This window comes from Mauremys reevesii, linkage group 1, assembly GCF_016161935.1.
Source record: "Mauremys reevesii isolate NIE-2019 linkage group 1, ASM1616193v1, whole genome shotgun sequence".
Classification (NCBI taxonomy): Eukaryota; Metazoa; Chordata; order Testudines; family Geoemydidae; genus Mauremys; species Mauremys reevesii.
This window is the reverse complement of record NC_052623.1, coordinates 291719490-291791578: the sequence shown is the minus strand read 5'-3', so window position 1 is coordinate 291791578 and position 72089 is coordinate 291719490. Positions and strand designations below refer to the sequence as shown.

General features: G+C 42.6%; 2 protein-coding genes across 4 annotated transcripts in view; both read right to left on the bottom strand.

Annotated features, from left to right (window-relative positions):
• Positions 1-1331, bottom strand: part of PHLDA1 (pleckstrin homology like domain family A member 1) — a 2300-nt gene extending 969 nt beyond the window's left edge. The window contains exons 1-2 of the mRNA XM_039505309.1: positions 813-1331; positions 1-287 (exon numbers count right to left, since the gene is read on the bottom strand). The exon at positions 1-287 is cut by the window's left edge and continues 969 nt beyond it. Of these exons, the coding sequence (XP_039361243.1) occupies positions 846-1292 (447 nt within the window). The 5' untranslated portion in view covers positions 1293-1331 and the 3' untranslated portion in view covers positions 1-287; positions 813-845. The remainder of the gene's footprint in view (positions 288-812) is intronic.
• Positions 1332-19087: 17756 nt separating this feature from the next.
• NAP1L1 (nucleosome assembly protein 1 like 1) lies at positions 19088-71424 on the bottom strand. Of its 3 annotated transcripts, none has more exons than XM_039498209.1 (15): positions 71290-71424; positions 45658-45694; positions 44611-44699; positions 41558-41660; positions 34148-34289; positions 33667-33747; positions 33205-33333; positions 32578-32649; positions 31704-31843; positions 29850-29995; positions 29741-29760; positions 28196-28318; positions 25023-25055; positions 24476-24526; positions 19088-19806 (listed from the first exon to the last, which is right to left on the bottom strand). In XM_039498209.1, the coding sequence occupies exons 2-15, from the start codon at positions 45684-45686 to the stop codon at positions 19771-19773; spliced, it is 1194 nt and encodes a 397-aa protein (XP_039354143.1). In that variant the 5' UTR covers positions 45687-45694; positions 71290-71424; the 3' UTR covers positions 19088-19770. The 3 variants fall into 3 exon arrangements, with proteins under 3 accessions (XP_039354143.1, XP_039354153.1, XP_039354162.1); XM_039498219.1 differs by having other exon boundaries at positions 33205-33330; XM_039498228.1 differs by lacking the exon at positions 19088-19806 and adding an exon at positions 20263-20603.
• Positions 71425-72089: the final 665 nt, after the last annotated feature.

Sequence of the window (72089 nt, the reverse complement as noted above, 5' to 3'; positions counted from 1 at the left end):
CAGTACATCATGTGTCCTAGAAGCCCCATCATGCCAGATGATCCTTTCCAAGGTTCATGAATAGTACTCAGAGTCCATATGACTTGAAATGTTTTCCCGGCACCAAGGAAGGTATTGTGCAGAAAACTCGCTAGGTTTTCAGGTTGTTGAACTGATGCTCTCCAGTCTGCCTGCTCCCCACCCCGGCTCTCCTCGGTTTGCCAAGTTTGTGGATCCACTGAAATATGTTCACAACAGAAATGTGCTGCTCATCAGTCTCACTTCCTGAAGGGCTGCTTGGATTCAACCTGTGATACAACAACACAGAAGGAAGGGAATCGGAATGAGCTGACAAATGGAGTGTGCACAGATAGCCAACCTGCCTGTGCCTGGAACAAGTTCTCTGAATGACAAATGGTTGGTGCACCGTCCTGCAACAGTGAACCAGGCACAAACGGATGGGCAGGAGATGGAAGATCATATGGGCTCCTGGCGGAGCATATAAGGACAGGCCAGGACTCGGAAACCATTCACCCGCGGCACGAAAGGCAGCGCTAAATCAGCCGCGCTCCCCGGCTGTCTCTGAAACTCCTCGAAGGTGCTGGGGGAGGAGGAAGGGCTGGGAGCAGAGAAAACTCTTCCCTCCTCCCTCTCCCCCGGGCAGACGGAGTCCCAGGCGGTAAGTGGGCGACGGTTTGATTTGTAAAGGCTCCCAGTGCCTTGGGAGCCCCCCTGCTTCGCCCTAGGGAGGGATCCGGGGGTTCCCGGCTTGGCTCTGGCGCCCTGGGGCTGGCAGGGGAGGGGGCAGGATTCCTAGGAGCCCGGGGAGGTACCTGGGCTGGGCCGCGGCCGGTCCCCCGGGCGCCCTACGCGGAGTTGGAGGCGCTGCGGAGGCGGTGGCCCGGGTGCTGCTGGACCAGGTGCTGCTGCTTCTGGCGGGTGGACTTGACGGCCAGGATGGCCTGGCGGTTCTTGTACTGCACCAGCTGCAGCGTGATCTCGGCGTTCCAGCCCTGCTCCTGCGGGCCCCGAAAGTCGATCTCCTTCCCCTCGGCCATGACCACGGTGAAATACACGTACTTGCCCTTCCGCTCCACGCAGTCCACCGTCTTCATGTGGGAGAAGTGCAGCTCCTTGATCTTGGCGGCCGGCGGCTCGGCGGCCGGGGGCCCCGGCTGCGGCTGCTTGGGGGGCACGAGGAGCAGCCCTTCCTCGGTCAGGATGCAGCGCTTCTTCTTCCACAGCTGCAGCAGCCCGTCGCTCCGCTTCTCCAGCACGCCCTCCTTCAGCGCCTTGCAGCCGCTCTCCAGCATCCTCCCGGCATGGGGCGGCGGAGCCTCCTCCCGGCGGGGCGGGCAGCAGCCGGGCCCTTTCCTCCCCGCGCCCGCAGCGGATGGCGGCGAAGCCGGGACGATCGTGGGCAGCGAGCGGCTCTGGGCGCTCAGGCTGGCGGCTCCGCCTCGCAGCGCGCTTCGCCCAGCCCGGAGTGACACCCGGCGGAGGGGAAGCCCGGCTCCGGCAAACGCCGCGTTCCTTTCTCACGCCCCCGCTTCCCTGGGTTCCCTTCCAAATATGGGGCTGCCTCGCGGCGCGCTTCCTGGCAGGCGCCTCCCTTCGCTGTCACCCTGGTGGGCTTGGCCCTTGTTCTGGCTAGGGTGGGTCAAGCGCCCTGGGAACTCGGCTCACACTTCGCCTTCATCCGCTCCCCGGCAGTCCCGGGGATGGTTAAAGCCGACCACTGCTATTTTCTCTTCTGCTCACACTTTGCTACCGACTAAACAGTTTCATTTATTGTTGCTGTAGCGTCATCAGAGCTCCTGGCCCTCTCCAGAAAAAAAACTGAGATCAAAGGCTGAAAAGCTCTCTGTGAAAGCTAGGTGTCTTTAGTAATTATTTATTATTATTAAGAGGCAGCTCTCAGACCATTTACAGTCATAGATGCTGGAACTGGGGGTGCGGCTTGAAGTGGTTTCTATCATCCACAAGGTTTACAGTTTGGTTCAATGGCTCTCAGCCTCTCCCCCCCCCCACAAATTGTCCAGCACACCTGGTTACAGTAAGAGGGCCCGCTCCTGCGAAGCCCTACTACTACCTAATGCTAATGAACATCATTAAAGTATGTTCCAGATCAAACACATTTTGTGCCTGGGTCTAATTCACCTTAGATCGTTTTTTCCTAGGGCTGGTCTTAAAAATTAGATTGACCTAGCTGGGTTACTCAGGACTGTGAAAAATTTCATGCCCCGAGCACTGTGGTTAGGTTGACCTAATCCTGGGTGTAGATATACATGGTTAGGTCAATGGAAGAATTCTTCTGTTGATCTAGCTACCACCTTTCAGACAGGTGAATTAACTACAGCACCAGAAAACCCCCAACATATCAACAGGGGAAGCATCTATACCACAGTATCCTGGAGCTGTGCTGCTGTAGCAGTTGTAGTGTAGACAGCCACTGTAGGTTACTTGGACCTACAGTAAAATAACAAAATTGTAAACAGCTGAAGATCCAAGTATTTACTTTCAAAGTGGAACAATATGTATGGGCCTAGACTGATAGTGGAATTACACACTACTTTATGAAACAAAACTCCTTTACAGCTTTTTGAATTAATGTTTGAGAAGAACAAGGTATAATATGGTGAACTACACTGGATGTCTTAACAGTTTTGACCTATATACTGTCATTCCTGCATAAGTACCCACTCAAACTGCTGAAATTTGTGTGATGGTTCTCGGGGCACCCAGGACTGGGAGTTACCGTATTACACCTTGCCTCCAGTGTGAAGGAGTCTGTCTTGCTTATCCCTGGCTCCGTGTCAGCTTCCTAACACAACCAACCTTTCAGACACTCATCTTGCCAATTGCCAGCCCTAACTTCATCTTGCAGGTTAACAAGAGGTGCACACCAGTCCCCTTTGAATTGTATCCCTATGATCTCCAGCCCCTGATACTGGCTATTCACAGAAATTCCAGATCCTTCACACCCCACGGTGCAAGGAACCCCAGTTTACAAGTTTTACCTTAAACCATTGCTCTTGGAAACCACAGCACTTCTGAGCCCTTATAATAAAACAAACATTGATTTAAGTGAGAATAAAAATTTAACTAGAAAAAGAAAAAAAGTGTTAAAACCCAGGGGTTACAACACAAAAAACAAACTGCATACCTTGTAGACTTATCAATATATGAAGTAAGTTTTCCCTTCAAATTTCAGTCTGTTGTAGAGCTGGCTGGTTTCATAAGACTCAGGATCAAAACATTCATGAAAGCCCCTCTGCCCCTCAGGGGACTTCCTCAGTGAATGGATCCAAAATGCTTCCCCCCTTGTGTGTTATACTGAAAACAGTCTTTTGTTTCTATTCAGACAGGGCAAACCTCTGTCTGTTGTAATGATCCTTTTCCACCTCAAAGTGGGTTCAATTGTTTGTAGTTATCTCTGATGGTTTCCCATTGGTAGGCTTGGGAAGGAGCAAGGCCAAACAACTGAAGGCATGGCTACACATGCAGATGTAGAGCGCTTTGAGTTAAACCAGCCTTTGTAGAGCAATAGGGAAAGCACTGCAATTGGTCCACACCGACAGCTGCAAGCGCACTGGCATGGCCACATTAGCAGCTCTTGCAACAGCCACAGAGTGCAGTGCATTGTAGTAGCTATCCCAGCATGCAAGTGGCTGCAACGTGCTTTTCAAATGAGGGGGCTGGGGTGAAGTGTGACAGGGAGTGTGTTGTGTGTATGTAGGGGACAGAGAGCGGGTTGGGGGGGGTGAGAGCATGTCAGCATGCTGTCTTGTAAGTTCAGAAAGCAACAGACCCCTCCCCCTGCCCCTCTCTCACACACAGCATTCTACAGTAATGGTTGCTTTGTCTCAGAGCAGATAAGCATGCCGGTTGTCAGAAACAGAGCTTTCAAAGGGCATATTGGCATTCCTGCAACAATTCCAAAACAATGACAAGAGTGGCCACTTGACCTAAGGGGATTATGGGACGTTTATGGAGGCTGATCAGAGCACAGTAATGCAACACCTTGTTCACACTGACACCCAGGCATTTCAGCCAATGTGCGCCAAGTGTTAATCTTCTTGCCGAGGTGGAGTACCAGGAGCACTCTAGCCCTGGAGTCAGAGCGCTCAACATGCCTTGCCAGTGTGGACAGGCAGTGAGCTAGGGTGCCCGGGGCTGCTTTAATGTGCTCTAACTCACAAGTGTAGCCAAGTCTTGAGCTTTGCATTACCTCCCCAGCTAAAACAGGGTGGGGTGACAACTCCCCCTGCATGAATGGGTCATCCCTGAGGGCTTGTCTACACTACCAAGTTTTGTAGACAAAACTTATGTGAACACCCAAAAGTCAACAAAACAAAAATCTCCAAAGAGTGTTCACACCTGCTCCCTCTGTCAATAGGTTGTGTCCACATGGGGGACACCATCATCAACAGGGTGAGCAATGCACCATGGGTATGTATCCCACAGTGCAGTGTTGTGGGAAGGAAGAGCTAATCGCTGCACATCTTGGGATTCTCTCTGAGTTCTCCCTCAGCTGCTAAGAGCAGCATCATGAGCAGCTCTGTGAGCTCTCCATGTTGAGGAATGGCAAAGCAGCACAGCAGTCTGACCCCCTCCCCCTGCAGCAGTGGGCTGCCTGCTTCTGTGTTCCTAGTGCGAGGCAGAACAGGAGCCTTCCAAGGATTTGCTCTCTGTTTGTTCCCCAAACGGAGCAGCACACAGATACTTCCTGGAGATTTGAAAGGGGAGGGGCACATGCCCACAGGGCAGCAGAGATCAAAACACTGAGCAGAGCAATCAGGGCAGGCATTGTGGGATACTGGCAGAAGCCAGTTCTATCGACAAAACAATTAGCAGTGTCTACACTGGCTTTTTGTCAACAATAGCGGGAGGGGAAAAGACAAAAGTCTCTCGTTGGGGTAGAAGGGTTTTGTCGCCAAAACTGGGTGGTTTTTTTCGACAAAAGTCCCATTATAGTGTGTACAATGTTGCCAAAAGGCAGTTTTAGGGGACAAAACTTGACAGTGTAGACAAACCCTCAGACACAGTTCCCCTAGTAACTAATTTTTATTCCAGTCCATAAAGAACACTTTAAATAAATACATTATTCCTTAAATATTGCCCCTACATACATCTCGCAATGCTTCTGAGTCTTGACAAGTTACAAGCTTTCTGTAGACAGATGTTACTCTTTATAGACAAACGTCCTGTAAGATGTGTTTGGTGTAGTACGTTTGTAGGGTCTAAAGTAAGAGCTGTTTGCAAGAAATAGGGGCCAAGGGGCCTGTCTCACAAATGGATCCAAAGCTCTACTTACTTTACTGTAGTTCTAATAAATTCTATGCAAGGTTTCTATAGGCTCCTAGTTTGCTAAGCTCTTTGGATATATCTGATGTTCAGATGCCTCCTAGTGCCAAACTTTAATACTGCAAGATGGAAAGATTCGGAACCTGATCCTTGAAAATATAAATGATAGGTCCTCTCATTCTTCTGGTATTTTCCCCTGTTGTTCGCTTGCCCCGAGAGGTTGCTGATAGAAGAGTGCAGTTGTACAGACATTGCACCTGTGTACATAATATTATAAGGCTCCTAACTTTGAAAGCCAAAGACTGATGTGCCTGAAAACCCGTAGAACATATTTATTGTGTGAAGCTTAAGGGAAATTTGGCGATGGTTTTGGGAACTACAGAGAATGGGCTTAAAAAGAGCACAGAAAAAGCAAAGGTACTATCTACAATGTTCCCCGTTCCCCTACTGGTCTTGTATTTCCTCACAAGATTTGTTCTGATGAAGCGTGGTGCTCTGAACTACTTTCTTTGGTAGAAAGGGGATGGTGGTAGAATTTATTAATTGATAGCGAGTTTTGAGTTTCATGATAGGCTCTTACTGGAAGGGCTTCATTTCTTCGAATGTTCATAAATATCTGTTTGGGGGGGGGGGTATCAGATGTGGCTTGCATGACACCATCAGAATCTGCACAATCTGAGATTCCATAGAAGGAAAGAAAAAAAAGTAAGTTTCCAGCTCTTTTGGCTGCAGACATAACCCTCCAATTGTATAGTGAGTACAAACTGATGTCATGTTTGCCTGAGGCTCCAGGCGGCCTAAAACACCAAGTCAGATATGAGAACTCCCATGTCCGCCATAAACTGCATTGGGGCGTGAATCCATAAGTCAGCAATAATACTTTCAATATCAACATTAACTATTCCGCTACTGATCAACTAAGCAGATGTAATGGAAAAAAAGAGATTGAAAGTAAAGTCTGCAAGAGGAGGGCACAGGGAGTGGTGGGGTAGGGGAGGGGAGGGGGCGAAAGCAGAGAGAGAAACAGCCAAAGAAAGATGCTGAAGGAAGAGAAACAAAAAGCAAAAGTAGCAGTGGCATAACAGGGTGCAACTTTTCTCTCAGAGCATGACAATAAGGTACTAAATAAATAAAAGTAGTTACTTCTTGAATTCTGGTCTCCTCTTGGTCTTTGTACAAACCTCTCATTGATATCAGTCAGAAATCCACTGTGGACTGAGGAGAAGTAAGAATTGCTGTATTTATAGCCCAGGCCACAAACCATAATCAAATCTAGTCCTTTCTTCTGATTGAGTTTGAACCTCCTGATCCATAGACATGCATCTCATAAAACAAAATACAATATAAAAGACAATCCATAGATTTCAACCATAGCCCCTAACCACAGCCAACCCATGTGACAGTCCACATTGTCCCCAAAGGGGTTAAACTAGAAGCCCAGAGTGCCCATAACCTAGGTGAAGCTCCGGAGGAGCATGTGTAAGCAACTGAGGGGCTTGGGAGCCCTTAGACACTGGTTTGGGGGGGTCTATAGAGGCTAGATGGCAGTGTCCAATGTCCCAAGGAAGGGCATCAAACAAGAGGCCTGAGCCTGAGAGTATGCCTTCACTTCCAAGAGTTAGAAACAGCAACTAGACTGCCCAGACCCAGTTGGCTTGGAAGCAAGTGTGACCCACAACAGACTGGTGAACATTGGGGTCCTGGGACAATTTGTAATAACCCTTTCCACAACAGTGTGATAAAAAGATTGATGTGGGATGTATAGTATTCAGAAGGATAAACTGGCCAGGGCCAAAGCAGAGCGGGGTAGGGAAGAGTTTAACATTGAAATCCCTTCACAAAGAATATCCTGCTGCCAGCACCCTCTTGTTTATATTCAGGGGGCTCCAGCTTAAACACCTCTGGTGCAGATCTCAGCAGTGGCAGTATGGCACAAAGAAAGCGGAAGTCTCTCAGGTAACAAAGTGCACAAGCATTTGGGGTTTGTCCACAAGACATTTTTATCTCAATTTTACTTAGATCTTTCTAGGTTAAATCCAACACCTTGAATTCCACTTGAAAATTCACTGAAAGCCAATGCATCTCCAGTTGAATGAAATAGCTACTAGGAAACTGACAGGGGTCATACAGAGGAAACCATGACCTGGGGGATTAGATTCTTTCATATGCCAAGCTTTGCTCAGCACAGGAGGTGGTGGGAATTTCTGGGAGTTGGTTCTGACTCCAGCTCGCTGACTTTTATGGCCTGCCCAGGCCCTGATGAAACTTAAAGCTGCTACTAGGGTTGTAAATTCTACCACTGGCTTCAAGGCCTCAGTGGACCCTTCCTCTTCAGAACTCTCACACCCTAAATCCTGGTCAATGTATGTACAATTTAGGTCTGGTCTACTCTTAAAATTTAGATTGACATTCGCACCATAGAACAATGTAGTTATAATGACCTAGTACTTGCTGTAGAGATGGATAGATACAAGGAAGAATGTTTCCGTTGACCTAGCTACTGATGTTCGGGGTGATGGATTACTTACATCAGTGTTTCCCAAACTTGTTTAGGGAAAGCCCCTGGTGGGCCGGGCTGGTTTGTTTATCTGCCCCGTCCGCAGGTTCTGCCGATCGTGGCTCCCACTGGCTGTGGTTCACTGCTCCAGGCCAACGGGGGCTGTTGGAAGCAGCGGCTCGGTCTGCACCACTTCCAGCAACTCCCATTGGCCTGGAGCAGTGAACCGTGGCCAATGGGAGCTGCGATCAGTGGAACCTGCAGACGGGGCAGGTAAACAAACCGGCCCGCCAAGGGCTTTCCCTACACAAGTGGTGTCCCAGCTTTGGGAAACACAGACCCACAGCAATGGAATAAACTCCTTCCATTGCCAAAGGAAGAGTCTACATTACAGCACTCCAGTAGCATAGCTACAGCACCAATAGTGCGCATGGCCTAAAGCTCCGTAATGGGCCTTAAGCCAGTGAAGAAATGCCACACCTCCTTCCTCCCCACACCTGGGATTGGGGCAGAAGAGGGGGCTGTGGCACAGATGCACCTCTAAGGAGTTCTCTGACAGAGTAATTCTCTGTTGGGCATTTGCAGCTGGGTCTTTCTGCACTACCTGAGTGGTACAAAGGGGTCATAACCCAGGTTGTGAATCTGGCCCAGGATTGTAAATCTCAGGTCAAGTGAGAGAGAAAGCATCAAAAAGAACGTAAGGGCAGGTCTACAGCGGAGCAGGTTTAATTTCTGCATAGTTTATAGTGAGTTTTCACAAAATTCTAGAATGTTCAACATAAAGGCAATTCCTAGGTTAAAAAAAAGGGAGGTTACAATATCCATTACTTAGCTGGGAAAATACCTTGAGAACGTCATAGTTCACAAAGAATCAAGTCAGCTATGTTTAAAGTCATGTAAAAGGAAGTACAGATACACAAAGTTTAGGTAATGTAGGCAACTTTAACATTCCCTCCTCCATCTCCAGTTATTCCAAAAAGCAAGAGAGAATCCTTTACCATACATACGTTTAGGCCAAGTATGCATTCCAAACTTTGGTCGACACAAGTTACATTGGCATACAGCCACTGAAGTTGGTATATCACTCGTGTGTATGCATATGTGGTGGTTTGTCAGCACCATGCATACTCAGCAGGAGAGCTTGTGTCGATGCAGAGTGGTGCATCACAGGTAGGTATCCCAGTGTGCCATGCATTGCAGTCAGGTGCAACACCGTTTGGGAAATTGTGGCTGCAAAAAACTTCTGTATGTGAAAGGCCACATTACTGGATCTGTGTGTTGAGCTTGCCCTAGCCAACCAGCACAAGGATACCAGAATAAGAGTTGCATTGACAGCCGAGAAGCAAGTGGCACTCACACTCTGGAAGCTTGGAACATTGGACTGTCAATGGTAAATGGGAAATCATTTCTGAGTTAGAAAATCCACAGTAGGGGGCAATGTCTGGGCCAATTCGGTACAATGGAATGATTATACTTTGTCATAACAAATCTTCCACAGGAAGTGGGGTAGCAGTGGGATGGGAGGGAAGGCATACTTCAAGTGGCTCATCCAGGACAACAGGAGGGCATCACCCTTGGAATCTTGATGTTGTGCTACTCTGGAACAATATACGTTGAACTTCTTGTTCATTTGAGAGGCAAACTGGTTGAGAGATGGTGTTCCCCACTGAGTAAGAGGTTGTTCAGCACTGAATTATGTAATTTCCACTCATGATTGGCGGCAAAATGCCTAGCAAGGCTGATGTCGGTGTGTTCCGAGCCCCTGGAAGGTATACTGCAGAAATTGTAATGTGGTTCTGGATATACTAGTTCCATAATTTGACTGCCTCTATGCACAATGGGAGGAATTTTGCCCCTCTTTGTTTATATAGAAGATGGTCATCATGTTGTCTGACATTATCCAGACATGTTGGGATCATATGGGTTGGAGGAATACATTACAGGCACGTCGGACTGCTCTTAGTTTCAAGAGAATGATATGCATCCAGGCCTCCCGAAGCATCTGCGTACCTTGTGCTGTGTGACCACCTATGGGGGTTCCTCAACTATGAGGAATGTGTCCATGATTGTCATGTGATGTCAGGTCTGGGAGGTAAGAAAAATACTCCACTACACGTTTTGGGTTTGTCCTCCAGATCAGCTATGCCCTGACATTGATGGCAATTGTCACTATGCTGTGTCTGCCTGGCATATATATCGACCAGAGCCAGGCCTCCAGACAACGGTAATGCAGCCTCGTAGGCACATTACATAAGTACAGGAGGCAATGTGGCCTTGCAAAGAGACCTGGATTGTTGTTCAGGGTGTGAAAGTGACTTGGTTTATCAGACTGCTCATAGCATGCAATCTGTCTGCAGGAAGGTAGGCTATTGCTGTGGTCAAGTCCAGGGTTGCCCCTAAAAAGTCTGAGCTGCATAGGAGTCAGAGTTGACTTTTTATGTTTATGCAGCTTCCCAAGGATACCATGAGGTAGAGCAAAGACAAGGTTGATGACTGAGCTTCCAGATGGGATCTGTTTGTTAGAAGCCAGTTGTCCGAAGACAACGTAGCTATTTCATCTCATCTGTGCTACCACCACTGAAGATCTTTGTGAAGACCCGGGGAGATGTTGCCAGACCGAACAGGAGTACCCTAAACTAGTTGTATTCCTGTTCTACCAGAAACCTGAGGAACCTCTTGTGGGACATGTGAATGTTCACATGAAAGTAAGCATCTTTCACATTGAGAGCTGTCCTTTTCCAAGCAGGGAATTACTGATGCCAACGTAACCACATGGGATTTTAATTTGCAATTAAAAATATTTAGTTGACATAGGACAGGATTCTGTCCTCCCCTTTTCTTGGGAACTATAAAAATTGGGAGTAGAACCCTTTCTCCTTGAACAAGAAGCTATAGAGCAAGGGAAACTCCAGCTCCTATCAGTGGATCTCATGAGAATAGTCCCTGAAGCAGAGCTAGAAAGGGCATTTTGGAGAAGAAAAACTCAGTGGTGTACCCAAAGTGGATATCTAGTACTCACTCATTTTGCTCACAACTGAAGGGCTATAACAACGGACAAGTATACTAGGCCACCACCAAAGCAGACTTTGGAAACAGGTGAGAATGGCATAAGTGTTGGGTCTCAGCTCTCGAGTAACCTTTAGTCAGTGGATGAGATTGGGCGGATGTTATCGAGGTGGATGGGTTGCATACCTTGGCCTCTGCACTTGTTGACACTTGTGTGGCAATTTATGTGGTCATTGGTAGCATAGGCACCAGCTTCTACTGGCGCTGGTGGGTGTTGGACCCCCCTCTGCCCCCAGCCCAGCTCCACCCCTGCCCTGCCCTCTCTCACCCCCATTCCAACCCCTTCCCCAAAGTCCCGGCCCTGAGCGCACCACGTTCCCAGTCTTCCCCCCCTCCCTCCTGGAGATTGCTACAGCTGTTTGGTGGCGGCAAGTGCTGGGAGGTAGGCGGAGGAGCAGGGACACAGCACACTTGGGGGAAGAGGCAGAGGTGGAGGAGAAGGGGTGGGAAGTGGCTGCCGGTGGGTGCAAAGCGCCCACTAATTTTTCCCCAGGGGTGCTCCAGCTCCGGAGCACCCACAGAGTCGGCACCTATGATTGGTGGTAGAAAGACTGTGGAAGAGGCCTTGCCTTTCATACCTGTTTATGATGCTTCCTCTTAGGGGCAAGGGTATAAATGCCCAAGGAGCGGAGGGTTGTCCTGGAGTCTTTTAACAAGTGCAAAGACTTCTGTTTCCTCAATAAAGAGATATGCTTCAATTAAACTAAAGTCCTTAGTGGTGTTCTGAACCTCTGTGAGGAACCTTGAAGACTACTCTTGCTGTTTTACTATGGCAGTGGCTATATAATCTCATTATGCAGTATTAGCTGCATCCACTGCAACTTGAAATGAGGTTTTTAAACCATGAGTTTACCTTCCACAACAAGGGCGTAGAACTGGGGCCTTGTCTTCCTGGGAGAGTTCATCTTTGAACACCAGGAACTTCGAGTAGTTCATAAAATCATTCTTCGATAACAGGGGCGGGTAGTTAAGAGATTCTGAACTGGAGGCTGGTGAATATAAATACCTTCCTCCCCAGAAGGTCCATATATTTAGCTCCCTTGTCCATGGGGTGGTTTTAGGGTGCTGCCACTCAGATCTTTCCATGGCTGCTCATACTAAGGAGCTGGGGGCAGGTTAAGTGAACAAGAATTCTGCCCCTTTCTCAACCCTTTTAGGATAGGGTACACATTGCTGAGATATGCTATTCCACTCTAGCTGGTTTCATAATGGCCTAATTCACCAGGAGAGCTACCCAACTGTGTCCAGTGGACTTCAGCATATCCAAGAGTTTGTGTTGTATATCTTGAACTTCTTCTAATGGAATCTGAAGTTCTGCCACCACCCTTTGCAATAGTTCTTGACACTGCCTATGGTCATCAGGTGGCAATGGTGAAGATAGAGCAATTGCCTCATTGGGTAAGGAAGATGATATCCATGTCTGTACTGGCGGATACAGTTAGTCAGTTTCCTCCTGTATGTACTCTTGCAGAGTGGGTTGTTGTCTAGGAGAAGGACACGACTTTCTGGTAAAGCACACTAATCTGGGGTGTCTTGCATAGGACCCCATGAATCTCAATCGGGCCACAGTATGAAGGATCGTAAGGTAGTCAGGGGAGCTCAAGGCATTGCCAGCAATCTCTTGGAGGGTAACCGTGCTTGAGCAGAGGATGGGTCCAAGAAACTCAAGGCCCTAGCTGGCCAAACCTTCCTGGGTTGGGGAGATGGTTTGTCCTGGACACAAGCTTCAGCTGACAAGGTGGCCGGATTTGGTTACATCAGCGGTACTGCTGGTGTCAGTGGGAGGACACTCCATCTTAGACAGACGAGAGGAGTAACTCCTTCTCTTCAAGGTAGCATCCTCATCTGGGATCAAAACATTGATAAAAACAATTGGGTCCAAAAGTAGAGGAATTTGTATGTCCAGTAGGGCGAAGATATCCTCTGGGATAGTATATGTCTCAGACCATTCCAGTGTATGAGGGGTTTTGGTTGTTAGTTTCACTGGATCCACTGCCACAACAGACTTAGTGGTTGGCAGAGCCTTAGGGGACAGGGACAAGATGTGTCCCCATCGGGAGCTCTTGATTGGTACCAGCAGAGGTTGGTTCTTTGGCTTGCTGGGTCATGATCAGCACTGATGTCTATACTGGAGATGGCATGGTTGTTGCTTTGTTCCTGCATGCTCTTGCTTCATGGTCAGGCGGCTTGGGCAGACCTAAGTTCTTGGGACCTGTATGCAGAAACGCACCTGACTTGGAAGGGACCCAATCTCCTGGAACCAGCCTTAGGCCATGGCTACACTACAGAGCTTACAGTGGCACAGCTGTAGCGGTGCTAGTGCAGGTGGTGCTCTAAACCAATGGGTGAGAGCTCTCCCGTAAACTTGAATTACACCAGCCCCCATGAGCACCAGTAATTATGTCAGCAGGAGCAGCTCTCCCGCCGACATAGCACTGTCCACACCGGCACTTAGGTCAGTGTAACTTATGTCACTCAAGGAGGTGGCTTATTATTCACACCCTTGAGCAACATAACTTGTACCACTTAAGCTGTAATGTGTGCATAGTCAAACGCCATATCTGCGCTACACAGTTGTCAACGAAAGGTAGCTTTTGTTGACAAAACAGTGGAGGTGTGCACACTGCAATACTCCTCTGGCCGATTTAACCCTCCTGCTATGCCAACATAATAAAACCACCTCAATGAGAGCGTAGAGCTTTTTGCGACAAAGTTAGAGACACACAGCGTCAGCATACACACTGTGCTTGCTTATGTTGCCTTAAGAGGCCTCAAGGAAGGGTCCCAGAATGCTCATGGTGACTGCTCTGTGACCAGTTTGAACTCCACTGCCCTGCAGCCAGGTACACAGGCATGCATCCTTCCCCCTTTAAAGCCCTGGGAATTTTTGAAATTCCTGTTTGCTGGAGGTGGAGAGTTCACAGAGCATCTTCCCAGCTGACAACGCCAGCTCCCCACAGCAAACGTGCTTTCATCTGGAGTACATCAGGGTTGTTGGATCTGCTGAGTCTGTGGGGAGAGGAGCTGTGCAATCATAGCTCAGCTCCAGCCATAAGAACTTTGATACCTACGTGGGCAGATTGCTTGTGGCATGGAGGAGAAGGGGCACAAAAGGGACACACAGCAGTGCCATGCTAAGATCAAGGAGCTGAATCAGGCCTACCAGAAAGCAAGGGAAGCCAATTGACACTCTGGTGCATTGCCGAAGCCATGCCGCTCTTATGAAGAGCTGCATGCCATTCTCGGCAGTGACCTCACCTCCACCACCAAGAGCCCTGTGGGGGGGACTGGAGGCAGCAGCCAGCAGAGTGAACCCCAAGGACGAAGTGGTGGACAATGAAGTAGAGTTTGAGGAGAGTGGAACATGCAACAGGATCATCCAGTGATGTGGCAAGCCAGGACCTCTTTTTGACTCTGGAGGGGTCTAGCCAGTCCCAGCACTCCAGCTCTGGTATGCCTGATGCAGGAGAAGGGAGCTCTGATAAGTACTCATTTTGCTTTGATACTGCAGTGACAGGAGGTAGAGCACTCTTTAAAAAAAAAAACAGGATAGAAGAGGGATAAGGGATAGAAATTAACACTAGTACTGTCTGCAGGCACCAGAGCAGCGCACAGGTGAGCAGCATACAGACCCAGTCTGAAGCTGCACACATGCAGATGCACTCTTGCCTCCTTGGTTACCCTCAGGAGTGAGATATCAGCTTTGATCACCCTTGCTTGTGGAAAACAGTGCCAGTATTCAGAATAGTGTCCCTAGGTACTTGTAGTTATCCCCTTTGGAAGCCACTGAACCTTTTGTTCTATCTTGCCCTTACCCTCTGGGCCAAACACACCATGCTTAGGGCTCTCACCGTGCTGTGTACTTGCCAATTGAGAAAGAGGCTTATGTAACTTATGATTCATAGCTGTGAGTACACTCACAATACTGCCTATTTATTGTTTCTTTAGCTTCTGCAGATGTGCCCTTGAGGGTCACCTACACACCAGCAGAGCATCTCTATCAGATAAGGAGACAGACCAGGAGGCATAAGGAGGAAACGTTTAGGGAAGTGCTGCAGTCACCTGATGCTGCTGCTAACAAGCAGAGAGAACGGACAGAGAACAAAAAAACCAAAAACTCAGAATGGATAGCCAGGAGAGGAGACAGGAGTGGGAGCAGACAATACAGAGGCAGCAGCAGATGATAAAGCTGATGGAGGACCAGAGATGTTGAGGTCCCTGACTGCGCTGCAGGTGGAACACATCCATGCTTACCCCCTCCTGCAGCCCACAACTGCCTTCCATGCTCTCCCCAAACTCCTTCCACTCATTCCTCACACGTTCCTGGCCTGTCACACTAACCCTTGCACTCCATCCCTACAGATGTGTTTCATAACAGCAGGACATACACAGTTGAGAGCCAAACTGATTCACAACTTACCGGTAACAGTCTAGAGTTGCCAGCTTCCACAGAGTGATTGCCACTTACTTACTTTTCCGCTGCAAAGGCAGCTCTCATTTTGGGGTCCTTGCGCTGCAGGGCGGGGTGAGATCCCCACAGTTCAGAAAGGTGGCTTTGCACATCCAGAAGTTCTATAGCCACTACTTGTCATCCCATACCTGCATCACTATGCAATCCCACCACTCAGTGCTTGTTTCCCATGCCCAGTAGTGATGGTCCATGTGTGGCTGATCTGTGAATGCCAACATCAATCTCGAGTTGTTTCTTTCCATGGCACATAGCAGGGCAGACACCATGGTTTCATTACCAGATTTACAGCTCATGAAATACTACAGGATCAGGTGCACTGTGTTGATAACATCCATCTCAAGTCTGGGGAGCAGTGCAGGATTCATGGTTTCAGACAGATGGTGGGCACACCTTTTATGGGGGCTGTTGAAAAACAGCTCAAAATGTAATCGGAAGCCTATGGAATAATAGGAAAGAGAAAAGTGCATCATGGGAAGCTAAGCCTGCACCCATGATACACTGAGATCCATTCCCAGAACTCCAAGTGGCAGGTGACGAGTTGCACACTGGGAGAGCTATCCACAGAAATTACAGAGCACCAGGAGATCCAAGGCGCAGGCATGGACCAACGGATACTACTTGCAAGATGTTCTGGTCTAGGTGCATGTATACCCAAATGTGGAATACACATAGGGACCAGCACTTGAAGAAAAATTAATTATCTTCCTAACTCCTTTTCAGAGGAATTAATTTCCAGGATACTGCCCTATTCTTTAAGAGTAACATACTTTTTTTTGGTCATAAAGGTATGACATTACATTTGGCTATACTGAAATGCATGTTTGATTAGTTTCCAAATTAGGTCAAGACTGAGGTGGTAAATGAGAACCAGTCCCTGATACAAAATGAACTAGATATAATCAGTTACTTTTAAAGTTTTAAAATTACATCTCTATTTTGTATGCAAGGTACAATAGGTGAGTGGGGCGGAAGATTAATAAAAGACAACTGGTAAGTCAAGGTAAATCAATCTGAGATACTTCAACTTCAGCTATGCTATTCACATAGCTGAAGTTGCGTATCTTAGATCAATCCCTTCCCCCCCCAGTGTAGACCAGCCCTAAGATTAATTTACTGATAAACTGGCGTTAATACAAATAGTCCCAGCACCACTCAGCCCAGCTGTCACAGTGACAGGAATCCAGGTAGGCCAAATTTGAGCGGCACTGTACCCTGGCTCATGGGGGTTGCAACTCCATTCTCACAAATTTGGGCATCAGGGGACAGGGCCAAACAAACATGAGTGGCACTGCAAACCCAGAGTTGCAACATCCAGAGCCAAGAGTCAAGCCCAGCCAGCTCCACAGCACCAGAGCTGCCACTGTGGGGTGAGTGCCAGGCAGGAACCAAGGGCCAGGATGCAATCGAAGCCACCCCAGGGCCTCCACCCACAGACTATTTACGGGTCAGAACAGGCCAAAAACATTTACAAATGGGTCCTGAGCTCAGAAGGTTGAGAACCATTGTCCTAGAGTAGGGGCAGGTCTATCCTACATACACTACAGCAGCACAGCCGCAGCTACACCACTGTAGTATACACACTTGCTGCAGTGGCAGAAGCAGTTTCTCTCTGGTCAATCCATCCCCTCAAGAGATGGTAAGTAGGTGGTCAAGGGAAGGCTGCTTCCATCAATGTATCTGTATCTATACCAGGGCTTAGGGTGCTTTAACTACCTCTCAGGGATGTGAATTTTTCACAGCCCTGAGCAACACAGCTAGATTGACCTCAGTTTTAGGTGTTGACCAGACATAAGGGTCAAATACCTTTCTCCCCACTCTCCCCCCCATGGCCTTCCACAAAAATATTTTCTATAGTTGAAACATCTTAAATACCAAGGTAAACTGCCCACCTAATATTAACCCCAAGTACACCTCTACCCCGATATAACACAAACTCTGGTGGATCAAAACAAGTTCAATATAATACAGTTTCACCTATAACGCAGTAAGATTTTTTGGCTCCTGAGGACAGAGTTGTATCAAGGTAGACGTGTATTAACTAATGACCTGGTAAAAGTGGAGAGTGTGGAAAGAATGTCACAACTACTACAATCCACACCGAAGGTTTACTGAACATAGTGCCCTCAATTTCAATGAGAATTGTCCTTATGGACTTAGGCCAGGGGTAGTCAATAGGCAGACTGCAGGCCAAATAACCACCCCACACCTTTGAATCTACTTAAAAAACAAACAAACAAACAAAAAACTTTATTTGCTTAGTTCCCCCCCCCCACACACACACACACAAAGTCTGGACCTTGACCAAGTAATTTGGACTCTGACAAAAAAATATTTGACTGCCCCTGTCCTAGGTTGTTATAGAGCCTTACATGCTACAAGCCAGACTGATGCCAAGTCCCATAGTCTGCTGTCTGTCAGGGGCAGGGTAGTGATACCTGTATCTTTACTCACAACATAGAGGCAATATGAAATTAGTGTCAGTAAAGTACTTTGAGAGCGTCAAATGAAAGCGGCTATGTCATATTAGAAACAGGGTGTGGAAGGAAAACAATGTTTCAGAAAGCCACAACCAGCCTGGAGTTCGTAAAGATTGTAAAGAAAAGGCAATGGTTGTACAAACATTCAATTCCACTGACTTTTCAGTGTTACATTTTAGCAGCCCAGTTTTATGAATAAGTAGCTTTAAAGCTTGTGTTCCATATTAAAAAAAATGTAGTTTCTAGAGCATGAACGGTGATAACAGAAAAAGGAAAGATTTACTTTTGAGTGGAATACATAAAGACAGACAAGAACTAAATTAAGCATAAATGACCAAAATTGATGCAGTAAGGACTGCAAAATGGAACGGCCAATTCTATTAAAACAAACAGAGTCAAGGTAGAGCTCTTTGCATCCCAATCTCTTCCAGACCGATACAAAGTCAATAAACAGGGTGGTTTACTGTGTGTGGGGTGGGGTGATGGTGAGATGGGGGGTGGGGGGAGAAGAGATAAAGAAGTGAGAATAGCTATTCAAGGAATTCGGCGCTCTCATCCTGAGGTCATTGCCTTTAAAAAAGTATTCCTTCTACCACACAGGTCTTAAGCTGCTGCTGCACTTCCTGTTAGCAGTCTCCATATTTGTCAATGGTGAGTCTATTCCTCTTATACAGAGATATTGTTCCCAAACTGAACTAGCAGTTTGCACTCAGAAGGCCTGAATCTCATCTTCCCAGATTCATAGTTTGAAGATAAACAATAGAGCTTCCCACTTTGGAGAACTGTCTATACTGACTCATTAAAAGGGTTACTGTTTCCTCTAGCCAGGTGGTATTTAGGGGAATCTATACTTTAGGTCTACACTGCAATTTAAAATATAAGCCAGAGTTCATTTGATCAAGTGGTGACCTCTGAAGTTCACTAAGGCATTATGAAAAGAGTTTTGTACATCTTTATTCCATGGTTCCAGATTTGCCTAAAAATACAGAACTGCAGCAGAAACTGAATTTGTTTTCCCAAATGACATATGCTGACTGTAGTCAAAGAAATATGTAGCTCAAATTCACATGTGGCAACATGACCTTATTATCCCCATTATATTGACAATGAAAAGCCTAGATAAAACTGTCCAGGAAGGAGAATAGTGCAGTTGAGTTGATGTTTTACGTCACTGAGTGTTAAACAGTTTGCTTATATAAAAAGTTCTCAAAAATGACTGTCTAGTAAAAAAAATCAGCTGCAGCATGTAAGATGTTAACAGTTTACACAGCATAATAAAAGAAGACTAACTTCTGAAAATACTAGGTTTTATTCACACCCCAGTGGTAAACAATAACCTTAATATGATTACTGGGTTTCTTTTGTAGATCACTGTCACATAAAATACAAAACCCATAGCATAAACAAGCAGACAGTTATGAACATTTAATGTGGTCTTGTTGGAAGTTAAATGAATTATACTAGTCGTCTGAAGTAGTCAAATCCAGAAATGCATCATCTCCTAGTTAGTACAAGTCACTGCCATTTCTCTAACAAGGAAATGAAGGCACAGCTAGTGCAAGCAGACAAACCCATTCAAACTACTGGGCTGAAAATACTTTGGTTGGTTCTTCAGGAGAGGATTTTCTCTAAACAAATATTGGTCTCAGTTAACAGTTCTGATAATCTTCACAGCTGCAGTCTAATAGCTACATGACGAAAGACTTCACAAGAACCAAACTATGTTGCAATGAATTAACATTCATGCTTTAGGGGATTTACTGCATTCTACATATTGGCAGAAAATTATACTATTAAAATGCTAGGTAGAATGAACCTACATTTTAAACTGGTACTTATGTGTTTTATTTTATTTTAACAAATTGTTTACTTAATTCTACCAAGAAGATACAAAACATAAGGCTGTAAGTAACTAATAGTTGTGTTTAGGCTATTACAGTGCAGGTAATCCTCAAGGCCACATACACACTGCTTCACTGCTGCTTGCATTCTGCTGGGTTCTGATCCTTCTGTTGAGGAATTAAAAAAAAAAAAGTCAGTGTACAGATGTCACATCAAGTTATTTTTCTAAGCCACTTAAAGCTGTCAAGCAAGTGTTTTCTAGTTTAAGAACCTTGCATCTTCTCTCCCTTATCCACACTGTGCATAATACTACACCACATTGTATTCAAATCTCTGTGCACTAAGTAAGTTAAGGATATCTTTGAATTGCCAAATTCAAGAGGATGCCTCAGTTTTGCCTTTGGGTGGGGGCTGCACTAGCCATTGGCAGCAACACAGCACTTCTAACTACAGTAGGGTGGTCTATCTTGAAAAAATTGAGGGAAAGAGAATGGGAAAAAAACTGGCCTGGCACAGAAATGGAAGAGGTGCCCATATACTCCAGGAGTCTTAGCCAAGGACTTTCCTTGACCCCGTGAGCACAGACAGCCCAAACATACAGGCTCACTGCACAGGTCATCATGTATCTGTATACTGACATGAGAGGTAACCTGGTGAGGGTAACACTTAAGTCCCCATCAAAGCTCCCAAGGTATAAAGCCTACAGAAATAACACCTATTCCATGGCATTTATGGCTTTTATGGCCATATTTCCCAGCACCTGTCATGACTGATGTATATGCAAACCAATTCCCATCTGCACTGTTCAACAGTAGAGCCATTGTGTGTCATCTGGGCTAACAGGGAAGCTAAATCTTCCTGATAAAAGGACAAAAATTCACATTAATACCAGTAGTGGGGAGCTTACTTGCTCTAATGTCATCCCTCAGGAGACAAGTCATACTTTGAAAGCCTGGTTCCTGACCTGCATATTAACAAAAGCACAACATCCTGAAAATGGATAACGGTCACTGAGATGACATGTTGAATACCCTTCGCATGTAAGTGATTGAATGAGCCACCCGTGGGGTGATGGCACTAGACTGTGATGGCCTACCTGGATGAGCCAGCAGAACCTGGCCCCTAGACATCAAAAACAGGCTGACTGCTAATTTGCTAGTGGGAAGTGAGAGATTACTAAAGAAAATTACAAACAATATGGTAGGGTGAGTAGTAAGATGTATATTGTATTATATGGCACACTCAGATTCAGCCTACCTAACAGTGACAGTACTTTCATTATAGTAACCGTCTCAATCAAGGACCAGTCTCAGTCAATTGTGGTAATGGAAGAACTGGCAGAGGGTGGTTTCATACCCATCCCAGTAAATGTACAAGAATATACTAAGCACAGTATCTAGGGCAGTGGTTTGCAATCTTTTTTCACTTGCGGTCCCCTTTGGAAATTCACCCTGTGGTCCGCAGACCCTGAAGTCTTAGACTGAAAACTGACTGAACAGAATTCAACTATAAATGCTGCACATCTTTGGCATGGCACTGGCCACAGTGTGAGAGAGGGCCCTAAACTGTGGGCTTCTATAGTAATGACAACACTTCTGGGTTTTGACCTGTAAGGTGGGGATATTCGCATTCTGTTTTTCTGGTCAAAAGTATGCCTTTTCCGGCATCTGAAATTTTATTTTTGCAGTCCCCTTAGTCTGTGGACCTGCAGGGGTACAGAGACCACAGATTGAAAACCATTGAACTAGTGGAGATTGTAAATTGCTCCATTGTCGGCCTACCAGCTACTTGACAATGTTTGAGTTTCCAGCATCCGTTCTAATCATCTACTTAAACATAAACGGAAGTAAATGCTTAGAGCATCTTCTTGCAAGGTTATATTGGCCCTACACTGCTCAGACAGCCAAACATGAGTAAATAGATGATCTGTGAAACCATGACAGAAGCAAATCTGAAATAAAACACTTAGCCCTCTACAGTCAGCCCAGCAATTGGCTTTAATGACAACATTTAGTGTTACATCGACACACAGAAGGGTTGGTGAATGACGACATGCAGGATTGTGCGATTGCTCAGTGGGAAGTGGTAAAGCAGTCATAGTGACTGTTGTGCATTTTGGTGTGAAGCAGAGGCAAAACACCCTTAGTGACACTCCAGGTGCATGGGAGGTGTACAAAGGTAAATAATTGTTCCCTGGCTTCTCACTGTGTGCAGCTGAAGAATTCCCCTAATGGTGCACATGGGAATGGCCTGTAGGTGTGTTTTAACATGTACTTGCTCTTCATCTTATCGACTTGATTCCTTCTTCACTGCCAGGTCATGTACAACCTTCTGTTTTGCTTAGTACAGATCTTGCCCCTTGCACCCCATTTTTAAGGGCCTTCTAGCTTCCCACCTTCTCCTCCCACACTTTTAAAAAAGAATGTGGCTCTACAGCAGCTACTTCTGGGGAACAGTGGTGCTCAGTCCTACCTCCTAATAGTGTTACCACCTTGATGACAACATCTTTCTCCCCTCATTTCCCTCCCCCACCCAGTCAGTCATCCCTATAGTCCTAAATCATAAGCCCGGACCCTTGCCCTGTTTCTGTTCTATTTCTTGACGCTGCAACAGTAGCAACTGCCATCTTGCCATGCTGAGTGGCATAAAAGGGAGAAGATTCAGTCAAGTGTGGTCTGCAGAAACGTGATAATAGATCACTTACATATACAGATAAGGATACTGAGGCTGGACCTGCACAGGACTGTATACAAGGGGCACTTGCGAATCCATTTGGACACCGCTCCCTCCTCTGTGCCCCGTGCTAGGCTAAGCAACGAAACTGCTGCATCCCTCAGTTACCTCAAACAGAATTTGAAATCTAGCAAGCAGCAATATCTGACCAACATACAAGGCCAAAGAGTTGGCCAATTAGCACATCCCACAGCAGGTGCATGAGCCCTACTTGTCTCAGTTTGCAAATAATCAATTTGTTGATATTTATGTCCAGGTAGATTAAAGCAGTTCAGCAGGAAGGGCATTGTGCGCATTACTTTGCTCTCCATAACAACTAATTTCCCCCCCGCCCCGTGGGCAGTGAAAGATACAGTGGAATGCAGGTGGTTGGATGCAATAGGACAAATGCTAAACAGTTTTGTTTGACCTTATTTGATATATTATTGGTTTGATCTAAGCCCTGCCAGCACTGTTGAGAAGCAAGTTTGATGTATCCATATGGCCTGCTGATCTTTCAATGTGTTACGTAGAGCCATTCACCTATGCCCACTGAAGCTAGCGCACTCTTTAAAATTCTTCTACAACGTGGGCTGGCATTATCCTTTAACAACTCGACTTGCAAAATTGGCTGATACTGTCTGCACATTGTTTAGAGATTTCTAGCAGACAGGGAGGGAAAAGCAGAGAATTATCTATAGGTTTCTGCTTCTGTGTATCTGCAATGAGAGCATCCCTAGTACCTGCCCATTTCACAGAGTATCCCATTCCCCATCATGTAGCTTTTGCAGATCAGAGTAGATATTACCATATTGTGGGTGACTATAATAGCACTGGTCCAAAAATGATAATGGATATTTCCCATTATAATCTTGCATTTTTATAACATATCATGTTCTCCCCAAAATGATACAGTTGCCTTTATCTGATGCGTATTTTCCTTTTCTGCAATATTTCTTTTGCAACTAGCCTGAGCAGGCATCATGTAACGGATATAACCAACTACCCACTGTCACCTGAGTAACAATGATGTTTCCAATGTCATGTATATTTGAGTTTGGTTTGGTTCCCACTCAAAATTACTAATGACGTGGCTTGGCTTCTTGATCACTGCTTACAGCCCCAGAAGTAGCTGGATAAATGCTACCTACTATGACAACTAGGGTTCAAAAATCCCAGTGGCTCATCTAGAATAAAGGGGGTGATGTAGAGCAAGAGGATGAATTTTCAGATGTCTGGTACTTCCCAAACTAAGCTATGAGAATTCACATAAATTTGGGAGTATGCAAAACAGAGGATTAACAATCCCTGCTGCACATCCATATTGTCCTCTTGTCATCCTGAAGTCTCTGCTCTCTAGGTAGTAAATATCTGTATTGTTCCCCTTGTTTGGGTGAGGACATACAGGGGAAGACTGGAATGAGATGGGCTCTTAGCCAAGCAATATATTCCCTGCCAAAGGGAGTATTTACATTCAACTGCATGTTAGCAGGAAAGCTACACCTAGTTTTCTTTAGAGCACTGTTGTAGGTTCTGCTCAGTACAGGAGGATGATCATCTCCAGGGAAGACAGCCCAAATCCTCTCCTTACTCTTAAGTCTTAAAATACAGCATCAGCCCCACTCAAGAAATTTCACCCAAGTGAAAGGATATGTTCTCATTGATAGTGCAACCAAATGCAGGCTACACTTTAAGTCACAGATAATAGCAAAAATAAATAAATATATACGTGACAAACTCACCCAACTAAATCGAAGATTTTAACAGCCCTCATTTAAGATAAGTTGTATTTTTTTAACTTATGAATAGGAAAGCTTTTACTTGCTGAAAAAAGGGTTGCTTATGTATATTTTTAAACACTCGTTTTCTAATACTACTTCTAACTTCTTTAAAAAAAGATCCACGGCCACATATTTAAAAAAGTGTTATTAAAACAAAAATTAGAGTGACAATGTTACTCAGCAAATCTTAGAAGGTAAAAAGTGGCGTATTAAAACCATCTGAGAGAGCAGTTTTGTCAAAGCATGTTTGTTACAGGAATTATGAATTGTATATTGCAGATTAATTTAAAGCAACGATTTAATTGTGTAACTTTAATTAAATACATTAATTAGTACTACTCACCTTCGGGTCATAATCTGGATCATTTTCTTCATCTGCTTCTTCCTCCCCTTCCTGAAAGATAGAAAGTATCAATTAGAAATTGCTCTTGTTCAGATTAAATACATACAGTGCAGTAACAGGTTAAATGTTCTTCTGATGTTTATAAGTTTTTTTTTTAATAAGTTATCATGCAGAAATGAAAAGAACTTGAATGAGATATCTTAGTGTTTACCCATACTCAGCTTTTAGAGTAAATTTCTACACTGCATTTAGGATAAAGCTCTACTCTTAAATATACTTGTGCCACTAGTACAAATCTGAGGGCAGACTAATATCTGGCATATTTGCTTTTACCACCACCTGAGACTTACATTTATAAAACATCTGAATCAATGTTTTATATAGATTGGAGAAATACTGAAGAATGTTTGTCACTCACAATTAACTAAACAAGAAACATAAGTAACTTGCCAACTGCTCAGCTACCATTCCATCAAAGATGAAAAACTTCCTCCAAAATGAAGTATTCAAGTGTCATTTTACTCATCTAACCCATTTTGTAACTCACCTCATCATCTGCCTCCTCACCTTCTTCATCATACTAAGAGAGAAAAAAGTTCATTGTACAATGTTGTAAACACTATCATCCTAGATGTTAAGCAGTTTTGTGTAAGTTATGTGGAAGCCAAAGAATTTCCATGGTAAAATTAAGTATATTGTTTTTCAAAGGGGGCATTTACGTTAGTTCAGCTTTGTCAAAAAAACTTTTCTAGATCTGGGTTACAGTGATCAATATCATTAATACTGAAGCCATATTTTTGAGCAGATAATTTAAAATAAGCTTTAACAAAGAAAGCTGTCTCCTACTTTAAGGATAACACTTAACTATGAGTAAGTTTTAACATTCATTTTGCACGCATATGTATATATTTTATTAAAGGCAGAGCTGAAAGCCACACCTATTACAAATGCCTGACACTTCCCCTAACAAGACCACATTTTCAGTTGCTTATACACTTTGCAAAACTAATTGCCTGGGTTGAAATTTTCCAAGTTGAGTGTCAGCCTCAGGATAATTTTTTTTAAAAGAATGCAGCTAGATGGAGATACAGTTTTGTCCATGTTAATAAATTATAGTGACCTTTTCTTTGAATAGCTCTCAAAGTTCTGGAGCAGGGATTTGAAATTTGGCAGGGGTGTTCCAGGGATGTGCCTTTTTGTGTCTCCATGAAAATATACCCAAATTTGATCAAGTTATAAGTTTGTGAAAAATTGAAGCTTGCACACACTCAGTCGAGACTTGGAGTTTAACAAATAGAATTTCCAAAGATTGTCTTCACTGAGCATGGCTCAAGCTTCATAGTTTCTAGTGCTGACCAGACTGTACATGTGCAATTCCACAGAGCAAGTTCCAGATCAGGGCTACAGGAGTGAGGCCGAACTTTCCCTGGAAGTGCTGCTCCACACTGGAATTTGGTGGGAAGGGAGGAGTGAGAGAATCACTGGAACAAGGGCAGGAGGCCTCTCACCCCCACTCCCCAGCAGAGGTGCTTAGGAAATAGTCTAATTTGAATGCAGAGGGGAACAAAAGCTGGACTGAAGATCGGAGGAGGAGAGAAGTTTGAGACAGAGAGAAAAAGATTGAGACAATCTGGTGATACAGGGATTGCAAGCCAGGGGATGGGGAACACGGATTCGACACGGGACTAGGGTTTGTGGAGGGAGAACTGGAACAGCAAGGAGGCAGGCAGGGATAGGGTGGGGGGAAAGGGAGAGTCAGCTTACAAGGTGGACTGGGCAAGAGAGATGAAGCAGTGGGTGGACAGGGTAAATAGATAGAAGAATTTGTGCCCAGTAGATTGCAATCCCCTTCTAGAGTCAGGAAAGAAACCCAAGATTGAATGTCACCATTCTTCCAGTGTCACCAAATATCTATGAACCCCCAATGGCAAAGTGAGTCTCATCCTTATCTAAGTGATGGTCTATACAGAGGATGACAACCTACTGCTGCTGCTATCAGTTAACTTACTTAGCACAAGTGGTAGTGGATCTAAAGGTTCCAGCACTACTCATGATCCATGTCTCAGTAGATTGGAATTTTTTTTTTTTTTTTTTTTTTTAAACAAAGCTTAGGAAGCTCTGCACTAAAAAACTTGAGAACATTAAGATTGCAAAACCAAGAATTCAGGTTAGGAAATGACAGAACTAAGGTTCCTTGGGCAACCTTAATCTGACACCCTTGTATAGAACCATATACTATTTTTTAAATAGGACCTTTGCCCCATTCTGTGAATACAATGGATGATGCTCACTTAATGGGCAACACTTCAAATTTTGGGTCTCTTCATTGTTCAGTGTGGGCCCCTCATTTACACTATTCAAACCATGCTTTGAAGACAAAAATAAATAAATAGTTTCCTCACAAGCTTTTCTACAGTGCTTATCATTATAGTATTCAAGTGCTTCACAAATATTAATTTGTTTTCATAACGCCTCTGATGCAGTATTAGTTATCCCCCATTTTGCAGGTTGGAAGCAAGGCACAGAGAGATTAAGATTATAAATTCACACTAATTTTGGGTACCCAATTTGAGTGATCTAGGACCTGATTTTTCAGAGTACTTATAATTATACAGCTCTTTATATGTACAAAACAGCTCCTATTGACTTCAGTTTAGCTGGAAGTGCTCAACTCTTTTTCAGATCAGACCCCACAATATCATGTTGGGCACCCAGAAAGGGAGGTACACACAATTAGTGACCATACATGAAGAGTTTGGTTTAAATAATTTGCTTAGCATCATATAGAAGCTCTACTGCAGAGACAGAATCCAAAATATCCAGTTCAGTATTTAATTATCTTAACCTTGACAGCATCCTCTCTTCGTGCCTCATTCACTACACTTACTTACCTTCCACAACAAACAAGCCAGGAGTCCTGCAGATAAATTTATCCAAGCAACTTTAATTCTGGTATTCCCTAGGTTTTTAATCTCAATGATATTCTTTTTTTAAAACAGTCTTTTGTAATTTTTTTTATACACCTGTTAATCAGACAGATATTGAGTACCCTCTCTCCATTCCACAGTGAGTTCTGTCTACATTAGACTACATAAACACAAAATGGGCTATCTTCCAGCACACCAGGCCATATGCTGTAGTCGGCCATTTTCTGACCCTACATCCAGCACAGGTGAGCTCACACCATTGTGTAAAGAGTCATGCCCTGATGGCATAGAGTCAATGTCATATCCCTCCATACCTTTAAGGTCTACACCTAAAACTTAGCAACATCTTTCAGCACTGTAAAAAATTACACACCCTGTGTGAAACAGTTGAGTCAACCTTACCCCCCACAATGCAGATGCAATTAGGCTGACTGAAGAATTCTGTTAATCTAGCTACTGCTTCCCAGAAAGATTACTTACTACACTGACCGAAAAACCCCTTCTGTTGCTGTAGCAAGTGTCTACACTACAAGGGCTACAGGAGAGCAGTTACAGTTGTGCTGGTGTAGTACTTGTAGTGTAGACATATCGTAGAGTGGCCACTACTGCCCTCCGTGGCTTTTGTAACACAATGTAGGGGGGCCTACCTTGAACAGAGCTGGAAGTACCTAGACAGTAGATTCATGCACAAAATCCCACAAACACTACTAAAGCTACAGAAATCTTACACATTAGGAGTCATAAATATTAAGAGTATTGTTTGAGCATATTTAGACAGTTTAAAACAACTTACATCATCATCATCATCTTCAATAGCTTCCCCTGTAAAGTACAATACTGATCGTGGGACTATACGCTCACGTAAAAAGTGGCCGATTTCAAAATCTGCAGCAAGGATTGCTTCAGCATCATCATCCTGCATACGACATTAAAAGAAACAGTCAAGTGGTAAATTCATAACTCATTTGTTTTAGGAGTCTGAACACAAACTAACATCAGATTGATGTGACCAGATATTCAAAAAAGAGTTCAGCTCAATAGGACTATGTTCAGGGATTCTGACATTTATTGGATCATAACTAAGGGACAACTTGCAAACTAGGGTAAACAATGTATTCATTTGCCCACATTAAAAAAAGCAACCTGTGAAAAGTCTCTGAAATTCTGTGCAAATTAACACAGAAACCTAAATACATTAAGTTCCTTCATTTTTAAGTCAAATTTTTCACCCAGACTTGTATTAAAAAGAAAGTTTCCCCATTTCCCCAATGTTTAGCTTCTCCAGATCATTTTACGGTTCTTCACGATCTTCCTAAAATTCTGTTAAGCACTAAAAAATCCCTTGAATATCTTACAAATACATTAATATCTGAATGCTTTAAAGAGACTCATAGCTTACTCCTAAGGTATGTCTCTGCCAATTAATTCAGCTTCAGTGATAGTAATATATTCACCCATAATTCAGTTAACATGATATTAGTTTTTTTTTTACAACCAAGATAGACACATACACACAAGATGAAGTTCACTCCTGTTGTTCACAGATTCAGGTAAATGGAACTCTACTGGTTTACATATGAAAAACTATTTAAAAAAAAAGTTTAAAACGAAAAAAAAAATTTTTTTGTATAAGATGCCAACACACCTATGGACTGAGTTTACACTAGTTGTGGAGTTTCTGGCAGCATATTCAGCAGTCAGAGTCTCCAAAAATAAATAAAAAATAATTATAAAATGATCTACACTTTGTGTTTTCTTTTCTTTTTTTTTTTTTTTTGTCATTTTGATATGTTTTTTTTTTTTTTCTTCCCCACACACACACCAAAGATGAACATAGAGAGAAAAAAAGCATTTGTGACACCACCTGGCTTCCCCAGTTTTAGCAGTGGTGGAAATGGTAAGTGGATAGAGTAGACACAGCATTTCTGGGGTAACTAGATAAGTAGGTTAATTAAATCTTTCTCCTTTGGAGATTGTAGTTCAAGTCAGTTTGACACTCATCTTAGGTTGGTATTCTTGGTTCCTCACTTTCATGAGCCCCAAGTTTATTCAAATTTTAACGTTTACAAGACAACTCAAGTTTATCTTTCACAAGTATGAGCAAGCCCAAAATATACTAAATTACAACTTAGTACTAAGAATGCTCTTATCCAACCTGACTATGTCTTCCCATAAAGTAAGCCAGAATATATGCTAAACAGTATTTACTAGAGAAAAAAAAAAGTGTTCCTTATTACATGAAGAAATAGGTAGAATAGTTTAATATCCTCCCAAATTATAGCTTAAGTAGCATACATTCTTTCCAAATTTGGTGTATTGAATTTCTTCTTCAACTTACCAGGTCTCCACTTTCAGGAACTGAAAGAAAGAGGGAAAATAAAATAAGTACCAGTAATTTTGAAGATACTACATATAATTCATTGCAAATGAATCCAGACAATACTTACCTTCAGGAGGACTAAAGAAATTGAAGAAAGAATCATTGGAGACAGTTTTTGTCACTGTTCTAACTGTCCCACGTCCCTTGTGTTTCTGCTTCTTTTTGATTGTTTTCAAAGTAACATTTTTTCCTTTTTTCCAGTCTATTTGGCACCTAAAAGAAATAAGGAAAATAGCTATCAAATTGGGATATGCTTACAACTTCACATTGTTTTTACATACTAAAGTTACCACTAGTCTAAGGATACAGTTGTTAATTATTTAAGTACAGCCAATTGAATATTTTTAAAGTGATCTTGAAAATTATTATGTATTTGGAGAACACATGGAGCTAGCCATAACTCTCATGGGTAGTTCATTTTGGAGGTATATCACTCATTCTACTCCCAAAATTCCTTTCAATCCAGAGATGGTCCCCCCCCACACACTTTTCTTGTTGAAAATATTTCTATCAGAAATAAAGAAAATAAACTGAGGTTACAGAAAGGTATTCCACAGCACTTATTTCCTGCATGAATATTTTTTTGAGCCCCTCACATAGTACATTTCACTTTTAAGCCTTGGCAGGTGGAAGGATAAGAGCATAGCTCAATTTTACTTTAGAACAAGACTAGCAAGCACTATAATTTTGAACAACATTGAGCAAGACTATGAAAGACAATCCCTATCCCATGAACCTTGTCAACACTGACCAGGTGCCACTTTCCTTCCATGAATCATGGACATGCTGCATGGACAAAGTACATTTTCAGAAACGATTTGAATAGGGGACAGTAATTTAACTGGCACCAGTGATGGTGTGAGGGCTTTTCAATCATAAAGGCTACAAAAAAGGTTGAGACATGAGAAAGACAACCAAATATGTTAATGATACCAGGTTAGGGTGGAGGAGAAAATGGAGGAAAATGAGAAGAAGGAAATATAGCTGTGACAGAGGTATGCCGAGTCTGAGACAGCTAAGAATTGTTACTTGCTGATGCAATGACTGCCTGCAAAGCAGCACACTTGCTTACAAGTGGGCTCATGGCACTCTGTAGATAGTAATCATTGGAACTATATACGCAACCTGCCAAGGACAGCAAGGGACGAACTCCACTCAAGTTCATTTACTTAGTTTCTTTCATTAAGACCCCCAAAAAGTTGGGAAGGAAGGCAGGGAGCTCAGGCAAACAACAAAAATCAAGTCAGTAAATGTTCATTCTTGAAGCACTGATTGCATGGATCTCCGTATCTGATGAACATTGCAGATGATCCTAGACACAGAAGTTATAAGTTTGAGGAGTCTCAATTTAACAATTATTATAGGATTGTCCTCCTGAACTGTGTATTTGATATAGAAAATCAATTCAAGGAATGATGCTATATAAAATTTAGAATGAATAATGGTTCAATCCATTAGCGAGAAGACATTCAGAGTGTCAACATATTAACTCTATTCATGGGTATAGGAGCCAGTTTTTTTGCTGTTTACACAACTGCAGAGGTGTTTGAGGTTTGTGGTTGTACTAAAGAGCTGTCTGGAGCTTCACGTACCCCTCATTTATGCCCCTATTGTCCCCACCCCAAAGTCAACAAGGTTCTGACCATAGTTGCCTAGTACATTGTCTGAAATTTTAGAGCTGATTGGATGCAGTGTTCAAAAGTTCTCATTTCATGCATAGCCAAACACAGAAATCCCAGCAAGTTGAATCTAAGACCATTGCTTGAATGTAAGCATAATACTTACCTGCCTTGAGTGCAGGGGACTGGACTAGATGACTTCGAGGTCCCTTCCAGTTCTATGATTGCAAGCTCAGCCAAGTATTCAAGAAGAGCCATCAAAAGGTGGTTAACTACTTTAAAAATTCCATATTAACACTTACCCTGTACAACCCATAATTTCTGGTCCATCAAAGGAGAAGGGATCAGAATCATCTGGCTCTGATCTCATTCTGTATGATTTTGTCAACACTTCATTTGTGAAGAAGTCATTTGATTCAAAGTGAAATTCTAACGTGAAACTCTAAAAACAATTGTCGGAAGACAGCGTCATTATCAACAGAGCAATATTTACCCATCTTTAATTTCAAATCACGATTAACACCTAATAGCCAAGAATCAGATATCCCAAATCAATGTACACCTCTCTTCCAGTAATAAAGTGGCTTAATCAATGTCAATTCTGCCCAATATATGAGACTCAAAATTCTAAAACAATTTCTATCCCTAAATTACAATAATTTAAAAGTTTTCTTAATTTAATACTGGCATCTAGGTTTATGATTTTCATCTTCTGCCTCATACATTTTGAAGTGAGATCACCTGATAAACAGTGATCTGTGTGCTATAATGTAGTGCTAAGCCTCTGGACTACTACAGAAATAATTAGCCATTTTAATTTCTTTGCAAGCCACATAATTTCTTGCAAGCAACATAGGTAATCAGTTCAAGGACATAATTATCAGCAACTACATTTTTGAAATTGTGTCCAGATCTGAAAGTGAAACTCCTAGCTGCAAATACTCACTAAAGCTAGGTTTTGTACCTAATTGATTAAACTGTCATAATACAAGAGATATGTGGTCATTTTATATACAACTGTATTAACAGTACGCTAGTGCCATTTCTCACTATGAACAAACTAAAAATTCTTCAGAATCCAAAAGGCACCATCAAATATTTGGCAGGCAAAAACCACCACTATGTCCCCAGAGTCAAATGCAGAAATACATAGTTTGTCTAAGATGTTAAGCTTACCATAGGCTGACCGGCTTCTGAGAACTTCACTTTAATATCTTTTAAGTGTTTCAGGATAGGTTCATCATGTTCCTTTAAATAAAATGATTTTAAATCAATGCATAGCATTTTTCATATGAACAGCATTTGAGTTAAGCTATTTACAAAATAAAAAAATGCACTGGGGTGTAAGGGGCACAAATATATTTAGTATTTGTTTCACAGTAGCTAAGAACCTGCAATGGGCATTTGAAACTATTTTACACAATTATTTGACCAGCAGAGGGCAATAGTAAAGTAATAAATAGGCACAGTAAAAATTTCAATTATATAAGCATCCTCAATCTTATTCAATCATGAAAGGCAATTTCTCATAACTTGATATGCAATTCATCACTGAATATGTGAAGACCTGTGTAAGGAATGTAACTGGCAACTAAAGAATAAGATGTACCATGCTCCCACGCCTGTTCACCTGACATATCATTCCATTGACAAAGCACTTTGAAATGGGATACAAGCCATTTTGATTCTACCAGAAGAAATACCAAAACAGCCAAATCATATCACTATTTCCACAACTTCTAGGAGCACACTAGTACAAATTTTATAACTTATGATTATATTTAACTTTAGGTCATCACTTACCTGAACCATATCACTAAGCAAGTCAACATTCTTAAATACTGTCAGCCAAAACTCAGGAATTCCTTTAGGGTCTTCTTTTTCTTCATCTTTTTTTTCCTCTTCAAGCTTGGCCTTCTCTTTCATTTCCTCCTTGATAAAATAAAAATGTTAAACTTTCTAAAATTTAACAAGAGTTTTAGCAGGGGGTTGGACTAGACAACCCCTTGAGATCCCTTCCAACCCTGATATTCTATGATTCTATCACAAGTACCAGATATTCAGTTAAAGCACATGATTTTATGATAAAGTCAGTGTGCCCATAATGAAAAATCAAGATTCACAGCTACTTTATAGAGTTACAAAAAGCTATTATGAGAATTTCACTGCTGGCATTTTAAATTTTGCTACAGTATTGGGTCTTAGTGTGTTAAAGCTTGAAATATGCCATCAATTATTCTCTTCAGATATAGTGGAGATACTCACTGAAATTTCTTCTTCAGCATCTGCTTTCCATTCACATTCTTCCTCTGTAGGTTCATAAATTGCATTGATGATTTCACTTCGCTGGAAAATAAAACCATGAAGTCTTTCAGGTTTACTGTTGTATGTTTTTGCAATTAATAAAGTTACTGTAATCCAAGCTCTCCCTTTGGGGAATGCATTCCATTTGCTTCTTGACCTCATCTGCCACTCAACAGTAACATTACACTTTACTCTTATGCCCCTCCAAGATAACCACCCAGGCCTTGAGACCCTTAATCACACTGGTTACTCTCATGGGTGGTCCTCTTGGACTCAATTCACTCATGGGACTGAGGGGTTCACATCTGGCCCCACATGGGACTGTAACACCATACAGCTACAGATATGCACCACTGATGTTTATTCCCATTATAATCTTTTCTGTTGGGATTTTACTTAACTAGATCTTAAAAATAAAGTCAAATTAGCACACAGTTGTTACCTTATCAAACAAAGGTTGATAGAGAGCAGCATACTTTCTTTCCAGCTCATGAACTTCCTCGTAGAACTTTGCTTCTATCTGTGCACACTTAACTTGAAGGTTCTTGAGCGCATTCACCCGTCTCTTAACTACCTTAGGCAAGCTGAAAGTTTCAGTTACAGTATTATGATTATTAACAGAAGTGTTCTATAAAACACACTGACCCCCTTCTCAATCACTCCCTGCCCACCCCATAGCCACCTTCCACAGTACAGATTGGTTTTGTGTTATGCTATGTTACAATACTTTTCATACTTAAGCTTTTGACAGAAGAACTGAGAACATAACTCACTATTTCATGCTGATTCGACATTAATGCAAACACGTAAACTAATCTGAGGTTTCATTAAGGCTAGGGGCAAAGCATTCCAAAGAACCGAGACAAACGTTAAGTTTTATTACATAAGGTTTGCTTAAAGATCCTAAGCAATAATGTTAGGCTGCTTTCTAAATAGTAGAGTATTAACTGAATTTAAAGTAAATGATTGTCAGGATAGTGTTTTTTATCCCTGCAAAGATGGGCCAACACATCAAGACGACAAGCTACTTTTTTTCCTATTTCATTAGAGAAAAGTAATGTCAGGATTTACATCTATATATTAGGCAGTTGAGAGCCAAGAGGCTGGTGCAACATTTCAGAACATATTATATAATATTCCCATGAATTAAAAAGATTTTTCCTAGACAGACTAATGTATTAAGTCAACATGTTGGAAAAGTGCTGAAGTGACACTGATTATAAAATACACTAATTAGTTGCAACCCCTTGAGCTCTTCTCTTTATGTGTAATCAACTGGGTGCTCTCCTTACATCTGGGCTCCAGTGATGATGTAACATTAAAACATTAAGGCCCGGCTATAGCTGAGGTGGATAAAGTCCAGCTTGTGGGTGAGATGGGTTGCAAAGCTGACCTCCAAGTTTCTCCCGTCCTGGACTGGAGGTACACTGGCCCAGTTACCCAGCATTAGGCTACAGCAAGCTCTCTAAATTACACTGGCTAGCCGCAATTGGCTGCCCAGGGGCTGATCAGCAGAATGTATGGCAGTCCCAGCTTTGCCCTCTAAACCGACATAAGAATGCAGGGTGTCAGAGCCTATATACCACAGGATCCTATTATGCTGCAGTGATCTTCCTGGGGCCACTTACACTGGCTTCATGCCTATGTCCCAATGGCAGTGGAGCACAAAGTGGCCATGCCATAACCGAGGATCTGAACTCAAGAATTTTATGCAAACTTTATGAAAAAAAATGTACATTACTTGAATCGGAGAACAATGGGGTATATTCTCAAGGATGGTGCTCAATTTGTAAGAATTATACACAGTGATATTTACATGTCTAAGAGCACAAACTTAAATATTGCCATTTAACTCAGTGTATGGTTATCCAAACTGGGTAGCACCCTGAGCTACCCCCATGCCTGCACACAGACCCTGGCTACCCCCTCCCTGCACCCTGAGCAGTTTTCAGAAACTTTTTGATCTGAGTTCCCCCCTTTGAGTTATTTTTTTGCTTGCATCCCCCCCACAGCCCAGACAGGCTGGGTAGCCTCCCAAGTGAGTCGGGGGTGAGCTCCGCACAGCGGGGTCCAGACTCGAGCCCTGCCAGCTCTTGTCCCTCCAAATAGAAGTAAAACTACACTTATGCCTAAGGACTTCCCTGGTCCGGAGCTTCCCTCTCCACTTAACTCCTGCTGGGCCCTGGCATTTTATAGCATGTTGAGTGGGGCCTCAGTGAGAAAAAGGTTGAGAACCCCAGGGAAAAAGAGTATTAATTACTCAACACAGGACAAAGCAAAAAGTTAAAACCCTTCCATTGCCGTCCTATCAGTGACAAAATAGTGATTTCATGATTGGATATTTTAAAAATATTTTATGCACTTTCACGAAGAGAAAATTTGGAAGACTGTCTACCCAAAAGGAGTGTGTAGCTAAAGTTAGGAACTAGAAAAGATTGAGTGCATTAGCATTTGCCTACTTTATTAAAGAAGTAGGCCATATTGATCAGAACAGACTATAACCAGACAGCTTTTATTCTTCTTCTCACCTTCAGCTTTAAGAAGGGAGAGACAACTGAAGGCTCTGTTAAGCACTGGATGTGACTAAATTAAGTAGTTTGAAAACTTAAGTATCTAGCACTGCTCTACTCATATTGTATTACTTACAGGTTCCGAGACTATTGCAACACTAGCTTAGTTTTAAAATGTAATATTGCCACCCTTCCTCACCATCATTCTTAGGGTTGACAAGAATGTACCACCCCGACTACTAAGATGTCTGTTAACATCAAACAAGTGAGTTTCCCATAGGTCACCAATAATTCAGCATCAAGCTTTTGCTGAAGTAGAGGTCTGCAATATGCAATACCAAACAAACTTATTCATGAAGGTTCAGAAAAGTTCTTAGCCACCCAATATGACATTTACATTCAGTTATATTCCTTTCATATGCTCTAAAAGAGATGTTCTGAAATTTAAGGTCAAATTTATCATTAATACTCCACTGCAATTTTAACTTGAAGGAATGGTACAGTGAAAAAAAATCAAAAGGTTAGTTGTCTAAAGATGTTAATAGAAAAGTGTTAGAAAGACTTTTGTTGAGACAGCATATGATAAGCACTCATTTGATGTCACTGACTAGAGTAACATTTTGCAAGAGTCTAAGGACACTGGACAGGTCCTAGCAACTGTACATTATAAGCATCAAGAAACAAATACACACATCTGTTTCTCTGCATCAGAGGCTGTCAGGCTAATATTGGACACAATGCAAATTCAAGCCAGAGTAATTTAATGCAGGTTAACCCCTTTTACAGGAGCATCTGAGTTCCTTAGTATAAATCATATTGAATATAAAAGTAAAATGCAGAACTGCTAGTGCCAATTAATTTCAAACTTCAACTGAGATTTATATATCCATTATCTTTACATGCCTTGTCTTTTCACACAGGAAGTATCACCTATAAGCAGCTTTATAAAAGAATTATGCAATAGCTCCAAAGAGAGGCAACAGGTCCAAAAGAATCAAAGCTGAAAGAACAAACAGATACAAGATGACACCCAGTTAGCACTGGTTCCTCTGAATGCAAGAGAATGTAATGAATGTATGGGTCAAAGGAGAAGCAGGGCAAGTCTCCTCAGGTTTGTCTGACCTACAGAAAGATTTTAAATCAGCTTGTGGAGCCAAGCTTCATTGGAATTAGTATAAACATGGACAGAGGAGCAACTGACTGGTTGCAACAGATCTAGTAATACCTAGACTTGGCCAAATAGAATGCTTTTCCATCTGAAAATGCCAATTTGTCAAAACCTAAACATTCCATAGGAATGTATTGATTTCAACTGAGTTTCAACAGAACTTGCAATGGAAGCTTGCTTGCCTGCTCAGCTCCTCAGCAGCCTGGACTTCCAGATAGGCTGCCTCAGAGTTGGGGCTCCCAGAAGCCCAGAGCTGCCTATAGCCTCAAACATTCTGAAAAGGTTGAAACAATGTTCCCACTTTTTCACAACAGAATTTTGAAATTCTTGTTCTTTGCAGAAAGTTTCAAAATTGTTTTTCCCTGTTTTGAATAGAGGGGATTTTTGAAGTTCCCCGTGGACAAGGTATTCCCATTTCTGGCAAGCTCTTAAACAAAAGGCTAATTTGTAGCCTTTTTACAAAAAATAATCATTTGGGGTGGTCCACGGCACGCATCAGCCCTTTGGAGGAAATCAAATTAAAACATTATTTGAAAAAGACTTTGCTTCTCCCATTAGGCTTGTTGTAAGCCTCAGCTGCTTATTCTCATTCCTGATAGATTATAAGGAGCATACCTGGACAGAGGAGTTAACATGAAACTTGAGGCTAAAAATCCTACCAGCTGGACAGCAGAAGGGGATAAACAGTAGTCCTTTAAACAAGACCCACCAACCAGTGGCAGCTTGAGTCTCACCTCAGGCAGACATCTGGAAAGGTTTGGGAGGCATACTGCTAATATCTGTCAGTCAGGGTTTGGGATGGGAAGGAGAGGGGGAGCTGGAGAATACAGACATACCAGTCTTCGCTCAACACTCTGGTCTATACAACAGACCTATATTAGCATAACTATGTCGCTCAGGGATGAGAAAAATTCAAACCCCATAGCAACATAATTATACCATCGAAAGCCCCTGCGTAGACAGCTCTACGTTATGGGAAGAACTTCTCCCACCAATAAAATCCACCTCCCCAAGAGGTGGTAGCTAACTACACAGACAGGAGAGCATGCGCTCTCTTGTCAGTTTATACTCCTGGGCAAATTCTACACCACACTGCATGTGCGCAGAATTCATGTCCCTCGCAGATTACTTCCCTGTCAGTCATTTTTCTGCAGGGAAGCAAAGGGAAGCTGCAAAAGCAGTCACGCACCACTCCTAGTAGTGCAGGTACATCATTTCAGGCACCTAAAGCAGCCAGCAGAGAGATAAATCACCATAGAGCTGAGGACATCCCAGCCAGTGGCTCCATCCCCGAGACAGGATCAGCTGCAAGTCCCATCAGGGCTGGAGGCAGGAGAGGACAGGACTTACTCTTCCCCTGCAAGGAGTGGCTGGGGCTATGTCAGACCTCCCCCAGCTGCAGGAAGCTCAGCATCCTCCCCTTCTTCCTACCCCCATCGGTCCTCAGTTGTAGGGGGAGGGGTCACTGTATGGGGAGCTGCTCCCCCATCCACCCAATCTGTGTATCTAAACATCCCATACCCAGACACCCCTGCCAAGCCTCACGCGGCCCTCCATACCCAAACCCCACCCCACTGAACCTCAACCCCTGTCTCTGGACCCCCATCCCTGCACCCAGAGGCCCCGCACTGAGCTCCCTTTATTCAAACCCGCATCTTGATGCCCACCCTGCACTGAGCCCTCACATCCAGACCCCCATACCACTGACCCCCAACTAACTGCATCCAGACCTTCCCCCACCACCCAGACCCCCCCCTGCTGAGCCCCAAACACCGTCACCTGGAAGCCCCTACAGAGTCCCATCGCCCCTGCACCTGGAACGCCAACAAGCCTCTGTGCATCCAGATCCCCCACACCTAGACCCCCCCAGTGAACTGCCTGCATCCAGACTGTCCCACACAGAATCCTCTCAGATCACACCTGGATTCCCCTCCCCCCCACACACACAGTGCCCCTCCACACTTGGATCCTGCCTGGTTGAGCCTGCCTGCCTCACACCTGGTGCAGATGGGTAGGGTCCCAGGGTGTTTCTGAGGCAGGCCCAGACCTTGTGCTGTGTCAGGATCAGGTGCAGCCACACCATTGAGTTAAATGACCAAGGGGTGGGAGGGCTGCAGGGTGATCTCCCACCTTCATGCAGCCAGTGGCCTGTGCTCCCCACTGCTGTGCTGGAGCCACTGCATTTATTTATTGACAAATAAAACTTGCAGAATTTTAAAATATTGGGTGCAGAAGTTAATTTTTTTAGCACAGACTGCCCTCAGGAGTACTTGTAGCTTTAATTAAGATGCTCCATCAACTGTATGCTGTTGCAGCATTATAATTGTAGACTTGCCCTAAGTTACTGTAACAACCAATAAGACTGTCAAGGTTTTGGGACATAGACCATGGATGAGATTTCCCACACTGGCCCTGTTCGCAACTACACATTGCAAACATTTCAATGCATTACTATTATCCCACAAGATATAATGGAGGGGGGAGGAACAATGAGCAAACCACATCATAGCCATTTGGCCTAGTAAAAATACTGACTGGGACTACTCCTAGCTTTGTCACTGGCCCACTCGGTGACTGGGGGCAAATCATTTCACCTCTGTACCTCAGTTTCCTATCTGTAAAAATGGAGATACTGATGAAAAGCACTATATAAAGCTAGGCCTTTTGATTATTACATACCTACAGTACCTTATCAGCTGCAAACTAGGTAAAACAACTGCCCCACGGACCACTAACTCCTTTTAAACAAAGAAATGTTTGTTGGTAGAAAAATACAAATTAAAAAAAAATTGGATATTAAGTAGCAAAAACCCCATAATTAACCCAGAGTTCAGGTTGCCTGGTGGTAGCTCATGCCCTTCTAGAAAAAATTCAGAGAAACTCAACTGAAAAACAAGAATCAGAGTTAAGGGTAAACAACAATGCAACTTTAACTCTGCCCATATCAGAAACACTCCCATACTGGGTTGGGGGTGGGTGTGAGGGAGGGAAGGGAACACCTACTGACATGACTGGAGCAGTGCCCCATAATGCCCATAACACACACAGTGACAAGGCAAAGTGCAGGTAATGAATAGGTGCTACTTGCCGTTGCCCGACACTCAAACACCGACTACTCCCCAGACAGAATGCCATGCTTTAACAACCACTTCATATCCTTCCACAACCCACTGACACTTGCATATACCACCCAAACCTGTACTTCCTCAGACCCATCATTATATCCACCAGCTGCTCTCATATCCCATCTCATGAGAGCACCCATGGCAAGAAGACCCTAGAGCCCTGCTACTCACACAACCTACCAAATTCTGTATTAAAGTGATGCAGAGTAGAACCTCAAGGTACATGTGTATCTTTCTTTTGACAACATATGTTGGGGGGGAGGGGAAGAGGAGGAGGAGAAGGGACACAGACCCAGTTCTCTTCTTATCACAACTACAGCTCTCCTAAGCTGCTCCAACTTATTCCTCCACCATTCAATACAGCTACACTCAGTGAATGCAGCTGTAGTCCATGCAGATAATTCCCAGGGGCTACTGCCAGTTCCAGGTGGCAGAGTTAAGGATGTGCAAGCATTTACCTTAACTCCATTTTCTGGCTTTCTGCCATTTGAATTTTGCTGAACTCTGCATTCTGGAAGTGCATGAGCTATCAACTGGGCAATCTTAATGCTGCATTACTGAAGTTTTATGCTATGTAATCATTCTACACGTTTTTCTGACCATACTGTAACAAGGATATCAGGAAACAAATAACTCAGCACCCATATTACAGAAACGGATCCACGCTTTTAAAAAAAATAGCTCCAATTCTTTCAGTAATAAATACTACAAGACTATGAAAGCAACCTCAAACAGTTAAACTTCAACTTAAGTAAAACTTAAATGTACCTCTGCAAGTCACTTTAACATGTCAGCCCTACTTTAAGCTCTTTACCAAGCTTCCCACCTTCCCTTCCTCAAATTAAAAAAACAAACAAACACCATATGAGAACTCAGTTCCTGCTCTCTTCAAAAGGTTAGGTTCTCAGATATATTTGGCCCCAGCGGGTAGTTTAGGATGTATTAATACTATTTGTCTGAAAGCGAAGAGACTGAGTGGTGCGAACACTTCCACAGAAAACAAGATTATAAAAACAGATACTTAACTACTGAATGAGAACAAGCTGTACCTTTCTATATATCCTGTAGATGTTCCTACCAGACCATCAAGTCTTTCCTGAAGGGCTGCAAGAATCTGAGGATTTTGCATCATCTGCACAGTCAGCTGCCGAGCTAAGTAAAACCAAGAAGAGGAGAGGTTTTGCAAATGCATTATGCTAATCTTGTAGACAACCTGGAAAGAAATTTATTTTAGTACTAGGGAAAGATGCCAGGTTGACAATCCTTGATATCTGAACCCTTTCAAAAGGAAATGCAGCACAAATAGGAGCATTTCACACTTCCATTTTCCCACTGACACTGTGCCTTAAATATCCTATTAAAAATGTTAGTGAAGATCCATCTTATTCTGATCATTTTGAAAGACAGCTGAGTATTTGGAAAATCTAAAAGTTGACCATTCTAAAAAAAAAAAAAAAAAAAAAGACAAAGCTTTGAGATTCTTATTTTATGAAAAGTTGACCCAGTCATTAAAATAGAAGTTCTTGCTGAAAACACAGGTTTACAACAGGTCACCAAAAATGCTGTCTTAAAAAAAATAAAGCACTTTTGTTCAACATTTCAAACTAAATGATGCAAAGACAGGTATGTATATCTACATATATTATTGGGGGAGGGATAGCTGAGTGGTGAGCATTGGCCTGCTAAACCCAGGGTTGTGAGTTCAATCCTTGAGGGGGTCACTTAGGGATCTGGGGCAAAATCAGTACTTGGTCCTGCTAGTGAAGGAGCTGGACTCGATGACCTTTCAGGGTCCCTTCCAGTTCTATGAGATAGGTATAAAGAAATGCAAGATACTGAGATTTGTACTTTTTGCTTTGGGCCCAGGCAGGGACTGTGCAATAAGTCAATATTCTTCCAAAAACAACAATTTCTGAACAACTGTCAAAACTCGAACTGGATTCAGTAACGGCCCTACAAGTCTCTAATTTATAGAAGATTTCACCAAAAAATACTAGTGAAATTAAGGCATAAGTGACTTATTAAGCAGAAATATTTAATGTGCAGTAGGAACAAACTGCCGTCACAGATCAGACCAGCGATCCCTCTAATCCCATATATTTATGTATAATCATCTATGACTGGTCAGTACCAGATTCTTCAGAGGTAGGTGCAAGAAATCCCATCGTTTAAAAAAATAAAATAAAAGTAACTTTGCCAGTGGAGAAGCTACTTCCTAACCTCCATCATACCTTGAATCAGGGAAGTTTATATCCTATAAAATGTGTTTTCTCTAATGCAATTGTAACTGTTCTCATTATCCATATTAATATTCATCTTTTAATTCTTACCAAGCTCTTGGCCTCAATATCCTGTGGCAATGAATTCCACACATTTATTATTCCAAAATGCATAAGAGTTTCCCTTTTATCAGCTTTTTTTTTAAAAAAAAGTTACCTTTCACTGAACATCCTTGTTCTTGCATTTTCAGAGGTTAAGATGTGTGTGTATACATACACATACTTCTAAACCCCTCCTATTTTTGTGCACTAAATTAAACAAAGTCTCGATCTTTTTAATCTCTCCCAGAAGTGAACACACTACTTCAGATGAGGTCGTACCATCTTTGCATAAAATTGCATATTATTTTCTGTCCAATACTTAATACATTCTAAAATTGTTCACTGTTTTGACTGCATTTACACATTGAGCAGAGGTTTTCAGAGAGCTGTGCACAACAGCAGTCCAGTCTCTTTCTTGAGTGATTGCAATTTAGATGCCAGTAACATGAAGTAGTTCAAGTTACTTTTCCAAAGGGGATTACCCTGCATTTGTCAATGACAACTTGTTTGCCATTGAACTGTTCAGACAGCTTTCTTAGATCTTTCTAGTTCTTCCATCTTCTCTATACTTAAAAAACATATGCAACTGAAACATCTGCAATTTTATCACATTAATATATTAAACACCAGTTCTAATACAGCATTTTAGGGCACTCAACTGTCAATCTTTTACCATGTCGAAAAAGTGACCATTTATTCCTACCCTTAAAAGGTTTTAATCCCTGAGAGAACTTCCAACTCTCATCCAAGACTACCAGGTTTCCTTAATAGTATTCAGTGAAGAACTTTCAAACAGGCTCTTGAAATTCCAAATAAATTATGTCAAACGGGTCTTTTTTACACTCACTACTTTGTTTACATGCTAAAAGGCCAATAGGATTAGAAAAGCATAATTTTATTCTATTAAGTTCTGCTGGTCAGTCCCTATGATATGGGTATTTTAGGACTCTATTTTTATTTATTTCAGCCAAGTTTGCCTAGTACTGAACTTCCCTTAGTGCCTTTTTACAGGTAGGTAACACATGCTACCCCAGTCTTCAGCTATAAACGCTGATTTTAACTTGGTTGTATGCTTTTGTTAGCCATTAAACTATTTCACTCAAGTTCTTTGGGAACTCTTTAGGTGTTATACCATCAGATTAAGGGAACTTGTTGCTATTTATCAACCAGTTACTTTAATTTGTTATCTTCAGCAAATCCAGCAATTCTACTGCAGGCTTCATACTGCTAATACACTAAAAGCATTTCTTGCCATTTGTTTATATTTTTACCTCTTTGCTCTCTTCAAATTCCATTTTCAACCTGCAAACCGAACTACATTACATGAGCAGGACCAACTTTTTCCACCTGGATTGTGTGTCATGCAAAATGTACTACTAACTAGATATAAATGGGTATATTTTTTTTGGACCAATTTTAGGTATATGTGGATTTCTACTAATCGTGACTGAATTGTTTTGAAGTTGAATGTTTGTCTGTGAAATTAAGACAAGCGAGCAGTAAAGTTCATTTGAGAGTACTGACAGAAAAACTGACTAGTCAATGACTCTGGTTCACATGGGTAATGTTTTGTGAACTGCTGCTGTTCGTGATTTAAAAAAAGAATGAGAGCAGACAAGCATGAAGTGAATGATCATTAAAAATCTCTGAGTAATACCTTTCTGGTTTCAGAATTTAAAAAGCATTAAAAAAAAATCATGTTTTATCATTTGCATTCAGTTTAAATTGAGGCGTGAAATCCCTTTAGAATGTCTTTTGATTCAAGTATGTTACAGTGTTACCTTTACTGTTGGCATCCTCGCCAGTTTCTTCTTCTTCCACTTCTTCAACATCTTCCATATCCTGTTGGTCAAGTTCAGCCTGTTCTTTGCTAGCAGAAACATTCAATTCAAGAGTTGAGGTTTGTTTTGTTTTTTCCTTTTAAGCTAAAGGACTTGTTTACTAATACAACTTGTCCTGAAAAAGCTGAAGTTACAGATATTGTATTAGTTCCCAGTGTAACAACTAAGCTGATGTATTCTGCTTTGTGGTTGGGTATTTTTTTTTTTTTTTTTTAACGTTTGTAACTTCTTTCCACCAGCAAATTTGATCAAAATAGTAAAATTCAAATTGGAAACTTTCCACACCAACAATTTCACTTTTACTATCCTAATGAGCAAATAATTTAGTGGTTTAAATACAAGACTAGGAATTGAGAATCAGAGTTCCAATCCTATCCTGGGGAGAAATGCCCTCTGTGAACTTGGTCAAATCATTTAAACCTCTACCTCTGCCCCAACATTTCTCCCTCTGTAAAACGAGACTAACTCTACAGCACTATTAAATCACAGAAACTGTTTTAAACACAAGACATAAGTTTCACCGGTATCCTGTTTAAAGTAAGATTTTGCAACACTTGAAAACTACAATATCACTTTTGAAGTATGTTTAGTAACTGACAATATGTTTGGAGGAAGCAGACTGACAAAGAGCCCTACATTTTGGCTTAGTACTACTGACAAAAAGACAGGGGAAAGAAAAGTAATGTTTAACATGACAGTGGAACAAGTGATGCTGCTAGTTTTAGTAATTTAGTATATTAGTTGAATTTTATTTTGTAGTTAACTAGAACAGTTTACATTTTGCTTAATAGCTACTGCAGTTACAGTCCCAAATGAGCATGTAATAAAACAAAACATGAATCTATTTACATATTTGCTCATTTTACACCAACCTAATATATACACCTTAGAGAAAGTTATTTAGAAAATCACAGCAGTTTAAAATATAGGATTAATCAATTCCTACACATTTTTAGTCACAGTAAATGTCCAAAAGAGTATACTTACTTGTCAATGTCTGCCATGTTCTCAGACATCAGAAAGCCTTAGGAAAAAAAAAAAAAGTGTTAGATTTTATATACAGAAACTACGTACACCAAATATGTACATTAAAATGAAGTTTAGGAACTGCATAAGACATACTATCATAGTTTTCAAAGCTTATCAGTAGTTTACAAAATAGTTACTATGCTGAGGTCACAGAAGTACCCATTTGTTAGGAGTGCACACTGCACAGAATCACAGAAATATAGGGCTGGCAAGGACTTCAAGTTACCAACTCCAGCTCCCTGCGCTATTACAGGACCAACTAAGCCTAGATCACCCTTGACAGGTGTTTGTCCAACCTGTCTTATCTTCCAGTGATGGGGATTTCACTGCCTCCCTTGGAAGTCTATTTCAGTCTTCCATTATCTTTTTAGACAGTTTTTCCCTAATATTAACCTAGATCTCCCTTGTTGCAGATTAAACCCATCACTTCTTGACATACTTTTAGTGGACATGGAGAACAACTGATCACCATTTTAGGAAAGATAGGGACAAACTAGAGAGTCCAGATGAGAGCAACATAAATTATGAAAGGTTTAGACAACCTGATACATGGAAGAAAGGCTGCTTTTTTTTTTTTTTAAATAAAAAAGACATGGTTAGTCTTGAGAAAACAAGACTGAAGGGAGACCTGATCGTAGTCTTCAAATATGTAGAGTTGTTACAAAGAGAATGGTGATCAGTTGTTCTCCATGTCCACTAAAAGTATGTCAAGAAGCGATGGGTTTCTTTTTGAAGTTTTTGTGCCCTTTGGGAACTCTGGCGGGAAATGAAGCCAACTATCAGCATAGAACTGGTTGAAACAGGTTCCAGCAGGGGAGCTGCCAGTTTTACCTCAGAACTTTGCCGTGCTTGTGCCTATATAAACTCTGAGCACCCACTGCCTAGTTGCTGTCCATCCTGGAGGCAGCCACGGTACCGTTGTATTTGCACAGCTACATGGACCAGAAGATCAGAAGACCAGCATTAAGAACTGCGAGTATGCTTACCCATCTCTGAACTCCACATCATTTTCAGAGAAAAGTACAGAGGTCCTGTTGATTGCTCACCCTCGGGTGATCGCAGAGCCAGGCCTCTCTTCAGCATCAGCAGAGCCTCTTGATCCCCCCTAAGAAGCAGCTGAGACCCAGGGTCCATCAAGTGTCGTACTATCTACTGCCTATCAACACCTAGAAATGGTGCAGTATCTGAGATATTTTTGTTTTAGGTTTATTTGTTTATTGCCAAGGTGTCTGTCTGGTTGGGCCTGGATTTCAAATCCAAATAGTCAAACCACATCTCACTGTTTCTGTTTTAAATAAAAACGGTCATCTATTTACTTTATTATTTTCTCTTTATTCATTTGCATCACTGGATAGGGAGATACATTATCTTTCCCTTCTAACCCCCGGATGATAAATACTGGATAAGGTCTAAGATCCGGCTAATTGGCTGTACAGTATAGCTGGCCTACACCATCCCCACCAACATAGTTAATGTAGCATTAGTGATTAGACCATGTTTTCACTCTTTATACGATTCCTTTTTAATTTTCAGCAGGGTGGATAAAAATCAATCATTTTTAAAAAAAAAAAAATCAGTTTTTGATTTAAATCGGATTTTTTGATAAAATGCTTTTTGAGGGAAAAAAACCTATCTAAAGATCATTTTAATTAAGATACATTATAGCTCAAAGATATCTCCAGGGCTTTGGAGCAGAGCCCGGAGCTGGAGCACAGAGCAGCTCCAGAGCAGTGGAGCTGCAGGTTTTTGCCTGGAGCTGGAGCGGAGCTGAGCTGGAACACAGCTCCAAAGCCCTGGATATCTCCTCATGGAATAGGGATTATAAATTCTATAGTATGAGACAATATATTCATGTAATGGTTAAGAAAAGATTTGTAAAGGAGTTCCAATAGTTCATGGATTAGGGACCCGATCTTATGGAGTTCCGGGGGCTTCTGTAAAGATTTACGTTAATCTTTCTATCTATCCAATGGGATTCAGTGCTCAGTCTAGAAGGTACCATCAGAGATACTTAGTTTTGCAGTTCTCAAACTGTGGATTTGGGTCTCCAGAAATAACATGCTTGTTAACAGCAAAAATGTTTTTAAAATAAATAAATATATAGATATGAGAAACAACAGACCTCAACCCTATTGTCCCTCTGCAAATTTGTGTACAGAGAGTCAATCCCTTACCTCTCTCTAAAAGTGCAAAGTTGCAAAAAGTTCAATGAAGATTGTTGGGGGCGGAATAGATCTGGACAAGGAGAAGAAGTCTGGAGATAAATGTGAGAGGGGAGGGACAGGCAGTAGAAACAAAAGTAAAAATATGTTTGAGCAGCATATTCCAGAAGTTTTATGGTCTTTCCGAGTGTAGCCTTCATTGATTTGAGATCTACCATACCATTCTCTCACTAGAAGGGAAAAGCTATAATGGCAGCAGGCCATAAGAGAGACCCGGTTTGGGAATTTTAATGAAGTTCCTCTACCTATGGGTAAGAGGCATGCGTGCAAAGTGCAAACAATGCAACAAAGAAACACAAGGCCTGGTTGCTCAAATGAAACATCATCATGAGAAGCGTGAAGATGATTAAAGGAACATGTCTGAACATGCAGGATCTTCAGGTTGGTAAACTTTTTTTACTTCATACTTCTTTCTTAAGGACTGCCTGTCTTCCTTCTTGAATTCTCAATGTTCGAGCAAAAAAAATAGTTGTTACTCTATGGTACTACCACCATTTTAGATGCAGTTGTGATAAAAATAAATAGCTGAAATAGGCAGATCTTCCTTTTACAATTTTATCTTTAAAGTAGTACTGAGTGTCAGTAAATGCAATGACTAATAATAAATGAGCAGTATGGTAAGAATTAAATAACTGCATTGACTTATTTTGTTTAGGAGAATCCATCCTCAACATACAGGATTCTGAAGATCACCATCATTTTCTACAGTTTCAGAGTAGTCTGCCAATGATAGTGTTTCAGTCACATCATGTAGGTCATAGCCACAGTATATCACCTGTAGCAAAAAGAAAAAAATCTCCATAATCCAGAAACAACCATAGATACGTTTGTGATAAGAACCAGCAGATTACAAAAAAGTAATTGATGAAAAAATTGCCCAGTTTGTTCATGCAACAAAATCTCCTTTCCGTTTGATTGAGAACCCACACTTCTTCATTAACGTGGTTCAGTCACTAAGACCAGGATATAGTCCACCCAACAGAGCAGATGTTGCAGGCAAATTGCTGGATAAAGTGTATGAAAGAGAAATTGAGCAGTGTGCAAAAGGTCTAGAGGGTAAAATTGTTAACCTGAGTCTTGATGGGTGGAGCAATGTCCACAATGATCCTGTTGTACGTGCCTGTGTGACAACAGAAGAAGGGACTGTCTTCCTTACAGAAGCAACTGATACATCAGGAAATGCACACACAGCAGAATACTTACAAAAAAGTAGCAGTAAAAGCTATAACAAACTGAAAAAAAAAATTCAAATGTCTAGTACGCAGTTTGGTCACAGACAATGCTGCAAATGTATCCAAGATAAGAAGAAATTTAGAAGAGAGTCCCAAGCTAACATAGTTGCAGTGCTCATTTGATGCACCTCCTAGCCAAAGACTTCAGTGTTCCAGAAATAAAGGCTAATGTTGTTGAAATTGCAAAATACTTCTGTAACGATGACTTTGCAGCAGCTACTCTGAAAAAAATGGGAGGAACCAAGCTAACGCTCCCACAAGACATGCAATGGAACTCAGTAGTGGTCAGTTTTAAGCACTATATCAAGAACTGTCCTGATCTGATGACAGTTTGTGAACAAAATCATATATATATATATAAATATAAATATAAATATAAATATAAATAAATAGCACTGTCACAACCAAAGTTCTTAACATTGGGCTTAAGAGAAATCTTGACCACATGCCGAGTACCCTGAAGCCTATTTCTGTAGCCTTGAACAAAATGCAGGGAAATAGCGGTTTTACTGCTGACGCTGTTGACAATTGGAAGGAACTGAGTGAGATCTTAAAAAACAGAAATATACAATGACAGAATTACAAGCATAAAAAAAAAAGAATGGGACAAGCACTATATCTAATTCATTTTCTTGCCAATATTCTCAATATCCAGTACCAAAGTCAAACCTTAACTGCTGAAGAAGAGGTGCTGGCTATGACATGGACATCCAGCAATCACTCCATAATGCCAACTATAATAAACTTCAGAGCTAAGGGTGAACCATTCAAGAAATATATGTTTGCTGATGATGTTTTAAAGAAAGTCACACAAGTAAACTGGTGGAAGTCACTTAAGCACATGGATTCAGAGACTGTTGAATCTCACTTTTAAACAGCAGTAGCTTCTTTTTACAACGACAGAAGAATATTTTCTTCCTTTGGACTAATTCGTTCCAAATTGAGAAATCTTTTGGGACCTGAAAAAGCAGGAAAGCTTTGTTCTTCTTTTCCAGATTATAAACGAAACAGGAAAATGAAGGTGAAGACGACTGAGTTAGCTGCAGAAGCCAATATTTTAAGTTTCTCATGTTGACCTGGCTGACAGTTGATTTAATTTGTTTTTAAATATTTCATTTAAACTATTTTAGTTAAACAATTTTAACAAAAACAAACCTGATTTTAAAAAACTTGAATGTTTAAAATAAAAAATTCATATGCTTGTTTTGTTAAAATATTATGTTTGTTTTATTTAACAAAAACAACATTATGTATTCTGGATTTTTTTCTTCAACAGCAATTTAAATGTTTGTCTGGTGATGTTCTCCTCGTAAAACAACATCGCAAGAAAATCCTCCAAATATTAATAAATTAACCTGTTGAATTGGAGCTAGTTCACCGCCCAATGACTTCATAAATATCTGCTTCAATTACCTTTGGTAAATGAAATAACCAAACAATCATTCATTTTCTGATATAGCTGTAAAGCTAATCTGAAAAGTTTTCAAAAATAAGTCACTGAAAAACATACAATGTGTACCTTCTAAAAATGAAACCTACATCTGAGTTGTGAAGAATATGTATTAAGGTTATAACCACCAACAAGAATGCACTTTTATGTAGAAATCCTTGATTAAATCAAGTCTTCCTGACTAATGATTTAAAATCAAATTCACCCTGATTTTCAGGTAATTGAAGAGCATCTGATGAGCTTACTATTCTCATCTCTCCTTTATATTGGATAGTTTACAGCTGTGCCTTTAGTACTGTCTCCTTGAGAAACTACCAGCTCTCGAACTTTTTTCCTTAAATTTTTCTTCGCATGGGATATTACCTACCAACTCTGAGTTTGTTAATGATTGCTTTTTTGAAGTCCTTATTCTGCTGCTCACTCTTTACTTTCCTCAAAATCATGAAATCTCTTATTTCATGATCACTTTCATCCAAATTGCTTTCCACCTTCAGATTCACTACCAATTCCCCATTAGAATCAAGTCTAAAATTGATGTCCACCTGGTTACTTCCTCTACTTTCTGGAACAAAAGTTGTCCCCAGCATATGCCAAGAACTTATTGGAAATTGTTTTGTCATATTACTTTTCTAACTACCCAGGCATCTGTTGAAGTCCTCCATTACAACCAGGCCAAAACCGGGATATTTATGGATATCTCTGTTACTTGTTCTAGAAATACCTCATGCACTTACTCTTCCTGATTCGGTGGTCTATAATAGACCTCGACAAGGACATCGCCTCTATTTTCTAGGCTTTTATCTTTATACAGAGACTCAACTGTTTTGCCTTCCACCTCCTTCTGAGCCTCAGAACAAGTGTATATATTCTTGATGTATATTGCAATACCTCCTCCCTTTTTATGCTGCCTGTCTTTCCTGAACAAGCTATACTCCTATCAATATTCCAGTACCCCTCCAAGTCTCTATGCTGCCAATTACATCATAAATTTAGCTTATGTACTAATATTTCCAGTTTTTTCTGTTTATTCCCCATACTCCTTGCATTTGTGTACAGACATCTAAGATGTTGATCATATTCCCCCGCTGATTTCACTCTTGTTGTTCCTATGACCCTGCTGTAATTTTTCATGTCCCCCCCAAAGGGCAGTTCTGATATACATAGTTATGGTATAAGGTTGACAATTGTTCTCATGCAGGTTGAGGTAAACCTATCATGTATTGGTTTGCTACACTTTCCCAATGAAGTACTAATCATGTTTATACAATGCCAGAAGCTGCAGAAATATACCCTATTTTGAAGATGCTTTCCAATATGAAGAATACAAACTAGATTACCAGCAGGTATGTTATATGACTAAACCAATGAGCCAACTGACTCAACTGCAGCACAAATCTCAACAAAAATAGAACCTTTTGTGACGGAGTGTGCTTACTTATAGTAGCATAGCTAATCAGTGCATTTTTGCTAAATGGGTCTCTAGTCAAGGATGTCTTGAACAAGATAAATTTCTTCAAATATTGGACACAGATTTTGCTTTTTCATGGGTTCAACTTCAATCTCATCCCTCATATTAGACCTCTGGGGTAACTGAGAATATTTACAGTGCCAGTGCATGTCCAATTTCAGACAAATTTGAAGAATTCATTGTTGCTATTAGGTGCTCATAATGTTTTGCTGCTAAGCTATTTAAGGCAATTAACACCCATGTCTTCAAAGGAAAGAATCTAATCACATTGGTGAAGGAGTTTTCAAAACACCTAGATACTATGGTGACAGGTGCATTCAAAATACTCAAGGTAAGCCTCAACTTTCAAAGCTATGCCTCATACATACCAGAATAATTTTTAATTATTGATTTATTAGGACCTGAAAACTGACAAAGCTCCCTCCATCAAGTCTGAATAACATAAGAACCACCATACTCCTGGGGGAATTCTGGACCACTGCACAATGCAGAATTTTGCAGAAATTAATGTTGTGCATGCAAAATTCTCCCCCACCCCCAACCCACAGAAATGGGCTGGAGAGATGTTGGCTACCACTTGGGGCCGCTGGACCCACCACAGCCCAGCTTGCAAATAGAAGACAAGGCCAGGAGGAGGGGGAAGGAACTGGAGGGTTCCCCACAGTTGCAGTTCCCAGTATTCCCTGAAGGAAGGAAGGTGGTGGCATGCAGGAAACTATGCAAGCCCAGGATCCAGCATCATGGTGTTTCTCCCTCTGGATCCTGGGCTCTAGAAGGGTAGGGTCTGCGAGTGTCTGGGCCTGCAGTTGGCCTTGGGGAGGAGCGCCGGCAGTGTGAATGTCTGGGTTGAGGAGTGGCACATGGCTAGGTTCAGGGGAGGAGGGGAAGGGCAGAGAAGAACTAGGTGGATGGGTGGGCGGGGGGGTTTCTTTAAAACTCTACTCCTGTTGGAATGTGTGCGTCTCCATATAGTTATGGACATTCTTGCTCACAAGTATTTTGAAATAAATCACCAAAATACTTGAAACTGGTGTGATTATATACTGCTATTTTGACAAATAAAATTTGCAGAATTTTAAAATAGTGTGCAGAATTTTTTTTTGGCACAGAACTCCCCCAGGAGTAAACCCAGAATGGTTTTAGGGATTCTTGAAGAATGCAAGTATTAAGACATACACAAGTAATGTTACACTGCATTTTCAACTAACAAACTGGTATGTAACATTACTATATCTGCCAAAGTACAACACAGGATACTTGGTGGTAACATTTTAGGGTTAAAACGTCATAACACAAAATTACACATTTAAGTGTGTGCTATATCACTACTGCCAGCTTCTCACTCAATACCAATGTGTGTTTATTTCTTGGATTAGAAACCTTTTTTTTAATACAGTAACTTCGGCCAAATGCAAACCCACCTGAAGCCATGCCTCCACTGCTTCTGCCTATGCTATTCCAGCTATACTACTAATCATGGTAGCTCGATTAGAGTTAGCACAAGTATGCATAAGAGAGCAGAAGAGTCACACCCCTAGTTCATGCTAGATATAGTCTTAATGTTCTAAACAAGCTATCGTGAAACACTGAATTGTCATTAATTCACTTTAATTAGAAGACCAACTTAGGCTAAAAAGTGTACACACTATCAATTACTTCGAATATGCTGAACATTCTAATGGATTGTTTCTGATACTGAGCAAATTCTATTCTGGAGGTGGCCAAACTAGCTGACCTTCTGAATCGCACACAATTTTCATAACTTCAAGAGCAGGGCACACCTGCAGAGTTCTGGGCTTTAGCACTGCACGGCTGTCTTCTGGAGCTTGGGGCTGCCCCGTGGGGCTGGAGTCCAAGCTCTTCTCCCCCACCCACCCCCCAGTTTGGTAGGCAGAGAATGAGGGGCATGGTAGGCACCATGAGCTGCACTTTTAACTGTAAAATGAGCCACATGTGGCTTGCAATTTGCGGTTCAGCCACCCCCATTCTATTCCCTACAGCAGGGGTCAGCGACCTCTGGCACGTGGCTCACCAGGGTAAGCACCCTGGCAGGCCGAGCCAGTTTGTTTACCTGCCGCGTCCGTGGGTTCGGCCGATTGTGGCTTCCACTGGCCGCGGTTCACCACTCCAGGCCAATGGGAGCTGCGGGAAGCAGCGCAGGCCGAGGGATGTGCTGGCTGCGGCTTCCTGCTGCCCCCAGTGGCCTGGAGCAGCAAACCGCGGCCAGTGGGAGCCACGATCGGCCGAACCTGTGGATGCAGCAGGTAAACAAACTGGCCCGGCCCACCAGGGTGCTTACCCTGGCAAGCCATGTGCCAGAGGTTGATGACCCCTGCCCTACAGCAAGGTCTTAAAGATTTTAGTTTAAAAACAAAAACAAACTTTTGTTCAGATGATGAAATGGGAAGCCATGACTGTTCCAGTAAGACAGGAACAAGATGGTCACTTTTGGGACAGCCATAAGAATCCAGTCAACTTGAGTTTACACTAATTTAGCTAGCTACAAATACAAAAATTACTTGAACAAAGTTTTGGCCAAGTCATTAAAACTCTAATATTAAAGCAGTCAGTAAAAAGGCAATACTTTGTCCAAATGGTAGAGTTGAGATTCATTAGAACTGCATATATTTCAACATCTGTCCCACGAGCTCCCACTAACTTGCATCTAATGAATACGACTACTGAAATATGTTCATTTTGAAATTAAAGCCAATTTAGAGGTTAGCAATGTATATTGTGTAACAGTAATTCTATGTTAAAAAAACTAGGAACTAACTTTACTCTATGACTGACTATGACCTCAGTTTCTCTTCAGCAATGAAAACTAACCTGCTGCAAGGCTACTATTCACTCAAGTATCAACAATATCTATCAAAACATACATGCACACACTTCATTGTGTGTGGAAATGAAAAATGATATGCAAAAAAATGGTTTATATGGGTGGAAATAGAGGGGTACAAGTGCAAAGGGCCTGGAAAGACATTATTCACAGGAGCAATTTACTTATGGGCAGCAGAAGTCTCATGGAGAAGAAACAAGAGCTGACAGATGAGGTAGAGGTAGGATAGGTTACAGAACTGAATTAGAAAAAGCCAACTCTGACATTGGGGTGTTGTTAATACTCAAAGGTTCATGAGGTATGCTGCTGCTTTGCTTTGGAGACAGGCAGTCACCGTTGGCTCTAACCTGACTCCACATGCAAGCAAGGTGGCTTAGTGGCCCCTTCCTCCACTTGTGCAACTGCTGGTGCTTCAGATTAACAGTTTTCCACACTGAAGTGTATTTTGCCTGCAAACACATTCAATCCATAAATTCACAAGTCTGATTGGTTTTATTTTAAAGGAATCTAAAAATCAAGATGATTATTTTAAAAAGACTCTCTCATCCCAACACCAAATTTAATGAAACAATTGAGACAGTTTTCAGTTACACTTGAAATACTGCTACGTTTTGTGTTTGGTAAAACATTTTTACCCAAAAATGGTATTGAAGTCATTAACATATATTTGACTAAATCAGGTTAAAATGTCTGAGTTCATGCTAAATTAGCACAATTCTAGAAATATGAAAGTCTTGCAAAGAAAAATATGGTTACATAACCCAAGTATGGAAGCACCAATTGCAGTTCCATAGTTGAGGCTGAATTCTTTTTTGCACTTAAAGCACAGATTCACCCTGTGTTATAAAAACATAGGATCATCATCCAGAAATGTATAGCTCTAATGCTTTGAGTACAGAAGGATGTTACTTCTCAGGAAATTCAATTAATTAGTTTAACTAAAAAAACCTAAAAAAGTTGGGTCTCATTAAACAATATCTGCATCAGTCTTTTTCCTGAATCTTAAAAGGAGTACAGGCTTTATATTTTCCATATTGCATAAGATTTCACTGATTTTAACATAGTCTACAAACATAAGTATCAAATTAATAATTTTTTGTATCTAATTGTTCCATTATATACACTTACAAGAAGAGTTAGATCAATATCACAGGTAATTAAAATAGGTCCACTGAGATCAGAGGAAAGAATCAAACACTCCTCTATAGCTAATCTGCATGTAACGATTCTATTTGTTGTAATGAGTCAGCCCTTAGACTGGACGTGTGTCAAGAGTTCTCAAAGGCAGATCACAGAGCAGTGACCAGTTGAGCTCCTTAAAGTCCATGGCCACGTGCTAGCTTTGGACATCAGTGTCTTACAGATTCCACATGACCCTGCTGTCTCAGCTCCACTGTGCACCAAGGCAGCAATGGCAGCGAAACTGAGGCAGGAGCACAACACAAGTCCTTCAAGTGAAAAGATATTGAGATTTCAGGACTGGGCTCTCCACCCTCCCGTTTTCCTTTTCGCATAGTCCTCTTAAACACAGTCTCTTAAACCAACAAATCAATTGTAAATTTAAGAGCCAGATTCACATTATATTCCAGCTGTTTTCAACTGCTCTGGTGATGCACCTATAAACCCAATTTCAATAGTGCACTTTGGCATTAAGAACCAAAATTTAAAAAGCTATTTAAGGTTGATAACTACATATCTTCAAATCACTAGAAATACTGCATGGCCGCATTCTGAGTCTCCTGTTGTGTGTTCATATTTGACATTGTTAACAATTAAAAACAGATTCCAAGAAAAGTGTACATGAAGATGAAATTAAGGTTCAGAGTAGATATCAGTAACTTAAGGGTAAAATGTTACAGGGATGTTGTAATTAACCCAAAACCAAACATTACAAACCCAGGAAATTCAGAGCTAAGGTTACACTTAAACAAAACCCAAACATGTTAAGGTTATGGAAATGCAACTGGGACTCAATCAAATTTCACTTTACCTTATAATAACACCATACAGTAGCTGTACAATTACAAACAATGTATATGTGTGTTGTGTTTTAGATCTCCCCCCCCGCCTGCTCTTCATGATGTTAAGGAGGGAAACAGCAGCTAAGTCCTCCGCTCATTACAGGTTGGGAACTTAGGGCAAGTACATTCATTATAAGAGCTACTTAATTTGCAAGTGATCCTAGTATTCCTGGTCATCATCTTACCAAAGAATTTCATTTGTGAAGCTGGCAGCATAAACAATGAAACAAAATTAAAGGTTTCAAGCCTAGCTATAATTGTTTGAATTACTTGAAAACGCTATTTTAAACGGAAATCTACTGTAAAAGTTCTGACATTCCAAGTAGCCCTCCTGTTGATTGCTACACTGTGCTCCCCTCAATGGCTGGGCTGCTTTGGTCAGTGTAGTCTTCATATTGTTCACTTATGAAACATAATTGGTGAAACATACAGTAAAGTTTAAACAGTGCACTTTACTTAGCACAGATTTGTGGCAGCTCAGGGCTTGGCTACACTTGCAGATGTGCAGCGCTGGGAGTTACAGCTGTCTTTGTACAGCTGTGTAGGGAAAGCGCTGGAGTGTGGCCACACTGACAGACAGCTACCAGCGCTGCAGTGTGGCCACATTTGCAACATTTACAGCGGTGTTGGGATAGCTGCCCATAATGCACCACTCCCAGCGTTCAAGTGGCTGCAATGTGCTTTTCAAATGAGGGGGGTGGGGTGGAGCGTGACAGGGAGCATGGGGGAGAGAGAGAGAGAGAGAGGGGATTTTTGGAGCCAACACTGTGTCAGCTCCCTGCCTTGCAAATTCTGACCATTTCCCCGACGCCTCATTCACTCTTAAATGCAAACAGCCTGCAGACCAGATAAGCAGCTGCTCGGATGGTTCTCTCCTAAAGCAAACACTAGCTGTAGACATTCATCCCCCTGCCTGCCTCATTCACAGCAAACAGGAGCTGTGTTTGTTTTAGAAAAGCAGCTCTGGGAGCCCCGAGTTCACAACAAAACAAAGAGAGGCAGCATAACAAAACAAAAGAGTTCTTTAGTTAAAAGCATTATGGGAAAATTCTGCTGGAGGCCAATTACTGAAGAGCTATTTTCATCTCCACTTATTCATAGATTCTAGGACTGGAAGGGACCTCGAGAGGTCATCGAGTCCAGTCCAGTCCCCTGCCCTCATGGCAGGACCAAATACTGTCTAGACCAGGGGTCGGCAACCTTTCAGAAGTGGTGTCTATATTATATAACTAAACTATTGTATGTAAAGTAAACAAGGTTTTCAAAATGTTTAAGAAGCGTCATTTAAAATTAAATTAAAATGCTGATCTTACACCGCCAGCCTGCTCAGCTCGCTGCCAGCCTGGGGTTCTGTTCACCTAGGCCAGCAGCGGGCTGAGCAGGGCCTGTGGCCAGGACCCCAGACCTGAGTGGGGAGGATTCAGGGGTCAGGGCAGAGGGCTGGGGGAGGGGGTTCAGGGCAGAAGGCTGGGGTGTGTGAGGGGTGTAGGGATGAGGGCTGGGGTGCATGGGGGTTCAAGGGTCAGGGCAAAGGGCTTGGTGTGTGGGGGGGTGCATGGCAGAAGGCTGAGTGTGGGGGGGGGTCAGGGCAGAGGAATGGGGCTGTGGGGATGCAGGGCAGAAGGCTGAGTGTGTGTGGGGGGGGGTGTCAGGGCAGAGGGCTGGGGTTCTCGGCTCATAGGGGTGCTCCCAGCCCCCTGCCCTGAGCGGCTCAGGGCAAGGGGCTGGAAGGGATATGCCCTGTTCCACCCTTCCCCAAGGCTCCGTCCCTACCTCTGTCTCCTTTAGGGAACTGCCTGCATGCTGTTGCTCTTTCCCTCCCCCCCCCCCCCTCGCTAGGGCCATCAGCTGATTGGCACAGGGACAGAGAGGGGGTGGGGCAGGAAAGCACCACGCTGGGGGAAAGAAGTGGGGGAGAGGGAAGCTTGGTTGCCGCAGAACCAAGCTTCTGCCTCCTGCCCCCGCAGGGGAGAGCAGTGGGCGGGGGGGCTGAGTGGGGCTGGGGTCCAGGACTGTGGCAGGCGGCTGTGTGCCGCTCAAAATCAGCTCATGTGCCATGTTTGGCACACATGCCGCAGGTTGCTGACCCCTGGTCTAGACCATCCCTGATAGACATTTATCTAACCTACTCTTAAATATCTCCAGAGATGCAGATTCCACAACCTCCCTAGGCAATTTATTCCAGTGTTTAACCACCCCGACAGTTAGGAACTTCTTCCTAATGTCCAATCTAAACATTCCTTGCTGCAGTTCAAGACCGTTGCTTCTTGTTCTATCCTTAGAGGCTAAGGTGAACAAGTTTTCTCCCTCCTCCTTATGACACCCTTTTAGATACCTGAAAACTGCTATCATGTCCCCTCTCAGTCTTCTCTTTTCCAAACTAAACAAACCCAATTCTTTCAGCCTTCCTTCATAGGTCATGTTCTCAAGACCTTTAATCATTCTTGTTGCTCTTCTCTGGAACCTCTCCAATTTCTCCACATCTTTCTTGAAATGCGGTGCCCAGAACTGGACACAATACTCCAGTTGAGGCCTAACCAGCGCAGAGGAGAGCGGAAGAATGACTTCTCGTATCTTGCTCACAACACACCTGTTAATGCATCCCAGAATCACGTTTGCTTTTTTTGCAACAGCAACACACTGTTGACTCATATTTAGCTTGTGGTCCACTATAACCCCTAGATCCCTTTCTGCCATACTCCTTCCTAGACAGTCTCTTCCCATTTTGTATGTGTGAAACTGATTTTTCCTTCCTAAGTGAAGCATTTTGCATTTGTCTTTGTTAAATTTCATCCTGTTTACTTACCTCAGACCATTTCTCCAATTTGTCCAGATCATTTTGAATTATGACCCCGTCCTCCAAAGCAGTTACCACCAAACTGGGAGGGATTGTATCTGCAAACTTAATAAGCACACTTTCTATGCCAATATCTAAGTCGTTGATGAAGATATTGAACAGAGCCGGTCCCAAAACAGATCCCTACCGAACCTCACTTGTTATACCTGTCCAGCAGGATTGGGAACCATTAATAACTACTCTCTGAGTACGGTTATCCAGCCAGTTATGCACCCACCTTATAGTAGCCCCATCTAAATTGTATTTGCCTAGTTTATCGATAAGAATATCATGCGAGGCAGAATCAAATGCCTTACTAAAGTCTAGGTATACCACATCTACCGCTTCTCCCTTATCCACAAGACTCATTAGCCTATCAAAGAAAGCTGTCAGATTGGTTTGACATTTGTTCTTTACAAATCCATGCTGGCTATTCCCTATCACCTTACCACCTTCCAAGTGTTTGCAGATGATTTCCTTAATTACTTGCTCCATTATCTTCCCTGGCACAGAAGTTAAACTAACTGGTCTGTAGTTTCCTGGGTTGTCTTTATTTCCCTTTTTATAGATAGGCACTATATTTGCCCTTTTCCAGTCTTCTGGAATCTCTCCCGTCTCCCATGATTTTCCAAAAATAGCAGCTAGAGGCTTAGATACCTCCATTTGTTCTACCGCCTCTCCCAAATATGTAACTGACCTTCAGAGTAGAGAAGTGAATGTGACATTCAGCTAGTGGTTACATTTCCCATGAAATATTATATTATTAACAAAGGCTATAGAAGTTTTTGAAAAATTCCATTGATTCAGGCACATTAAGGTATAGAGACAGTGGCAGATAATGTTTAACTTGTATGACAAATAAGGCTGATTGGCAGAGTCAGTTTAAATTTGCTACAGTCAAACCAAGAACAAAGGGCTATTAAGAGAAATTTAAGGGCCGGAAGTTTGGAATAGGTAGTTATAGTTCACACAACATAAGGTTCACTTACAGCAGCACGTATAGCAGACACTGTAGGCCCAGCTAGCATGGGTACAAACAGCGGTGTAGATAGTGAGTAGACTGCCTATGTCTGAACCCCCAGGGTATATACTCTCTACGTGCCCAAATGGTGGCTCCCAAATCTGCACTGCTGTTTTTAGCAGTGCAGTGTCCCACTGCTAAAGTCTCTCCCCGCTGCAGTGAAAGGCTCCAGCAGTAGGGAGGCAGCAGAGTGAAAGGCTGCCAGAACTTTTCTCCACTGCATTCCCACTACTGGAGCTGCATACTGCAGCATGCAGCTATACACAACAGTGACAAACATGGATGCAGCCTGCCTTCACTGCAGCTATATGTGTAACCCTCTACTCCACATCTTGCCATAAATGTAGAAATAGCCATATAGTCAAACTTGTGGAATCCACTTGCACATGAGATCACCAAGACACCATAGATTCTTGTAGTTACAAGATGGCATAAGTTTATGAAACACTCATCTAAACCTCATGTGTGTGAATAATCTGATGATGATCAGGAAACACCACCACACCCCGTATATAGCACTACTCAATTGGCAGCTGAATTATTGGGTGAAGTGTTGCATTCATTAGAAGCAACAAGCACTTGCATCAAGATACCAGAATACCAAAAAGAAAAAAAATAAGTAGCTGTAGTCCGATATGGTACATTAAAATAGTACTAATGAGGAACTGAAACTCAGACCTGTTTCCCCTTCATGTTGACATTTTCCTCTTAAATAATTAGCACAAGATATTCAAAGATGCTGCTGTACCCACAGTTTCCACTAAAATCCATGGGAGTTGCAGATGTTCATACCTCTGAAAATCAAAACATGTTTCCAACAAATCCAGTTTAGTGATTCAAGGCTGAAACCACCACAAGCATCTATTCCTCATTTTAACCTTTTCACTAGTGCCCGAAAGATTCTGCCCAGTACCAATGTTATGGGACTGGAGACTAAGGCCTGGCCTACACAGCGCTACAACTTTCTCGCTCAGGGGTATTAAAAAAAAAAAACACACTCCTGAGCGCTATAAAAGCAACAGTAGCCTCTTATAGATTTTAGACTAAGCAGCAGCGTTGTGCATACCCACTTCTTTGTGAGTGAAGTGAAGAAAGATGCACAAGAAATCTGAAGAAGTGGGTATTCACCTATGAAGCTCATTGCCATGAGACTCCTGCTAGTCTATAAGGTGCCACAGGATTCTTTGTTGCTTTTACAGATCCAGACTAACACGGCTACCCCTCTGATACTGAGCGCTATAAGTTTCAGTGTTGTAAAGTGGCAGTGAAAACAGTGCACCAGTGCTGGCAGCCACAGTTCTGTAGAAAGAGGAGGACTTCATGGCTGAGGAATAATACAAGTAACTGATAAGGTTTTGAGTTGGTCTAATGTTTTGTTGTACCGACTGTGTCTATACTAGGGAATTTTACCAAAAATACCCCCATAAAATTGGTGGGGGCCTTACTTTAGACATGAAGGCTATTGTGACCTCTGGCATTTTTACCACCATATTTGCCACCACTGTCTTGTCACTCAGGGCTCCTAATAGTGGTACAAAAACAAACAGGAACTTTCTGTAAAATTTAATTTTGTATACAGGGCTGAGATAATGAAGTTTTCTAATGGTGTATTACCCACCTTTTGCATCTTCTCTGTGTGGTACAACTGAAGTGTTTCAAAGTCTTTTGTAAGTGGCTCCTATTCCAGTGAGACAATGCTCAAGCTACTGTCATCTGCCATAATGTACTTGGAGATTCTCCTCCAGAAAGGAAGTGTCCTTCAGAAGTCTACTAGTATTTGTGATTATAAAATAGGTGTTATGAAAGAACGCATCTGATTAAATGACAGTTGATACTCTTGGTGTTAAGTTATATGTAATAATGTTGCCTGTAGTTATGTTACATTTCCCACTATAGGATCCTGTTTTTGCTTATAACTTTGGCTCAAATTTTGTATGCTAAGTGTCTGCTTCAGGAAGAGTATCTTGAAAAGTGTGTTGAAATGGCTGAACCATTTCCCAAAGCAAGGTAGGGAAAAATACTGTTTTCTCATGTTAAAAAGATTAGCAGTTTTGTTCAGAAGCTGTTCACCTCCTTACTTTGGAGCAGGGCTTGAAATTTCGCAAGGAGGTTGCTGTGGTATCAGGGGCGTCTCTTTCTATTCCCATTGAAAAACCACTCAAATTTGGTCGTGATAAGCCTCTGAAAAATCTCAGTTCATACATGCTCATTAGACTTGTTAAAGTTTGGCAGCTAAATTCTCTGAATAAGCACTGAACATGCTCTGTCCTCTTGCATCTACATGCACAAGTGCCATCCACACAGAGTGATTGAGCATTCTCTAACCTGGACTGCGGAAGTTGAGCACAAATTTTCTGCAATTGCTCCTTCAAGTTTCCAGGAGCTGCAGGAACTGAGTAGTGACAGTCTCTTCCCCTCAGTGGTCCCCCTGCTGGCTCCCAGGCAATCTGGAAGACGGGGAAGCTGCCTGACTTAAATGTAGGGAGGTGAGAACAAGGGGTGTGGGAGAGTGAGGGATGGGGAAATCAGGGTAAGGGAAAGGAGGCATATGCTGGTGGTTGGGGACAAGAGCAGAACAGGCTGGGTAGATGGGCAGAAAGGTCTAGTCATTAGATCATTCCACTACAGAACCTGGAAAGAACCAGTTTCTCCAGAGTCTCAGGATTCCTTTGCTGTCTAGCAAATAGCTATGAAACCCACTGGCAAAGCGTCTCCATCCCTCTAGTGGCAAGTTCACAGAGAAGTTAACAGGCTTCTGTTGCGACCAGTTACTCCATTAGCTTAAGTGGTAGAAGACTTTGTTGGGGATCTGTAGATCACAGTCCTGTGGATGACCCATGATGGGAGATCAGTATGGTTCTACATAACTTTTTAAAACTTGTAAGCATTTAAAAATCTTAATATAGCAAACTACATTAAAGCACACAGGCTAGAAAATGCCAGAATTAGTTACCTGTGACACTTTAATTTGGCCCCTTGTGCGTACACAGTATCACAGTCTTCGTTACCTCATGATTACACACACTTTTCCATGACACTCACTGCCTTCAGCATGCAGGCTGGACTATGTTCTTGGGCTGAATCAGGGTTGTATAGTGAATGGCTGTTGCCTGTAGGACCTGTACTTTAGGTGCTTCAGAAGTTGAAAAAAAGTGCATGATGAATGAGGTGGCCAACTGTAGGAAGAGCAAACATTTTCACATGTACCCTTCCTCCCAAGTACCCAGCTTCAGTCACTTGGGGGCTGATTTTCAGAAGCACTGAGCACTCAGAGCTGCAGCCAAAGGTCAGTGGGAGCTTTGCTCCAAATATATAGAGTGCTACACAGTTCTAGGTACTCAAAAATAAATAAATAAATAAATAAATAAATAAATCAAACCCTTGGCATCTCAAACTGGGCACCCCAAAGTAGTTGAGATTTCTGACAGTCTTAGCTTTTATCTCTATCAGTACCCCACATGTGGAATTAGGATAATGCCACTTCACATCAAGGGCTGCTGTGAAGATAAAAGCATTAATGTTTGTAAAGAACCAAGATACTAGGATGAGTACCATAAAGCCCATGAGCCGATTAATAATTTTTTATTTAATGCAAGATTTGGATGGTGTACAGTAAAAGGATGGGGACACGTTGAATGATGAGGGTAAAAACACAAATATTCATGGGTAGCTAGCAATTCATTGAGCACTGTTCAGCACGTGCACTGAATGAGCTTTAAAAGTTCTATGGAAAAGCAATATGTGATTGTGTAGTTAAAGACTATCAAATAAACATGCCCAAGGGAGCTACACGGGCACCCCTAACTCTGGCATTTCCCTTACTTTTAAGTGTTTGACTTTGCAATCTTAATACTGTCAATGTGCTTTTTTGGATGTAATATGATCTAACTAGCATTCTCAAATCAGGATATTTATGGAAAAGGGAGAAATAACAATAAGCTTTAAAAACAAAACCTCAAAACACTAGGCAGTGAATGGGTTTTAGCAACTATGATTATGAATGAGGCTACAGATGATTAAAAAATCCCAATATGGCTGGTTCCTCAGATATTTTTGCTCACATCCCCATGCACTAGTGCTTAAGGATTTAGTTTGTGAATTAGGCTCTTTATTGCCATTTGTTAAATCAGTGAGCAGTAAGTGTTATTTGGGGCATGAAAACTGAAGCTAATAGAGGCAACATACGGTGGGAGAGGGAAAAATCTGGAAAAGCATTGGAATCTTTCCCAAGTCTTCAATTATATTCCACTTACTGTGTTGTTATACTAGAACTGTTTTTCATAGTGGAAGGATGTGTGCCATAATCACCTTAGAATCTCTTAAAACTTTAAGAAAATGAGCCATACTCTGTAATAAAGCTGGAATGTGGCCATCATTAATAGATTAATGGTGTGCTTTTTACTCTACAATAGGCCTCCTCACTTGACATTTACAATTAATATGTGCATGCTTTTGTTGTGGCTTATTGCTATAGTGGCTTTTCCAAGCCACAGTAACTGAAACTTACAACAGTTCAAGACTGCTGCTGGCTGCCCTCTCTGATTCTATAAACAGTGAATTGGTGGCAGAAAATAGGAGAGGTTTCTTTTTAAAATCAGGTTTACAGTTTATTGTTGAAAGACTGGTTTCCATGGGAACAGGAATGAACTGCAGCCAGCAGTAGAGGAGTTAGCTACTAGGCCTCAGGCTTGGAGCTGCTGAGTTTTCTGTCCTGTCAGACATTAGGTTTCAAAAGACTTCTTCAAGTACTTAATTTTGAAGCACTTTTCAACATTTTAAGAGACTTTTAAAAAGCTTTATTCAGGTACAGCTGTTAAAAATATGCTTAATGTAAGATGGTGGAAGAAAAGCCACCTTCATGTTGCACAATGCTCCAAAGCAGTGGTAGGCAACCTGCTACCTGTGGGCCGCATGCAGCCCATCAGGGTAATCCACTGGCAGGCCACAAGACAGGTTGTTTACATCGACCATCCACAGGCATGGCCCCCTGCAGTTCCCAGTGGCCGCAGTTTGCCATTCCCGGCCGATGGGAGCTGCAGGAAACGGTGGCTGGCCCATGCTGCTTCCCGCAGCTCCCATTGGCCGGGAACAGCGAACCACGGCCACACCTGCAGACAGTCAATGTAAACAAATGGTCTCATGGCCCGCCAGCAGATTATCCTGGACACAGGTTGCCCACCACTGCTCCAAAGGCTTGCAGATAAGAGATATCAGTGTAATTGTCAACCATGTCGCGTCTGAGTGCAAGTGATCTCAACAGCCAGCTGACATTATCCTTTCCTTTAGGTGATTTTGTAATGTGTATGATTGATCTTGTCAGATAAACTATTAAACTGACCCTTGCTGCCCTAAATTGTTTTGCCAATTGCTCCACTGCATGTAGCCCTTTCTGGCATCTCTGCCAACTCCCAGATAACTCCTCTGCAGAATTGGGCATGGGGAATAAATAATACATTGAAGTCTTTGGATGAATACTTCATAGGTTTTTTTTCATACATGATGTAACTAGCCCTCACAACATCCCTTCACGATAGGCATTATTGCCTTTTTACTGATGGTGAAATGGAGAAACTGAGGCAGTCTGTTAAACACTAATTCCAGATTTAAGTCCCTGATTCTTGGTTCTAGTTTTAGACCACTAAATTATACTTCTCTATCAACACAGAATGAAAGCTTGTGCGGTATAGCAAGTATTGGTAGTGTGTGGCCTGTATTCTAGGTCCCTACATTCTAGTTACCCCACTTTTAGAACCAGTTCAGAGAGTCTGAATAATAACAGAATAAAAGGGTAGAATTAATTGACTTTCATAGTTTTAAACTAGTTCTGTAGTATGTTTCCTTACTCACTTGACCAGAGTCTGGGATCCTATTCTATCTTCCCAGCAAGAGAGAATTACAAGCACTCAGAGAAGGTCTATACTTAAAATGCTGCATCACCACAGATGCAGCCCATAAGTGAAGACGTTCCTGTGCTGACGGAAGAGCTTCTACCATCAGCATAGTTAATCCACCTCTGCAGTAGATGGTAGCTATGTCTGTGGGAGACGGTCGCCTGCTGACATAGCCCATGTAGACAACACTAGGTCGTTATAACCTTGTTTAGCAGTGTAGATTTCTCACACCCCTGAGCGAAGCGGTTAGACTTACATCAGTGTGTCAGGTAGACCTGGCATCACAGTGCTACAAACTAGCAGAGGGGTTGCTGAGTGCTTGTTGGCTGAATTGTTTACTATCTGATAGAAACATGCAAGAGAATCTTTTTTTATGTGCCATGGGGAGAGGGGAGGGAGAGAAATCAAACCCTTTTGTTAGAACTAGCCCAGGAGTTGCTCAGAAGACTTTTGTACAAGTCCTTGTAGATATTTGTCCTTTATTAATCTGAGCAGTTCTTGTTTATCCTTCATAGAAGGAGCTGAAATTGAGGCTCCATGAGTTCTTAAATGATAGTTTGCTTGTAGAGAATTTGAGAGCTGAAGTCTATGGAGAGTTACTGCTGTCTTAGGGTATGTCTTCACTAGCTACGTTCAAGTGCTGCCATGCTGTGTAGTTGCGGCACCAGCAATGGAAGAGAGCTCCCAAGTTCCCACTTTTAATGTGATGCCCGTTCACCTAGCATGTAACACAATGGCAGGTGAAATTCAATACTTTGAACTGTTCACACACTTGAACAAACTCTAAATAGTGCTGGCCAGGAAAAAAAATTCTTCAAAGAAAAAAAACAAAAACAAAAAAAAACTTTCAGATATGAATTTGTTTTTGTTTTTTTGGAGGGGAGGAGGAGGCTGAACTGGGACCAACCACCAAAAACATGAAAAAAGTTAACAGGAAGGGTTTAAGAACAAAAAAATTCTGTTTTGGTTCTCTCAAGCCATATTTTTTTTGCTTCCTGGTGCCCCCCCAAGAAGGCTTGGGTCAATTCTAACAAATGATGTTGCTGCAAAGTTTCTAGTATATCATAAAATTCAGAAATACTCCTGCATATTTAAGGTCCAGCCTGCTACAGAGTACATGAGCCCTGAGCTTTATAATTACATGCCCCCTTTGCACTTAATTTTATTGAATCTACAAAATCTGTTAAATGCATACAAGAAATCTTCAACAGGCTACCCACATTGTGTTTTTAAATCCAATTAAGTCAGTCAGGAGCTAAAATGTAGACATCTACAAGCACCTTTTGTAAAATCTTCTATACATGTGTTGATTGGACTAAATATAAAAAGCATTTGTATATAAAAGCTAGATGTGGTTTAGGTGGAAATGTGTGTTCGTTCATTAACTTTATGCTTCTGCAGGCCAAGGTCAGTTAGTGGCATTAACAATTTATTTTTAATTAACTAACTTTAGTTATACACCACTTTTGAATGCAAAGAATCCCAAAAGCAATTTATAAACTAACTGATCTACAAAATGTACTATCAACCAACATTTTTGGAGTGAAACAGCTGTTGTAAGATCTGTAGATTTGCTCTGCAGTTTTAGGACAGATGGAAAGTAGTTTTTTTTTTTTTTTTTTTTTTTAAAGAAAATGTTTAATGATCTCTCTCAGCAGTAATGAGGCCACTGTGCATCAAGGCTTGTGCAGAAAGTTACATTTTCAGGTGTCATTGGGAGATTAATTAAGACCACCGCTAATGCTAGGAGACCATTGCAATTGCACAGTTACCCAAACTAGAAAGTGACCAGACAAGTTCAGTAGCCTACTCTTGAAAGCCAAGGGCTCTAACCACAAGCAATTAAGAACCAGCTTTCACATTTCATCTGGTGGCACCTTCTTAAAATCTAGTGACAGGCTGAACTTCTGGTTCAGTATTAATTTAGAGGCGAGTATGCCACCCATTTTGTGGATTAAATCAGATTTTGTACTTCCCACAGAATAATGAACATATTTAAAATACAACAAATGTCACCACTTTCTGCAGCATCCAGTTGTTCCTTAAGTTCCCCATAAAAGTAATGACCAGGCTTACACCAGTTTAGTTTGAGATAGAACATGTGCACAGCCAGGGGCGGCTCTAGCAATTTGGCTACCCCAAGCACGGCGGCACGCTGCAGGGGGGCGCGCTGGCGGTCGCCGGTCCCGCGGCTCCAGTGGGCCTCCTGCAGACGTGCCTGCAGGAGGGTCCGCTGGTCCCACGGCTCCGGTGGACCAGCGGACCCTCCCGCAGGCACGTCTGCAGGAGGCCCACCAGAGCCGCCTGCCGCCCTCCTGGCGACAGGCAGAGAGCCCCCCGCGGCATACCGCCCCAAGCACGCGCTTGGCGCGCTGGGGTCTGGAGCCGGCCCTGTGCACAGCCCAAAGTCATATGACCACAGACCACAAAAATCAGTTGGTGCTCAAACATAGTACCAGCATAGACAAACAGCTAAATTTCTAAAACATCCACTGGACCATAATTGATATTCCCTGAGTGATGAACTGTAGATGGAAGCTGTGTCCTGCATCCCTTAGGATAATGCAAACTAATCAGACACTCAACCACTCCAAAAATTGTTTTTATTGCTTTGACAGCTACTTAGTTTGACATTTCTCTGATAATGAATAAGTTTATTTCCTGTGGTTACTTTGTATTTTGGAAGTTCAGATAATGGACAACCTTCTACCAATGTCATTGACTTGCAGAAATTCAATTTAGTATAATATGGTGACATTCTCAGGAATGTGGTCTCTGCCTAGAATAACCAAGTCTCATATCAAGAAAGAAGTGCTGCGGGGAAGCTTTGCAACATACCTGCACAATGCCTAATTCTGCTCAATGTCATTAGTTCACATAAGTGAACATCTTTACAAGTTTGTGTAAATGACAGATTAAAACTATAAATTTAGAAAATTATTAGGGACTGAAAACAAATAAGTCTGTTATTTCAATTTAAGCTCAGTAGAATTCTGTTAAGAGCTTGAAAAGTTTACCAGACACAAAATACACACACAGGGCAAGGCCCTGGTAAGACACCTAGCATCCCAACCTGCTGGGAGTGCTCCCATACACTTTCCAAAGCCTCTAAACTGCTCTCAAGGGAAGAGTCTTCACTTCTCTCTCCCTCCAGAGCCTTATGCCTGATGTGAGGAGCAGAAGAATTCGCTGGTACCCTTCTGCCACTACTCCAGTCTCCTGGTCTTTGGATTCCTCTTCCCCTGTGAGTGTCTCAGAATCTACCTCTGCTGTTGCTGGTCTTAACTTTTCCCAAGGAACTTATAGCATGCTGTACGAGTCTTCCACCAAGTTCCAAACAGCAGCAAGGAATCTAACAAATCTTATGAACTGCACTCTGCTACCGCTGCAGAGGCACTGAATATCTGGCTACAGACTAAGGAAAACATCAGCATATTGATTACCCTTTGTTCACTTTTGGAGAGTTATTTTACCAACCAAATAAAGACAGAATTTTTTTTATTAAGCTAATTTATATAGATATTCATGTTGTAAGTGTCTTCCCTGGCTTCTTGGGGTAAGTGGATTTTTTGAAGTCTAAATTCTGATATTACTAGTAATATTATGCAACTGATAATATAAAAATAACTCCTCAGCACTACTTGAAACTTACTCCAGGTGGTGGAGGTTACTAATAGGACAAGTTTTCTTTTTGACAAGCGAAGCTACCACTCATCATCACTTACAGTCACTAATGGTACTTTAACCACGACCTTTACATGGAATTGTGAGTAAGCACCAAGAACGAAGCCCAGAGGGGACTAGCATGCTGCTCTCAACTCGCTAGATACCATGCACCGGCGGAAGCTAGGAACTGAGCGGAGACAGCTCTTCGACAAGGCGGGAGCACAAGCGATCCATCGCCAGGCTCTGAATCTCTGGGCCCCCCTGTCAGTAACAAGTTGCGCAGCACATTAGCTTCCACGCTCTCCGGAGAGACAGCAAAGAGCCAGAGCTAGCACAAGGCACTCTTCTCTACCCTCCCCAGATGCACCTCCTGCCCCACGCCCTACCCACGAGAACCACCCCCCACAACCACCTACCCCACACACAGCCCCCCTCTCGCCCAATCCGCCTTAGCACAGCCTCCCCTATTCATCCCCAACACGCACCCCGACTCCCCCCCACACACACACCAGCATCGGGCGGGGCAGCGCCCCGGGGAAAGTCGGGGGCAGCCCAGTCCCCACGTGCTACTACCAGGCAGACCGACCTCTCCTCGCCCCGCCGCCAGGCCCAGGGACAGCGCGGCCTAGTGCGACCCCAGCGGCCATGGCGGCCCCGGGGGAGGGGACTGACCGGCGCTGCTCCCCTGGGAGGAGCAGAAAGGCCCCGCAGGAGGGGAGGGGCCCCGCGCCGCGCAGACACCGGGACAACCGACTCCGTCCGGCCCGGCCCAGTCCCAGCCGCATCCGGTCCCGGGCCACCCCCGCCTGCCGACCCCGGAACAGGGGCCCGGCCAGGCCAGGCCGAGGGGCGCCTCCCCCGAGAGCTGAGCGGACCCCCCACCCGCCCAGAGCCGGGCCCCTCATTCCGCAACGGCCCCCCCCAGCCGCCCCCCCCAGTACCTGCGCCGGACCGGGGATCGCAGTGACTCAGGAGCGAGGAGGAGGTGCCGCGCGACTGGCGGTAAAAAGACCCAAGCTCCCGCCGCTCGCGCTCATATAGAAATAACGTCACCACGTAACCCCCTCCTCCCCGCGCGCCCCTGTCCCCAGGCAACGCGCGCGCGCCGGGGTGAGCGCCTGGGCGGGAGCTGTCCGGCATCAGCCCCGCCCCCATGGGTCGGAGAACGGGGCGCGCGGGGTGGTCTGGCTCGCGGCCAGGGGAGAGCCAGGGGCCGCCAGGCCGAAACATGACAAACCGCTCGCCCCGGGCCGGAGCGTGACACACACGGCCCCAGGCGGCCCCACGCGTGATCATGACATACAGCATGAACAGACAGCCTTCAGCCAGCCCCACCTGAGATCCCACGCACACAGCCCCAGGCCCCACCTGAGATCCCAGGCACACAACATGAATAATACATGCAGCCAGCCCCAGGCCCTGTCTGAGCTCTTACACACACACACACACACACACACAGTGGGAATACAGTCCCAAGCCCCATGTGTGATCTCTCTCACACATACCGTTAACACTCACAGCCATCAGCCCCGAAGTATGATCTCACACACCCAGCATGAACACATACAGCTACCCCACCAAACCCCAAGTGTGATCATACATGTATGCACACCTCCTACTGTGGAAGCCTGAGCATAATACACAAACATCCCCTGCAGGCTGAAGCATGACACCTGCACTCCCCAGGCCAAAACACAACATACACATAACCCATGGGCTGAAGGGTGACACACACAAACAC

What these genes read in the sequence shown, in the direction of transcription:
- NAP1L1 (XM_039498209.1), bottom strand. Translation starts at nt 45,686, where the DNA reads ATGTCTGAGAACATGGCAGACATTGACAA. An exon ending in TCTACAGGATATATAGAAAG is followed by an intron (nt 34,290 to 41,557) that starts GTACAGCTTGTT and finishes TGAAACTTTCAG; the next exon opens with CTTGCCTAAGGTAGTTAAGA. An exon ending in GAAATTATGGGTTGTACAGG is followed by an intron (nt 29,996 to 31,703) that starts GTAAGTGTTAAT and finishes TATTTCTTTTAG; the next exon opens with GTGCCAAATAGACTGGAAAA.